Here is a 72,089-nt window from a genome sequence, read left to right as displayed (position 1 = left end):
GAAACCCACCCAAAATGACCTAGAACCAACACAATGAGTGGTGGACCACAGACTACACTAAGCTTGGCCCAACTACAAAAACAAACAACATACCTAAAGGTGGATCCCTATAAGACCCCAGACCCTGCTGGGAATAACCCCACCTTGGGCAAGAGGAGCCACTGCATAGAGTCTACAGTGTCTCATACAGGGTGATAAAGGTTTAACTCTATAGACACCCAGCCTGAAGGGTTAACAATTGTGCCACTGAGCCCATCAAGACACCTCAACACTGCATCTGCACAGCAGTTTGCATGCCATGGTTAGGATTGAGCTTCATAATTAATCAGCCTGAGGGTAAATACCAAACATGAGGGGCCATCAGCAATCAGATCCCAATTACAACAGAAGTGTCCAAACAACCCACACAAGAGACACTCCTAGAGCACCCAGCTTAGGAGATCAATGAAGACAGCACCACTGGGAGCCACACTATACCTAAAACCGAAGGTCATCCTACCAAGACTGGGAGTCATAGCACTCCTATCTAAAACATAGAAACAAACACAAAAATACAGCCAAAATAAGGAGACAAAGAAACAGGCCCCAAATGATAGAACAGGGGGAAACTTCAGAAAAAGAGCTAAATAAAATGGTGGCAAGCAATTTATCAGCTAGAGAATTCAAACCAATGGTTATAGGGATGCTTAAGAAAATAAGTGAGAACAACAATGGCATGAAGAAGGATATAAAAAATGATGATGTAGAAATGAAGAATGCTGTATCTGAAATACAGAATACACTGGACAAAATTGCCAGTCAACTGGACAAGGCAGAGAATTGAATCTGTGAATTAAAAGACAAAATAGAAAATATCTCTCAATCAGAAAAGAAAAGAAAACAAAATAATTAAAAACAGGAAAATAGAAGGAGGAAGATGGCAGCAGGCAGGATCAGAGGGAGGTGAGTGTGTGAGAGAGTGAGCTAGTGTGTGAGAGAGTGTGAGTGGACATGAAGGTGGACGTCCAAATTCTTGCAGTGCAGAGACACAGAACAGAAGGTTCCTGTGCTGTGAACCAGAGCAGCTGGCTACCAAGGTAAGAGGCTCTTCAGGGCGCTCCTCCCTGTGCCGCAGGGAGGTCCCACCATTTTGGAAGATCCCAGGTCTTCTCTGGAATGAGGCAGTGGAAGCAGCTAGGACCCAGAAACCTGAACCCACCAGCACACCTTGCAGCATCAGACCAGTGGACACTCTGTGTCAACACAGACGTGTGCAGAGTAGTGGAGCTGCCAAGGTGACGGTCCCGGAAGCCACAGACAGCCGGGAGCCCAGCACCATACCCCATAGTAGCAGCCCTATTAGAGTCCAGATATACTCCCAGCAACAGAGGCTGGAGAGCAGACATGCATCCCCAGGCAACAAAAGCACAGACCAGCAGCTAAGACCCATCCCCCAAAACTGAGCAAGAGTTGAGCCCCACAGGGAAGCAGCACTTCCCAGCCACCAGCCATGAGACCTGGGGCACCACAGAGGCCTTGCGGTCCAGCAACTCTAAAGAGCAGTGGGAAGGCGGAGCCCCAGAGACTGGTGCTATCAAGCTGCCTGCCCTAGGGACCTGCAGGGTGCAGGAGCACCAAGAAGGCCTGTGCGACCCAGTGCGATCCAGCAGAGACTGTGTGATCCAGTTACCCATGGGTCCTGTGGGGTGCTGAAGCCCAAGAGAGGCCTGTGCGACCCAGCAGGGACTGCGATTGAGTTACCTGTGGGAACTGAGGGATGCTGAAAGACCAGAGAGGCCTATGCAACCCAGCAAAGACTGTGCAGTCAAGTTACCCATGAGACATGTGGAGCACTAAAGCACCAGAGAGGCCTGTGCGACACAGCAAAAACTGTGCAATCTAGTTACTCTTGGGAAATGTGGGATGCTGAAGCACCAGAGAGGCCTGCGTGACACAGCAGGGACTGTGCCATCCATTACTCACGGGACCTGTGGGGTGCTGAAGCACCAGAGAGGCCCGTGCAACCCAGCAGCATATAACATAGGCATAGAGCCAGTCCCCAAAGGGACTGTGCGATCAAGTTACCCATGGGACCTGCAGGGTGCAAGAGCACCAGAGAGGCCTGTGCGACCCAGATGCTTACAAGATAGGCATAGAGGATGTAAAAATTGAGGCTAAGTAAATTGAAGCTAAACAGAGGATCTTCCAAAACCAAATGGGAATTACAAATAAATAAAGACAAATCCTCAGAAAAAAAGCAACAGAAAAGGAGCAGGACATGATCATACAACCAGGGACACTGGTAGTATCTGTGGAGGCACAAGAGTGTGGCAGGCTGAAACCCCAAGGACAGCAGCAGTCTTAGATGTGAGCAGCGCCCTTGGGGAATAAAGTCCAAGCCCACTCCACAGCCCAGAGAGCCAGGACAGAGCACTAAAATGGCCACAGCCACTCACCTGAAGGCTACAGCAGAGGGAGGGAAGATTGGGCTGGAACTCTGTGGGGAAAACCAGGATTTTAAAGACACTCACAGTGTTTGCTGACTTGCGACCACAAAGGACAGTGGCCAGTGTGCTCCTTCCCAGAGCTGTGGGGAAAAGCAGCAGCCTCCCTCCACCACCTTAAAGACTTAGCCTTTCCCAGGTGAGGCAAAGAAATGCAAATTGAGGCTCATTAACAACCAGTATCTATCACACCTTCTGGAAATCCTCTTATGCTGAACACCAGAGAGACATTCCAAGGCACTGAGTAACTGAGACTAATAGTCTCCAGGAAAAAGCTAGAGGATAACTGAGCCTTTCCTGGGCTTGCAAATCCACCCAGGAGAGTAAGACTTGACAGTGGTGTTTAACATGGGCCCACCCAGGCTCATCCAAGCCCAGTAAAGGAAGCCACGAACAGCAGAACAACAACACCCACAGGGAAAATTTGGCAGGCTCTAACACCCACTGAGATAGCCCAAAGGGGGAACAAAGAAACAAATCCCAAATGAAAGAACAAGAGACCTCTACCAAAGATGAGATAAATCAAACACAGTTAAGCAAGTGAACAGATCTAGAATTCAGAACCTTGATCCTGAGGAAGCTCAACAGCATGAGTAAGGACATCAGCACCATGGGTAAAGATATAGAAATATTAAAGAACAACCAAGTGGATATGAAGAACGACATAGCAGAAATTAAGAACACGTTGGAAGGACTAAACAGCAGAGTAGAAGAAGCTGAGGACCGGGTCAGTAAATTAGAAGACAGGGTAGAAAAAAATCAACCAATCAGAAAACCAAAAAAAATAAAACAATTAAAAAAACAGGAAGACAGGTTAAGAGAACTGTGGGACAACCAAAAACGTAATAACATTCGCATCATAGGAGTCCCCGAAGAGGAAGAAAATGGGCAAGGGTTAGAGAATATATTTGAAGAAATAGTGACAGAAAATTCTCCTAACTTGGTGAAGAAACAAGGCATTCAACCTCAAGAAGCACAGAGAGCCCCAAGTAAGAAGAACCCAAACAGGCCCACAGCAAGACACATAGTAATTGAAATGCCAAAAATTAAAGACAACGAGAGAATCCTAAAGGCAGCAAAAGATAAGCAACAGGTAACTTACAAAGGAAACCCCATAAGGATCTCAGCTGACTTCTCAAGAGAAACAATACAGGCCAAAAGAGTCATAAAGTAATCAAGGTCATGAAAAAGAAGGATCTGAATCCAAGACTACTCTATCCAGTAAGGCTATCATTCAAAATAGAAGGTCAAATAAAGAACTTCCGAGACAAAAAAAAAAAAAGCTAAGTGAATATATTAACACCAAACAAGCATTGCAAGATATGCTAAAAAGCCTGCTATAATTAGCAAGAGAAATAAGAAGAAAAATATAACCACACTTAAAAAAAAATGGCAATAAATAAGTATATATCAATTATCACCTTAAATGTGAATGGTTTCAATGCTCTGATAAAGAGACACAGTGTAGCAGACTGCAAAGAAAACATGACCCTCATATAGGTTGCTTACAAGAAACCCACCACACAACAAAAGACTCACATAGTTTGAAAGTGAAGGGATGGAAAATATATTTCAAGAAAATGAAAAGGAAAAAACAGCTGGGGTAGCAATACTCATATCTGATAAAGTAGATTTCAAAAATGAACACCATATCTAGAGACAACATATTGTTGAAAGGATCTATCCAACAGGAAGATATAACCTTGGTATACATATATGCACCCAATATAGGAGCACCCACATATATTAAAAATCATATGGAGGACTTCAAAGGAGAAATCAACAGCAATATAATCCTAGCAGGGGACTTCATCACCCCTCTGGCATTACTAAGTAGATCATCTAGACAAAAAATTAACAAGGAAACACAGACTCTAAATGAAGCACTAATTATATGGGTTTAATAGATATCTCCAGAAAATTACACCCAAAACTGAAAAATTCACGTTCTTTCCAAGTGCACATAAGACATTCTCAAAGACAGACCACATGTTAAGATATAAACTATGTGTTCACAAGTTCAAGAAGATTAAAATCATATCAAGCATCTTCTCAGATCACAATGGAATAAAACTAGAAATCAATTGCAACAAGGACATGCAAACACATATAAAAACATAGAAACTAAATAGCATATTATTGAACAATGAATGGGTTACCATGAAGATCAAGGAAGAAATTAAAAACTTCCTGGAAACCAATGAAAATGAACACACAACACACAATCTATGGGATGCAGCTAAAGCAGTTCTGAAAAGGAAATTTATAGCATTACAGGCTACCTCAAGATGCAAGAAAAAATTTAAATAGACTATCTAACCTCACAACTTAAAGAACTAGAAATCAAACAAGAAGAAACCCCAGAGCAAGTAGAAGGAAAGAAATAGTAAAGATCAGAGCAGAAATAAATGACACGAAGACCAAAAAAAAAAAAAAATTCAAAGGATCAATGAAACAAAGAGCTGGTTCTTTGAAAAGATAAACAAGACTAATAGACCTTTAGCTAGACTCACCAATAAACAGAGAGAACTCAAATACACACAATAAGAAATAAAAGATGAGAAATAATAACTGACACCACAAAAAAAAACATTAAAAATATTATGAACAATTATACGGCAACAAATTAAACAATCTAAGTAAAATAGACATTTTTAGAAACACATAGCCTTTCAAATATGAACCAGGAAGAGATAGAAAACTTGAACAGACTAATAACAACAGAAGAAATTGAAGATGTAATCAAGACTCTCCCAGCAAACAAAAGCCCAGGCCAGGATGGTTTCACAGGAGAATTTTACTGAACTTTCAAAGAAGAACTAATATCCTTTCTCCTCAAACTATTTCAAAAATTCAAAAAGCAGGAAGACTTCCAAACTCGTTTTATGAGGCCACTATAATTCTAAATGCAAAACCAGAAAAAGACACTACATAGACAGAAAACTACAGACCAATATTCCTGATAAGCATAGATGTCAAAATCCAGAACAAAATACTAGCGAATCAAATCAAGCAATACATCAATAAAATTATTCACCATGACCAAGTGGGATTCATCCCAGGGATGCAAGGCTGGCAAAACATTTGCAAATCAATAAATAAAATATATCACATATACAAAATGAAAAATAAAAATTATATGATCATTTCAATAGACTCTAAAACAGCATTCGACAAAATCCAGTACCCATTTCTGATAAAAACACTCAGCAATCTGGGAACAGAGGGATCATATCTCAACATAATAAAGGCCATATATGAAGGACCTACAGCCACCATCATACTCAATGGGCAAAAACTAAAAGCATTTTCCTTAAGAACAGGAACAAGACAAGGATGCCCACATTCACCACTCTTACTTAACAGAGTACTGGAAGCCTTAGCCACAGCAATCAGACAGGAAAAAAAAAAATGAAAGAGATTCAAATTGGAAAGGAGGAAGTCAAACTGTCATTATTCGCAGATGACATGATACTATATGTAGAAAACCCCAAAGACCCCATCTAAATATACTAGACTTAATAAATGAATTTGGCAAGGTAGCAGGATACAGAATTAATGTCAAGATATCGATGGCATTCTTATACACCAATGATGAACTCCCAGAAAGAGAAACTAAAAAAACAATCCCATTCACCATTAAAGCAAAAAAAATTTAGATACCTAGGAATAAACTTAACCAAAGAAATAAAGGACCTATTTGCAGAAAACTGCAGGTCATTGAAAACATAAATAGAGTAAAATATATAAAAAAAAAAAAATAGAAGCACATACCTTGTTCATGGATTGGAAGAATTAACATCATTAAAATGTCCAAACTACCCAAAGCAATCTATAGATTCAATGCAACTCCCATCAAAATAACAACGATATACTTCACAGAACTAGAACAAATACTTCAAAAGTTCATATGGAACCAAAAAGATTTTGAGTAGTCACAGCAATCTTGAAAAAAAAGAACTAAGTGGGAGGGATCACATTACCAGATGTCAGGTTATACTACAAAGCCACTGTAATTAGAACAGCTTGGTACTGACAAAAGAACAGGCATATAGACCAGTGGAACAGAACAGAGAACCCAAAAATGGACCCAAGGCAATATGCTTAATTAATATTTGACAAAGGTGGCAAAAGCATAGAGTGGAGTAAACACAGCCTCTTTAATAAATAGTGTTGGGAATATTGAACAGCTACATGCAAAAAAAATAAAACTACCATCAACTTACACCATAAACAAGAATAAACTCAAAATGAATAAAAGACTTAAACGTGACTCATGAATCCATAAAAATCCTAGAAGAAACTGTAGGCAACAAAATTTCAGACATCATATGCAGCAGAATTTTAACTGATATATCATCTAAGGCAACTGAAACAAAGGAGAAAATGAATACACGGGCTACATCAAACTCAAACGCTTCTGCACAGCGAAAGATACAATCATCAAAATGGAAAGGCAACCCACTGTATGGAGAGCATAATTGCCAATGATATATCAGATAAGGGATTAATTTCCAATATATATAGAGTGCTCATACAACTCAACAAAAGAAAAACTAATAACCCAATTTAAAAAGGAGCAGAGGAACTAAATAGACACCTCTCTAAACAGGATATACAAATGGCTAAGAAACATATGAGGAAAAGTTCAACATCACTAATCATCAGAAAGATGCAAATTAAAACAACAATGAGGTATCACCTCACACCTGTCAGAATGGCCGCCATCAATAAATCATCAAACAACAAGTGTTGGCGAAGGTGTGGAGAACAGGGGACTCTAGTACACTGCTGGTGGGAATGCAGACTGGTACAGCCACTATGGAAAACAATATGGTATTACCTCAAAAAATTAAAAATTGAACTGCCATTTGACCCAGTAATCCCACTTCTAGGAATATACCCTAAGAAGTCTGAATCACCAATCAGAAAGAATATATATACCTCCATGATCCTAGCAGCACTATTTTCAATAGCTAAGATCTGGAAACAGCCCAAATGTCCATCCATAGATGAATGGATAAAAAAAGCTGTGGTATATATACACTATGAAGTGCTATGCAGCTATAAGAATTAAAGATCTCTTATCCTTTGAGATGACATGGGGGGACCTGGAAAGTATTATCCTAAGCAAAACAAGAGAGACAGAGAAAGACAGGTATCATATGATCTCACTTGTTTGTGGAATATAATGAATATAACAGTGTGAAGAATGGGGTAGTCTCAGAGACGTGAAAGTCTGGTATAGACTGACAATCCCCAGAAGAGGGGGATGGTGGGGGAGAGATAAACCACAGAACTTATATGCATGTATGCATGAACAATGGGCATGGACAACAAAGCTGGGGACAGGGCAGGGAGGGTGGGGGAAATCAGTGGGGGGAAAAGAAGAAACATCTGTAACAAAAATTAATTAATTAATTAAAAATTAATTAATTAAAAGCTGGGGTACATACACACAATAAAGTACTATGCAGCTGTAAGAAAGAAAGATCTCTTATCCTTTGAGACAACATGGAGGGACCTGGAAAGTACTATTGTAAGCGAAACAAGCCAAACAGAGAAAGGGAACTATCATATGATCTCACTTATTTGTGGAATATAATGAACATAACTGTCTGAGTAATGGCGTAGTCCCAGAGATGTGGAAGTGGGTACAGACTATTAATCCCCAGAAGAGGGGGTGGTGGGAGAGAGATAAACCACAGAACTTATATGCATGTATGCATGAACAATGGATGTAGACAACAAAGCTGGGAAAAGAGCTGGGAGGGACGGGGATGGAGTATCATTGGAGGAAAAAGGAGAGACATCTGTAACAAAAATAAATTAATAATTTTTAAATTAATTAATTAAAATATCATGAAAAGAAAACATAATTAAACCCAAAAATCAATGTTATTTTTATACACCAATAATGAACACTCAGAAAGAGAAATTGAAAAAAACAATCCCATTTACCACTGCAACAACAAAAAATAACATACCTAGGAATAAATTTAACCTAGGAAGTAAAAAACCTGTTCTCAGAAATTTACAGGACATTGAAAAAATAAATAGAAGATATAAAGAAGTGAAACATACTATGTTCATGGATCTGAAAAATCAACACCATTAAAATGTCCATACTATCCAAAGCAATCTATAGATTCAATGCAATCCCTATGAAGGTACCAATGGCATGTTTCACATATTTATAACAAACACTCAAAAAGTTTATATGGAACAATGAAAGACCTCAAATAGCCACAGCAACCTTCAAAAAGAAGAACAAAGTATGAGGGCTCACAATACCAGATATCAATTTATACTACAAAGCCATTATAGTCAAAAACAGCCTGGTACTGGCATAAGAACCGACATATAGATCAGAGAACCCAGCTATTGACCCAAAACAGTGTGACAATTAATATTAGACAAAGGAGGCAAGAGCATACAATGGAGAAAAGACAGTATCTTCAATAAATGGTGCTGGGAAAATTGTACAGCTGTATGCAAATAATGAAACTAGACCTTACACTTACACCATACACAAGAATAAACTCAAAATTAATAAAAGACCTAAATGTAACTCATGAAACTATAAAAATCCTAAGAGAAAATGTGAGCAGAAAATCTCAGATGTCACACATAGTGGAATTTTCACCAGTACATCACCTATGGCTTGAGAAACAAAGGAAAAAATTAATAAATGGGACTAAATCAAACTAAAAATCTTCTGTACTACAAAAGAAACCAGCATCAAAATGAAAAGGTAACCCACTCTGGGAGAACATATTTGCCAATAATACATCGGATAAGGGGTTAATATCCAAACTATATAGAATACTCATGCAACTCAACAAAAGGAAGACAAACAATTCAATTTAAAAAAAGGGCAGAGAACCTGGATAAACACTTCTCCAAAGAGAACATACAAATGGCCAAGAGACATATGAAAAAATGCTCAACATCACTAATCATTAGAGAAATGCAAATTTAAATGACTATGAGATATCACCTCACACTTTCTAGAATGGCTGCCATCCACAAATCTTTGAACAACAAGGGCTGGAGTGAATGTGGAGAAAATGATACTCTAGTACACTGCTGGTGGGAATGCAGACTGTCAGCCACTATGGAAAACAATATGGTGTTTCCTCAAAAAATTTGAATTGGAGCCCTCTCCGGTTTGGCTCAGTAGTTAGAGTGTCGGCCTGTGGACCAGAGTCTCGGGTTCGGTTCCCATTAAGGGTACGTATCTGGGTTGCAGTTTGTCTCTGGCCCCGATTGGGGTCATGTGGGTGGCAACCAGTCAATGTGTCTCTCTCACATCAATGTTTCTCTCTCTCTCTCTTCTCCCCTCTCTCCCTCTTGCTCTGTCTGAAAATAAATGCAAAAATGTCCTCGGGTGAGAATAAAAAATAAATAAAATTGGAATTGTCATTTGACCCAGTGATTTTACTTCTAGGAATATATGTATAAGAAGTCTAAAACACAAATCAGAAAGAATATATGCACCCCCTATCTTCATAGCAGCACTATATACAATAGCTAAGATCTGGAAACAACCCAAGTGTCCATCATCAGTAGATGAATGGAGTAAAAAGCTGTGGTACATGTATACAATGGAATACTATGAAGCTGTAAGAAAGAAAGATCTCTTATCCTTTGAGATGGCATGGAAAGACCTGGAGAGTATTATGCTGAGTGAAATAAACCACTCAGAGAAAGACAACTACCACTTGATCTCACTTATTTATGGAATATTAGGAACAAAATAAGCTGTCGATCAAAATAGATCCAGAGACATGGAAATAGGAAACAGACTGACAAACCTCAAAAGGAAGGGGATTTGGGGGTTGAAAAGAGATAAACCAAAGAATTTGTTTGCATATATGTACAACCACTGGACACACACAATAATTTGGGGAAAGCAGGAGGAGGGTGGGAGAAGAGAGGAGGGCATCAATGGGGAGGGAGGGATAGGTGACATTTGTAATCCTACAACAATAAAGATTTTTTTAAACCCTAACAAAAAAAAAAAAAAAAAAAAGAAACAAAGGAAGAGAAAACTCATTTTACTGTTAGTAACAGTTTGGATGAAATAGTCTCATAAGTCAAACTGTTGTGAAGACTTTTTCATCTCAAATCCAAGCTGACCTTAGGGTTCTCAGTTTACCTAATAATCACCTCCTTTATGGTATACTTTAATAATTCCATGTCAAGGATTGAGAGAATATGTACAAACAAACAAAAAAAGAATACCTCTAACAATAGGAAAAAATAAGTAAAGAAGTTAGGTGACATGCTATTGAAAGAAGGAGGCCCCATGCTTGTGAGCCGACCCCAGAGGAAACAGGTGGGAGCAAGAAAGTATTTCAGTACATCCAAAACTGACCTCCAGAATCTGAGTAACTTGGTGGGATTTCATATCATCAGACTTTCCTGTGCTTGTTAATCCTCTGTAGCATCTTAAGTAACTACCAGTATAAAACAGTCCCATACCTCATGTCACATTCCTTAATACATTTTTTTTCTGTGTGGACCTGCTTCGTTTGCCACTATTTTTATTTTTATTGTTGAAAGTATTAGAGATGTGTCCCGTTTTTCCCCATTGACCCCCTCCTCCCCGCCCCCACTAATGTCTGTGCTTTGGATCACCCAGGAACAAGTCTGAGTTCAGTGATGCAATCCCACCCATATGTGATGGATGAAGTTAGAAGTTTTTCTCCTTGTAAGGACAGGCAGATGGAACTACTCACCAGGCCCATAGAAGAAACAATTCTATTTTCTTACTATTTAAGATTAGGAAAGTATACTTGAGAAGATGTAACAGAAGCATTTTTTTAAATTACCATTGACATTCAAAATTATTTTATTACTTTCAGGTGTACAACACAATGGTTAGACAGTCATATAATTTACAAAGTGTTCCTCCTGATATTTTGAGTACCCACCTGGCACCATACATAGTTATTACAATATTATTGACTATATTTCCTATGCTATACTTTACATCTCTATGACTTCTTTTTTTATTATGACTATTCTTTAACTGCCAATTTATACTTCTTAATTCCACCACTTTTTTCTGGCTATTGTCTCTGTATCTATAAGTGTTAATTTTGTTTGTTTGTTTGTTTGTTTGTTTTATTCTTTAGATTACTATACATAAGTGAAACCATATGGTAATCTGTCTTTCTCTGACTGACTTATTTCACTTAGCATAATACCCTCTAGGTCTATTTCTGCTGTTACACATGGTAAGATTTCATTCTTTTTATGGCTGAGTAATCTTCCATTGTGTAAATGTACCACAGCTTTTATTATCTACCCATTTATTCATAGGCACTTGGGTTGCTTCCATAACTTGGCTATTATAAATAATGCTGCAGTGAATATAGGGAGTTTATATATTCTTTGAAATTCATCCTTTGGGTTTCTTTGGATATATACCAAGAGGTGGAAATATTTATAGTTTATGTGGCTTTAGGGACTGAATTCCCAAGAGCCTCATTGATGAAGATTATTTTGTCTCTCTGTTCCCTGAGAGATTTAGCTCTCTGGAGCTAGGAGAGAAAAACAGAATGTAAGCTTGTGCCACATTTGACTCAGGAAGTTATCTTTGGAGTTCTTATCCCTTTGGACTCTTTTCTCCCACAGGGAAGTCACTTCTCAGGTATTGTCTCTAGCAAGCAAAAAAAACCACAATAACTACTCCATTTCAGATTCTAGAGTAAGATTCTGGATACATTAAAATATCTTTCTCCCACCTGCCTTTTCTGGTGTTGACTTTCAGTAAGGGGGCCTCCCTTTTTCAATAGCATTTCCTCTTGTTTTATTTCTTCTCATTTTCTCATCATGTTGGAATTATCTGTTCACTCAACCATCTGGTTTTGCAGTTTTCTACAAATATTAAACATTTACTGTAAGGTGAGCACTAAAATATATTCTGGGGATAAAAAATAGTAAAATATTGTTTCTTCTCATAAAAAGTTCAGAGTCTAAACTTGAGACAAGACATGCAAACAAGCACAATATAGACATGGCACTGTAATCCTGCTACATGGATTCAAAAGTTACTCATCATTTTTTGAGGATATTAGTAAATTCTTCACAGACAACCCCACCACTGAATCTAGCCATAAATTGCAGCTATTTCAAGTGGAGAAGAGGATAAGTGCATACCAGGAAGAGTCCACAGGAGATTAAACGTGGAGACTAAACTGTAAGGTGAACTTAGAGAACAAAAAATTGTTATTAAAATCTGAAGAAAAATGCAGGACAGATAATGAAAATTGAAATGAGGATCTGATCATGTGGGCAGCAGCCATATAATAGTCCTGTGTTAATTTTTTTACTTTCCTTTTATTAATGTGATGTGTCACATTGATTGATTTGCATATACTGAACAATTCTTGCATCTCACAGAGAAATCTTTATGGATCATAGTGAATGACCTCTCTTTTTTAAAATGTGTAACACATCTACCTATTTATTTTTATTTAGTAATTTATTTTTATTACAGATGTTTCTCTGTTTTCCACACAGATTTCCTCCTCCCTCCCTACCCTGTCCCCAGCCTTGTTGTCCATGTCCATTGTTCATGCATACATGCATATAAGTTCTGTGGTTTATCTCTCCCCCACCACCCCTTCTTCTGGGGATTGTCCATCTGTACTAGACTTTCACGTCTCTGAGACTACCCATTCCTCAGACTGTTATGTTCATTATATTCCACAAATAAGTGAGATCATGTGATACTTGTCTTTCTCAGTTTGGCTTGTTTCACTTGGGATAATACTTGCCAGGTCCCTCCATGTCCTCTCAAAAAATAAGAGATCTTGCCTTGGCCAGTTTGGCTCAGCGGTTAGAGCGTCGGGCTGAGGTCCTGAGAGATCTGGGTTCGGTTCCCGCTAAGGGCACGAACCTCAGTTGCAGTTTGTCCCCGGCCCTGGTTGGGTCGTGAGGGTGGCAGCCACTCGATGTGTCCCTTTCACATCAATGTTTCTCTCTCTCTTTCTCTCTTTCCCTTCCACTCTATCTGAACAAAAATAAAAATAAAATAAGAGATTTTTCTTTCTTACAGCTGCATAGTACTCCATTGTGTATATCTACCACAGCTGTCTTAACCATTAGTCTATTGATGAACATTTGGGCTGTTTCCAATCTTAGTTATTGTAAATAGTGCTGCTACAAACTTGGGGGTACATACATTCTTTCTGATTGGTGTTTCAGGCTTCTTAGCATATATTCCTAGAAGTGAGATCATTGGGTCAATTGGTAGTTCAATTCTTAATTTTCTCAGGTAATACCACATTGTTTTCCATAGTAGCTGCACTAGTCTGCATTCCCACCAGCAGTGTACTAGAGTCCCCTTTTTTCCACACCCTGGACAACACTTGTTATTTGATGATTTGTTGATGGTGGCCATTCTGACAGGTGTGAGGTGATACCTTATTGTTGTTTTGATTTGCCTCTCTGATGATTGGTGATGTTCAGCATTTCTTCATACGTCTTTTAGCCATTTGTTTGTCCTGTTTGGAGAGGTATCTGTTTCGTTCCTCTGACCATTTTTAATTGGGTTTTTTGTCTTCCATTTGTTGAGTTGTATGAGCACTCTATGTATATTGGAAATTAACCCCTTATCTGATATATCATTGGCAATTATGCTCTCCCATACAGCGGGTTGCCTTTCCATTTTGATGATTGTATCTTTTGCTGTGCAGAAGCTTTTGAGTTTGATGTACTCCCATGTGTTCATTTTCTCCTTTGTTTCTGTTGCCTTCGGGGATGTATCAGTGACAATTCTTCTGCGCATCATGTCTGAAATTTTGTTGCCTACATTTTCTTCTAGGACTTTTATGGACTCATGAGTCACATTTAAATATTTTATCAATTTTGAGTTTATTCTAGTGTATGGTGTAAATTGATGGTCTAGTTTCATTTTTTTGCATATAGCTGTCCAATTTTCTCAACACCATTTATTAAAGAGGCTGTGTTTACTCCACTGTATGCTCTTGCTGACTTTGTCAAATATTAATTGAGCATATTGCCTTGGGTCCATTTCTGGGAACTCTGTTCTGTTCCACTGGTCTATATGCCTGTTCTTTTGCCAGTACCAGGCTGTTCTAATTACAGTTGCTTTGCAGTATAACTTGAAATCTGGTAAAGTGATTGCTCCCACTTTGTTCTTTTTTTTTTTTTTTCAAGATTGCCTTGGCTAAAAAGAAAAATGGCGGCGGAGTGAATGGAGCTACACAGACCATCTCCCAGGACCAAACTGGATTCACTTCCTGAAAATAAAGGCAAATCTTCAGGAAGGGGCAACCGAAAGACACCTTGGAGGACCACATAAACAGGGACACTGACTCAATCCTGGTAGGCTTGCGAGGATGCGAGAGGGTGCCAGGAGCCCATGGTCCGCAGCGGCCTGGGCGGGGACCAGGGGACTCAGCGGCAGGAAGTTTCTGCTAACGCCTCCTCTGCGACCCCACCTGAGTCCTGCGAATTCTGCTGCCTGCCAAGCCCTCAGCCGATGCCGCCCAGACTCCCTGGGGCCAGGGAACTCAGCGGCGGGAAGTTGCTGCTAAGGCCTCCATTGCGACCCCGCCTGAGTCCTGTGAACTCGGCGACCTGCTAAGCCCTCGGCTGGTGCCGCACGGGCTGGCACGGACTGGCTCCGACCAGGGGACTAGGCGGGACGCTGCTACACAGGCTGACTCCTGCGAACTCTGCATGCTAAGCCCTCAGCTGGTGCCGCACAGACTTGCGGGGACCAGGGAACTCTGCTGGAAGGTGCTGCCACCCCAGTAGTGTCCCGCTTCCGCGGCTCAGTCCTGGGGCTTCTGCTGAGTGCAAAACCCTCTGTTGGTGCCACAGCCATGGCCAACCTTGGCTGGAAGCACTGCCCTCGGGTTAAAAGTCCTAGGCAACTCCACAACACAGAGTCTAGACAGAGGCTAAATTGGAAGCAGCCACTCGCCTTGGGCTTCAGCAGAGGGAAGGCAGACTGGACTGGAACTGTGTGGGGACACTTGGGTTTTGGAGGGTGCTAAGAGCTTTCCCTGAGTGCAGCCATGTAGGAATGTGGTCATTTTACTCCATCCCAGGGCCCTGATGAGAGGTGAGGTGGAGGCCCCTCCCTCAGACATTCAATCCCACCTGGTGGACATTGAAATGCTAATTGAGCCCATTAACAACCAGCAGCTGCCCCAATCTCAGGAAATCCTCTTACACTGAGCACCTGAGGGAGTTTTACAGGCAACTCAGAAAGCAAGGGTCTTCAGGTGACCTCTACTAATAGCCTCCAGGACAAAAAAAAAAAAGCGAGACGATAACTACCATTCCCTGGGCTACCAACACTTACCAGAAAAGCTAAGACTTGAAGGTAGTGTTTAAAGTGGGTCCTCCCTGGCTCATCCAAACCCAGGAGAGGGAATCACAAGCAGTAGAACACCAACAACCACAGGGAAATTTGGCAGACTCCAAAGCCCACTGTGATAGCCAAAATGGTGAAAAACAGAAACAAAAGCCAAATGACAGAACATGAGACGTCTACAGAAGATGAGATAAATGAGGTGCAGTTGAGCAAGTTAACAGAACTAAAATTTAGAGCAATGATGTTGAGGAAGCTCAACAGCATGTGTAAGGATATGAGCACCATGAGAAAAGACATAGAAATGTTGAAAATCAACCAGTTGGAAATTTAAAATCAACAGGAAGAAATGAAGAATGACATATCAGAAATGAAAAACACATTGGAAGGTCTAAAAAACAGAGTAGGGGAAGCTGAGGACCAGATCAGTGAATTAGAGGACAGGCTAGAAAAAAATCAACCAATCAGAAAACCAAAAGGAAAAAACGATTAAAAAAATAGGAAGACAGCTTAAGAAAACTGTGGGACAACTGGAAATGGAATAATATTTGCATCATAGGAGTCACTGAAGAAGAAGAAAATAAGCAAGGGTTAGAGATTATATTCAAAGAAATAGTGACAGAAAACTTCCCTAATTTGGTGAAGGAAGGAGGCATTCAAGTTCAAAAAGCACAGAGAGCCCCAAGTAAGAAGAACCCAAACAGGCCCACACCAACACACATAGTAATCAAACTGCCAAAAATTAAAGACAAAGAGAGAATCCTAAAAGCAGCAAGAGATAAGCAACAGGTTACCTACAAAGGAAACCCCATAAGGCTCTCAGCTGACTTCTCACAAGAAACACTATAGGCCAGAAGGGAATGGCATGAAGTAATCAAGGTCATGAAAAACAAGGATCTGAATCCAAGACTACTCTACCCAGCAAGGCTATCATTCAAAATAGAAAGTCAAAAAAAGAGCTTCCCAGACAAAAAAAAAAAAAAAAAAAAAAAAAAAAAGAAGGCTAAGGGAATAAATTAGCACCAAACCAGCACTGTAAGAAATGTTAAAAGGACTGCTGTAATTACCAGGAGAAATAAAAAGAAAAATAGAAGCACACTAAACAAAAATGGCAATAAATAAGTACATATCAATAATCACCTTAAATGTAAATGGACTGAATGCTCCCATAAAAAGACACCGAGTAGCTGATTAGATAAGAAAACATGACTCATCTATATGTTGTTTACAAGAGACCCACCTCACAACAAAAGACTCACATAGATTGAAAGTGAAGGGATGGAAAAAATTCTTCCAAGCAAATGGAAAAGAAAAAAAAGCCGGGGTAGCAATACTCATATCTGATCAAATAGATTTCAGAATAAAGGCCATAATTAAAGACCAAGCAGGCCACTAAATAATATTGAAAGGATCTATCCAACAGGAAGATATAACCTTGATAAACATATATGCACCCAAATATGCAACAAAATATACTAAAAAACTCCTGGAGGACTTTCAAGGAGAAATCAATAGCAATACAATCATAGAAGGGGACTTCAAAACCCCGCTGACATCGCTGAATAGATCCTCTAGACAAAAAATTAGCAAGGAAACAGAGCCTCTAAACTGAGCACTAGACCAAATGGATTTAATAGATATCTACAGAGAATTACACACCAAAACTACAGAATTCATATTCTTCTCAAGTGCACGTGGGACATTCTCAAAGATAGACCACATGTTAGGGCACAAACTAAGACTCTACAATTCAAGAAGATTGAAATTATATCAAGCATCTTCTCAGATCTTAAAGGCATGAAACTAGAAATCAATTGCAAGAAGAACATACAAAGACATTTGAAAGCATGGAAGCTAAATAGTATGTTATTAAACAATGAATGGGTCACCGAGGAGATCAAGAAAGAAATCAAAAACTTCCAAGAAACCAATGAAAATGAAGACAAAACAACACAAAATCTATGGAATGCAGCGAAAGCAGTTCTGAGAGGGAAGTTCATAGCACTACAGGCCAACCTCAAAAAAGAAGAAAAATCTCTAATAGACTACCGAACCTCACAACGTAAAGAACTAGAGAGCAAACAAAAAGAAAACCCCAGAGCAAGTAGAAGGAAGGAAATAGTAAAGATCAGAGCAGAAATAAATGACATAGAGACCAAAAAAACAATTCAAAGGATCAATAAAACAAAGAGCTGGTTTTTCGAAAAGATAAACAAGATTGATGGACCCTTAGCTAGACTCACCAAGAAACAAAGAGAGAGAACCCAAATACACAAAATCAGAAATGAAAGAGGAGAGATAACAACAGACACCACAGAAATACAAAAGATCGTTAACAAATACTATGAACAATTATATGGCAACAAATTCTACAACCTAAGCCAAATGGACAAATTTCTAAGAACACATAGTCTCCCAAAACTAGATCAGGAAGATATAGAAAACTTGAACAGACCAATAACAACAGAAGAAATTGAAGATGTAATCAAGACTCTCCCAGCAAACAAAAGCCCAGGCCCAGATGGCTTCAGAGGGAGTTTTACCGTACATTCAAAGAAGAACTAATACCCATTATCCTCAATCTATTTCAAAAAATTCAAGAAGAAGCAAGACTTCAAACTCGTTTTATGAATTCAGCATAATTCTAATGCCAAAACCAGAAAAAGACACAACAAAGAAAGAAAACTACAAGCCAATATACCTGATGAACATAGATGCCAAAATCCTGAACAAAATACTAGCAAATCCGTTCCCGCAATACACCAAAAAAATTATCCACCATGACCAAGTGGGATTTATCCCAGGGATGCAAGGCTCGTACAATATTCACAAATCAATTAATGTGATACACCATATAAATAAAATGAAGAATAAAAACCACATGATAATATCAATAGATGCTGAAAACGCCTTCGACAAATCCAGCATCCATTTCTGATAAAAACGCTCAGCAGTGTGGGAATAGAGGGATCATATATAGACATAATAAATGCCATATATGAAAGACCTACAGCCAGCATCATACTCAATGGGCAAAAACTAAAAGCATTTCCCTTAAGAACAGGAACAAGGCAAGGATGCCCACTTTCGCCACTCCTATTTAACATAGTACTGGAAGTCTTAGCCACAGCAATCAGACAGGAAGAAAAAATAAAGGAGATCCAAATTGGAAAGGAGGAAGTGAAACTGTCATTATTCTCAGATGACATGACACTATACATAGAAAACCCCAAAGACTCCATCAAAAGATTACTAGACTTAATAAATGAATTTGGCAAAGTAGCAGGATACAAAATTAATGTCAAGAGATTGATGGCATTCTTATACACCAATGATGAACTCACAGAAGGAGAAACTAAGAAAATAATCCCATTTACCATTGCTGCAAAAAAATTAAGATATCTAGGAATAAACTTAACCAAAGAAATAAAGGACCTATTCGCAGAAAACTACAGGTCATTGAAAACAGAAATAGAGGAAGATATAAAAAAGTGGAAGCACATACCCTGATCATGGATTGAGAGAATTAACATCATTAAAATGTCCATATTACCCAAAGCAATCTATAAATTCAACACAATCCCCATCAAAATACTGAAGGCATACTTCACAGAATTAGAACAATTATTTCAAAAGTTCATATGGAACCAAAAAAGGCCTTGAATAGCCACAGCAATCTTGAAAAGGAAGAACAAAGTTGGAGGGATCACATTACCAGATTTCAGCTTATACTACAAAGCCACTGTAATCAAAACAGCCTGGTACTGGCACAAGAACAGGCCTATAGGCCAATAGAACGGAACAGAGAACCCAGAAATGAACCCAAGGCAATATGCTCAATTAATATTTGACAAAGGTGGCAAGAGCATACAGTTGAGTAAGGACAGCCTCTTTAATAAATGGTGCTAGGAAAATTGGACAGCTACTTGCAGAAAAATGAAACTTGGCTTGTTAATATTTCTTTCTTAAATGACCTGTAGTTTTCTGCGAATAGGTCCTTTATTTCTTTGGTTAAGTTTATTCCTAAGTATCTAAATTTTTTTTGCCGCAATAATAAATGGGATTGTATTTTTAGTTTCTCTTTCTGTGAGTTCATCATTGGTGTATAAGAATGCCATCGATTTCTTGATGTCAATTTTGTATCCTGCTACTTTGCCAAATTCATTTATTAAGTCTAGTAAATTTTTGATGGAGTCTTTGGGGTTTTCTACGTATAGTATCATGTCATCTGCAAATAATGGCAGTTTCACTTCCTCCTTTCCAATTTGGATCCTTTTTATTTTTTCTTCCTGTCTGATTGCTGTGGCTAAGACTTCCAGTACTATGTTAAATAGGAGTGGCGAAAGTGGGCATCCTTGCCTTGTTCCTGTTTTTCAGGAAAATGCTTTTAGTTTTTGCCCATTGAGTATGATGTTGGCTGTAGGTCTTTCATATATGGCCTTTATTATGTCGAGATATGATCCCTCTATTCCCACACTGCTGAGCGTTTTTATCAGAAATGGATGCTGGATTTTGTCGAAGGCTTTTTCGGCATTTATTGATATGATCATGTAGTTTTTATTCTTCATTTTATTTATATGGTGTATCACATTAATTGATTTGCGAATATTGTACCAGCCTTGCATCCCTGGAATGAATCCCACTTGGTCATGGTGGATAATTTTTTGGTGTATTGCGGGAACGGATTTGCTAGTATTTTGTTCAGGATTTTGGCATCTATGGTCATCAGGGATATTGGCCTGTAGTTTTCTTTCTTTGTTGTGTCTTTTTCTGGTTTTGGCATTAGAATTATGCTGAATTCATAAAACGAGTTTGGAAGTCTTGCTTCTTCTTGAATTTTTTGAAATAGTTTGAGGAGATTGGGTGTTAGATCTTCTTTGAATGTTCGGTAAAACACCCCAGTGAAACCATCCAGGCCTGGGTTTTTGTTTGCTGGGAGAGTCTTGATTACATCTTCAATTTCTTCTGTTGTTATTGGTCTGTTCAAGTTTTCTATCTCTTGTCGGTCCAGTTTTGGGAGACTATGTATTTCTAGAAATTTGTCCATTTGGCTTAGATTGTCAAATTTCTTGTCATATAATTGTTCGTAGTAGTTGCTAACAATCTTTTGTATTTCTGTGGTGTCATTGTTACTTCTCTTTCATTTCTGATTTTGTGTATTTGGGTACTCTCTCTTTGTTTCTTGGTGAGTCTACCTAAGTGTTCATCAATCTTGTTTATCTTTTCGAAAAACTAACTCTTTGTTTCATTGATCCTTTGAATTGTTTTTTTGGTCTCCATGTCATTTATTTCTGCTCTGATTTTTACTATTTTCTTCCTTCTACTTACTCTGGGGTTTTCCTTTTGTTTGTTCTCTAGTTCTTTAACTTGTGAGGTTACATAGTCTATTACAGATTTTTCTTGTTTTTTGATGTAGGCCTGTAGTGCTATGAACTTCCCTCTCAGAACTGCTTTCGCTGCATCCTATACATTTTCTGTTGTTTTGTCTTCATTTTCATTTGTTTCCATGAAGTTTTTTATTTCTTCCTTGATCGCTTTGGTGACCCATTCATTGTTTAATAACATGCTATTTAGCTTCCATGTGTTGAAATGTCTTTGTATGTTCTTCTTGCAATTGATCTAGTTTCAGGCCATTGTGATCTGAGAAGATGCTTGATATTACTTCAGTCTTCTTGAACTTGTAGAGACTTAGCTTGTGCCCTAACATGTGGTCTACCTTTGAAAATGTCCTATGCGCACTTGAGAAGAATGTGAATTCTGTGGTTTTGGGGTGTAATTCTCTGTTGATATTTATTAAATCCATTTGGGCTAGTGCTTCATTTAGAGTCTCTGTTTCCTTGCTAATTTTTTGTTCAGAGGATCTATCCAGTGATGTCAGCGGGGTGTTGAAGTCCCCTGCTATGATTGTATTGCTATTGATTTCTCCTTTGAAGTCCTCCAGAAGATTTTTAATGTTTTTTGGTGATCCTATAGTGGGTGCATATATGTTTATCAAAGTTATATTTTCCTGTTGGATAGATCCTTTTGATATTATGTACCGGCCTTCTTTGTCTCTAGTTATGGCCTTCATTTTGAAATCTATTTTATCAGATATGAGTATTGCTACCCCAGCTTTTTTTCCTCTTCGTTTGCTTGGAAGATTTTTTTCCATCCCTTCACTTTCAACCTATGTGAGTTTTTTGTTGTGAGTTGTGTCTCTTGTAAACAACATATAGATGAGTCATGCTTTCTTATCCAATCTGCTACTCTGTGTCTTTTTATGGGAGCATTGAATCTATTTACATTTAAGGTGATTATTGATATGTACTTATTTATTGCCATTTTTGGTTAGTGTGGTTCTATTTTTCTTCCCATTTCTCTTGCTAATTACAGCAGTCCTTTTAACATTTCTTGCAGGGCTGGTTTGGTGCTAATGTATTCCCTTAGCCTTTTGTGGTCTTGGAAGCTCTTTATTTGACCTTCTATTTTGAATGATAGTTTTGCTGGGTAGAATAGTCTTGGATTCAGATCCTTGTTTTTCATGACCTTGATTACTTCATGCCATTTTCTTCTGGCCTGTAGTGTTTCTTGTGAGAAGTCAGCTGAGAGCCTTATGGGGTTTCCTTTGTAGGTAACCTGTTGCTTATCTCTTGCTGCTTTTAGGATTCTCTCTTTGTCTTTAATTTTTGGCATTTCAATTATTATGTGTCTTGGTGTGGGCCTGTTTGGGTTCTTCTTACTTGGGGCTCTCTGTGCTTCTTGAACTTGAATGCCTTCTTCCTTCACCAAATTAGGAAAGTTTTCTCTCACTATTTTTTTGAATATATTCTCTATCCCTTGCTCATTTTCTTCTCCTTCGGGGACTTCTATGATGCGAATATTATTCCGTTTCCAGTTGTCCTACAGTTCTCTTAAGCTGTCTTCCTGTTTTTGAATCGTTTTTTCCTTTTGGTTTTCTGATTGGTTGATTTTTTCTACCCTGTCTTCTAATTCACTGATCCGGTGTTCAGCTTCCTTTACTCTGCTTTTTAGACCTTCCAATGTGTTTTTCATTACTGATATGTCATTTTTTATCTCTTCTTGGTGGTTTTTAATTTCCAATTGACTTATTTTCAGCATGTCTATGTCCTTACACATGCTGTTGAGCTTCCTCAAGATCATGGCTCTGAATTCTAGTTCTGTTAACTTGCTTAACTGCACCTCATTTATCTCATCTTCGGTAGAGGTTTCTCGTTCTTTCATTTGGCTTTTGTTTCTGTGTTTCACCATTTTGGCTATCACAGTGGGTTTTGGAGTCTGCCAAATTTTCCCTGTTGGTGTTCTGCTGTTTGTGACTCCCTCTTTTGGGTTTGGATGAGCCAGGGAGGACCCACTTCAAAACCACTTTCAAGTCTTAACTTTCCTGGTTAGAGTTGCTAGCCCAGGGAATGGTAGTTATCCTCTAGCTTTTTTATTGCCTGGAGGCTATTAGTAGAGGTTACCTGAAGAACCTTGGTTTCTGAATTGCCTGAAAAACTCCCCCAGGTGCTCAGTGTAAGAGTATTTCCCGAGGGTGGGGCATTTGCTGGTTGTTAAGGGGCCTCAATTAGCATTTCAATGACCACCAGGTGGGGTTGAATCTCTGAGGGAGGGGCCGCTGCCTCTCCCTGGGCCCTGGGAAAGAGTTAGATGACCACAGTCTTTTGTGGCTGCACTCAGCAAAAGCTCTGAGCGCCCTCCAAATCCCAAGTGTCCCCACACCGTTCCAGTCCAGTCTGCCCTTCCTCTGCCAGAGCCCAAGGTGAGTGGCTGCTGCCAATCTAGCCTATGTCCAGACTCTACGTCATGGAGCTGCCTGCGACTTTTAACCCGAGGGCGCTGCTTCCAGCTAAGGGTGGCCGAGGCTGCAGCAGCTCACAGCCAAGGGTGTAGCACCCAGCTGAGTTCGCAGGACTCAGCTGCGGTCGCCAGACACAGCCGAGGCGGCAGCAGCTTCCAGCTGAGTCCCCTCGTCCCAGCCGAGTCCGCTGGTCCCAGCCCAGGCCCCTGAGAACTGTGGACTCCCGGCCCCTCTCGTGTCCTCACAAGCCTACCAGGATTGAGTCAGTGTTCCTGGTTATGTGGTCCTCTAGGCTGCCTTTCGGTTGCCCCTTCTTGACGATTTGTCTTTATTTTTGTTGTAAATACAGTTTGGTCCTGGGAGATGTTCTGTGTAGCTTACATTCACTCCACCGCCATTTTTTCGACCAAAGGACATTGTTTCTTAGGAGACCATATAATGTGTCAGGTATTTCACCTGTTTTATCTCATTGAATTCTCCCAACACCCTGGTGAGAATAACTATTCCCATATTACAGAAATCTTAAGGAATGTGCCTGATATGATAAAACTAGTGATTGTAAATTTTCTCACCTTGCTATCTCAACAAATTCATGTTTTATTGGCATCACTAGAATGAAAGCAACAGGGAAAACCAAGAATGAAAAAGAATAACTCATGTCTCAAGACCCAGCACATAGAAGGTACTCAGTACCTTCTGGAATATGAGCTAACCAGTAGTCCTACTCTTGCTCAAACAGTACTGGGCTGTATCATTAGCCAGGGACTTGCATATTTACTATATTATAAAGGCCCTCTAAATATAGTCAGAATCATCAGAAATTATGAAACATCAGCAAGGAGGTGGGCAGTCCAAATAATAGTTGCCACAGACCAGCTGCAGCAGGATCCAGGAGGTCCCGAAGGTGTGTAAGACGTTGGCGCCGGGAGACAGATGACTACACAACTCAGAGGCAGTGTGACACTGTTCCGATTTACTGTAATTTTCTTTGTGATTATATACTTTCTTTTTTGGCATAGGTTAAGCATTTGCGGTTACAGAAGCAGAAAGTTAAGTATTATAGTTCCAGGTTAGTTTCAATTAGACAAAGGAAAGGAACAGAATGATAGATAGACTTGTTTTTGTAACAGCAAAATATTGGCACCCAGATATGATTTTTTGATTCTTTGTCTAAGGTTATTGATTAACTATATTCTAACCCCTATTTCTTTTCTCTATTTCTAGATCAGCTATGTTTTGTTTAAGATCTCCAAGGAGATAAGGGTAACATTTCTTATAATATCTATTCAATTGAAATAGAATAGAACATTCTTGTTTTTTGAACCGTCAGCACCAGGGAGGACCTTGGCATGCTAACTGTTTCATGAAAGGCAAGCTAGTGTAAGAGAAATGTAGTCCATCTTTGTTAATTATTCTTAATCTATTTTCATTATATACTCCTGTAAAGGGCAAGGGAGGGTCAGGAATCTTTTGTGAAATACTTCTATCTGGGGAGGAGGCACAGGAGTATAGGGTGCCTCCATTAGTTCTACCTGTTGCAATTCATCTATGACTTGTTTATTAGAGACTTTCTGGGGAAATATTTTACCTAATTGAATTAGTACATTGTTAAAGCATTCCGGTTATGCAGTGGTGACTGTTTCAGGGGAAGCTGACGTTTCTTCGAAATTTAATTGAAACGGCAAGATTTCAAACATTTTGTTCGTTATTCCCAGGTTAGTCACAGGTAAATCAGAATAACAATTCTTAGTATAATTCCTGTAATACCAATTAGTCCCACTCCCATGCCACGTCCTCTCCCTAGAAGAGGCATTCCTTGAAGCTTTCCTCTCCATGTCTGGACCACGTCAGACAACATGGTTAGAAGAGGAAGCGGCAAATAGTAACGGTAAGCAAAGATTAAAAAGCAGAACAAAGAGATCTAATAAGCTTAAACTGGGTAGGGGAAGGATAAGGAGGCATCTCGGCCAGCACTTTCCCAAGTCAGTTCTACGGCACTTGTTATTTGCTTCAACAGGAAATATTATTGGTTCACTAAATATTATCAGATTAAGATAAAATTCCTCCACTGATCAGGCTTCATCTTTCTGCACAATGAGGAGCATATTTTTTGCATTTTATCCAGGTAGGTATAATTGGGAGTATCTTTAATTAAAACTATTTCAGTGTTTTTTATCCATTTAGGGAAACATCTGTGTCTTCTGCTTGATTCCTAGCTTGCTCCTCTTTCACTATTCCTCAGAAGAAGAATAACAAAGAAGAACAATTTGTTTTGTTCTATTAACCTCTCAAAGAAGGAAGTGGTTTGAAGTTGCAACCAGGGGAAAATTGGGGGATTATTGTGAGATTTCTCAATTTGTTTTCTATAATTTTTTCTTATTATTACCTATAAATATTTTTCTTTTTGAAATATATCCTCAGAAGTAATATAATGCCAATAATTTGCTTCTAATAATCCAGTGGGGGCAGGGAAGTTAGTAAAGGTATAGATGAAGTAAAGTGGCCATAAGCTTATAACTGTTATAGCAGGATGATTGATACACAGGGGTTCAGTTGTCTGTTTTTCTACTTTTTAGTATGTTTGGAATTTTTTACTAAACAGTAAAAGAAAATAATAATTTAAGACCCTGAACTTTAAAGAACTAAGATTAGTATCTGAGTAAAGACAGCCAGATCTAAGGAGTTTTTTTATAAGATGTATCTTGTAAAATGGATGGTAATAGATGATCTAATGTGTGCGCCTGTTATTTTCCATCTGTGTAGATTTTGATCCCTGTACTAGAAGCATACTACTATCAATGCTTTAGGATGCTTCTGGAAGATAAAAGGGAAAATCTTTGCCCCCCCCCCAGGTCCTATGGGGAAATCTGGGGACCTGTCTAGGGGGAAACCGAGATGCTGCTGGAAGCCATGGAGCCATAGGGAGAGGCCACTTTACCAGGTGGTGAAGCTGTTTCTGTGGGTGCTCCAGGTCTCATTTCTAAGCCATATATACCTCCTCTCTCTCTCTGTTCTAGGGCTCTGGGTCCTGCTAATATCATCAGGAGCTACTGCCCAGAAGGCTGGAGGTATGTTCAGACAAATCCCACCCACCACCTGAAGCCCAGGAAACAAACTTCACACTAACAAGGACTTGGGGTAGTCTTCTTAGGCTTTGAGAAATTGACTCTACTTCTTCCCCAAACTCCCAGTCTATTACCAAGTGCTCTTCTTTGTTCAAAGACAGGCATCTCTTCCCTCTCCTTCCTCCATGTCCTTGTTTCCAACTGGCAGTTGATATCTTCTGAGGGACTTCAAACCTAGATGTCTTTTTCCCACAGTTCCCTGTGCTAGGTGCCCACAGAATGGCCATTGTACCAATGCCACTTTCTGCCGCTGTGATCCTGGATTCACGTCTCTGTCTGGGCAGACCATCTTTAGCAACCCCTTGGAGGTCTGTACAGGTAAGAGGCTGAAGAATAATAGAAGGGGTTATCAGAAATTTGGGGGCAACTAGAGTTCTCAGCCCTTGAACAGCATTAACATTATTTACAAAGAGTAGGAAAGAGGAGCCAATAAACAGGGAAATCAGTTCTCATGGTCAAGGGGTATAGCATTAACAGCTCAGGTTTTAGAGCTGGACTTTCTGAATTCCAGCTCTATTACTGACCAGCAGTGTGAGTTCAAGCAAATTGTCTCATTTCCCAGTATCTCAATTTCCTTCTCTGTAAATCAGATATAACAATATCAACTCATCTACTTGTGTGCTTTAAATTAAGTAAGATATAGGCGCCAGGTGCTGACTGAGGGGTGAATAGGGATTGACTACTTAACGGTGTTTTCTTTTGGAGAGATAAAAATGTTTTGAAACTAACCAGAAGTGGTGGTTGCACAACACTGTAAATGTGATAAATACAACTGAGTTGTTCAGTTTAAAATGGTTGGTTTTGTTACATGAATTTTCACCTCAATAAAAATGATAAATTAACATATATAAAAATACTTAGGATACTGCCTTGCACTTGATAAGAAGTCAATATATTTTGTTGTTGTTGTCGTTCATTGGTCAAAGGCAGAGGCAACATAGTGAAGGAGGAAGTTATGGAGAGTACTATGCAGTAACCAGAGATTTGGAATGTTCTACCAACTTCAGCATAGTTTGCAGGGAACTCCCTTTAAGCCATAATCTCAGTTCCTCCATCCAAAAATAACCACTCTAACCTCTTGCCACTATGGTAATTTTCCATTTGTAAAACACAATTTCTGAAATTAAAATTGACTTAAATCACATAATATATAGATAAGTGGATACTATTATTATCCCCCACTTATAGATAAGGAAACAGAAAGCTCTCAAACACTATCCCTTAAGAGGTTCAAAGCATTCCCTTGAGAAAGGCAAGGCTGGTGCAATATTATAAATGAAGAAACTTGAGCCCTGAGAAGTGAAGTAACTTGTCCAAAGCCATACACCTAGAAAGTGGGACAATCTGGATCCAAATGTCAAACTACAGCATTCTGAGTTGGTCATGAGTTGGATGAAATATGATGTATTCTTACTATAAAACATTCCATAGACACAAAAATTATTTTATTATTTTTGATATGGATAAGTAGTCACAGAATATTTTAAAATTCTGTATAAACCACGGCTGTGGTCTGATCCATATGAGGTAGGGAATAACTGGAAAAGTAATGATGCTGTCTTCATAATTGGTGAAGATGAGCAATGGGTAGATATTCTCCCTTCTAAAAAAATTTTCAGTCTCAGTGCTTACATATTTATGTGTTTTTTGCATTTTGTGCTTTTCCAGTTTTCTCCTGTAGACACATTATTTTGTTTAAAAAGAAAGCACAAGTGGTAACATCATTTAAATCTGGTTACAACCAATCTTAACCAGAATTTTAGCCATTCCTAGCAGTTTCCACTTGTGTTCCAGATATCAATGAGTGTGGTCCACCATTATACATGTCTTGTGGAAACTTCGCAGATTGTCACAATGTGGAGGGAAGTCATTATTGTGAGTGCACCTCTGGGTATGAGCTCCTTTCAGGGGGCGTCAAATTCAAAAGTGAGAAGGAGAACACTTGTCAAGGTAAGTAATGTGTTCCCTCCACCTGTCTCCCCATAACACTGTCACACTCAAGCTCATGTAGTCAACTTTGGGACTGTCTGTCTGAGAGCCCAGGAGAGAGTACCCTTGGGTCTATTAGGGGCCATTCCTCCCATTTCCTGTTTTTGTTCAGACTTATATCTTCATGTTAAGGTACATTTAGAAGGTTCTTTATTGCAACATAGTATGCAATAATTTAAAGATTAGAAACAAATTACATGACATTCATTAATAGAGAATAGTTAAACATATTATGACAGCTGTACAATCATAAATTTTAGAACATTTTCATGACTTCTTTTTTCCTTTTGGTGGGCAATTTTATAAATGTTAACACATGTCCAGACTTGGTTTACCACCATCATTAGAGTCCAGAACATTTAGCTCTATTATTCCAAAATGCTCCCTCATCTTGTCTCTATAGTCACCCCTACCTCTGCCCCTGGCAACACTTAATCTGTTTTCTTTTGCCTATAGTATAGTATTGTATTGTATCATATTTATTTATTTATTTTTGTTACAGATGTTTCTCCCCCCCCCCCACTGATGCCCCATCCCTTTCCCTCCCCACCCTGTCCCCAGCTTTGTTGTCCATGTCCATTGTTCATGCATACATGCATGTAAGTTCTGTGGTTTATCTCCCCCCCCCAACCCCATCTTCTGGGGATTGTCAGTCTGTACCTCACTTCCACCTCTCTGGGACTGGACTACCCCATTCCTCAGACTGTTACATTCATTATATATGCAGCTGTAAGAAAGAAAGATCTCTTATCCTTTGAGACGACATGGAGGGACCTGGAAAGTATTATCCCATAGTATTGTCTTTTGAGAAGATCTTATAAAAACAGAATAATACCGTGTTTAAGTCAGGTTTCTCTCACTCAGCATAATGATTTTGAAGTTCCTCCATGTTGTTTTGTGTTCCAGTAATTTACTTCTTCTTATTGCTAAATAATATTTCATTATATGGCCATACCTCACTTTGTTTAACCATCACCCATTGAAGGACATTTGGGTTGCTTCCAGTCTTGGGTGATTATAATAGAGCTAAATGAGAAAGCTCTTAATAAACTAAACTAGAATGCTTTCTAAGATCTGTTTTAAATTTTTAAAACAAATGCTGCAGAATGGTTCCTATAGTATGGCCATAGCTTTTCTTCTCCTTGATCTTCCCTTTTATTCATCTCAAACATTTCTTTACAAATATATTTTAATCTTAAAACTCTTTAAATCCCTTTTAGTAGTATTAAGACAATAATTTTATCATAGGAATGATTTTCTTTTCTACCATTGCTCTGAACTATATCCCAGGGACTATAAATAGAACTGTGAAGGATAGCCCCTGTCTCCTGGAGTCCTTTCTCCAGTGGGCAGACAGACCTGTAGACAAATAAAACAAAAATCAAAGAATGTAAAAAAGAGCAGTCACTGTACATAAACTATCCATTTCATGGGTAGATGATGTCGTTCTCACACTGCACTCCAATGCTTGGTACATGGAAGGAATTTTAGTAATATACATAAATGAATAACTTGAAAGAGCTTTGTTGTTACAGTACTCAGAGCTGTGGTCACACCTTGGTCTTGGTTTTGAAATCTCTGGTCTTGGTTTCCTCATATTAAGTCAGGAATGATAACACTCTTGAAGAGATTGGTTTCTTAAACTGAATTTTAAGTTTTTTATCTTTATTCACACACATTTTATTAAAGCATAGTTGGCATCCAATGTTATATTAATTTCAGGTATACAACATAGTGATTCTACATTTACACACCTTATAATGTGATCCCCACTCATCTGTCACCATACAAACTTATTATTGACTATATTTCCCGTGCAGTACGCGACATCCCCATAATATTTATTTTATAACTGGGACTTTGTACCTTTTATTCTCCCTACTATCCTCCCCTCTGGCAACTATCAGATTGTTCTCTGTATCTATTACTATGTTTCAATGTTGCTTTGTTTATCTGTTTTGGTTTTTTATATTCTACATATAAGTGAGATAATACAGTATATGTCTTTCTCTGTCTGACTTATTTGCATAGCAAAATACCTTCTAGGTCCATCTATGTTATTGCAAATGGCACAATTTCATTTTTATTGCTGAATAATATTCCATTGTACAATGCAATACACTCTTTTTTAAATTAATTATTTTTGTTACAGATGTTTCTCCTTTATCCCCCACTGATTCCCCCCTTCCCCTCCCTTCCTTCCCTGTCCCCAGCTTTGTTGTCCATGTCCATGTCCATTGTTCATGCATACATGCATATAAGTTCTGTGATTTATCTCTCCCCTGCCACCCCCTCTTCTGGGGATTGTCAGTCTGTACCCTGCTTCCGCATCTCTGGGACTACCCCATTCCTCAGACTGTTATGTTCATTATATTCCACAAATAAGTGAGACCATATGATACTTTTCTTTCTCTGTTTGGCTTATTTCGCTTAGGATGACACTTTCCAGGTCCCTCCATGTCGTCTCAAAGGATAAGAGATCTTTCTTTCTTACAGCTGCATAATACTCCATTGTGTATATGTACCATAGCTTTTTTATCCATTCCGTCTACTGATGGACACTTAGGCTGTTTCTAAATCTTAGCGATTGTAAATAGTGCTGCTACAAACATGGGGGTACATATATTCTTTCTGATTGGTGTATCAGGCTTCTTAGGGTATATTCCTAGAAGTGGGATCACTGGGTCAAATGGAAGTTCAATTTTTAATTTTTTGAGGTAACACCATATTGTTTTCCATAGTGGCTGCACCAGTCTGCATTCCCACCAGCAGTGTACTAGAGTCCCCTTTTCTCCACACCCTCGCCAACACTTGTTGTTTGATGATTTGTTGATGGCGGCCATTCTGACAGGTGTGAGGTGATACCTCATTGTTGTTTTAATTTCATGCAATATACTCTTACAAAAAGCTTAACAGACTTAATTAATGACTTTTCAATGCATTCATAATTTTCATATTATCTATTTTTATTATTTATATAGTTGTTTGAATAGTGTTTTAAAGTATTTGATATCACTTAGAGGCAGAGGTGTTTAGTATTTACAAAGTAAAATATTAAATCTTTTAATATTAAGAAATGTGACAGCAATATATTTGCTTTGAAAAGGTTTCATGTGTTTAAGATTTATTTATTTAAATTTATTGGGGTGACATTGGTTAATAAAATATAGGTTTCAACTGTACAAATTTATGATCTATCATCTGTATATAAATATCAATCTTGTTGAGAGCATTATGTTGTTTATAAGCTATTTACCATCCCTAGAGGAGAGAAACCTCTAATCTTCAGTTCAGAGGGCTCCTCTCACTTCACTGTCTAGGTTACAGACAAAAAAAGCTATAGCAAATATTGTCCAAGCTCCACTCTGCTGGTCTCTAAGTTAGCAAAGGGGATCAAAATTCTCTCCTAGCCCAGCTGGTGTGGCTCAGTGGTTGAGTGTCACCCATGCACCAAGAGGTTGCTGGTTGGATTCCCGGTCAGGGCACATGCCCAGGTTGTGGGCCTGATCCCCAGTGTGGGACATGCAGGAGTCAGCCAATCGATGTTCCCTCTCATCAATGTTTCTGTCTTTCTCTCCCTTACCTTTCCTCTCTGTCTAAAATCAATAAAAAACAGTTTTTAAAAGTCTCTCCTAATTAGAAAAGAGGAAAAGATAAGTGTGGAGCCAAATAAATGTGAAGACACCCACACTTACTCAGAACTATGACCACATCACGTGGCTTCCTCATTTCTCATCCACAAACTTATCTGAGAAGAAGGAACTTCCCCTGAGTGGAGAAATAGCAGAAATGCCCAAGATATTCTGAGGCCAAAATAAGTTCCCTCTGTGTGTGGCATTTAAAGCAGAACTAACACCCATACCCTAGTTTGTAGGCAATACTGAGGCTGCCCTGGAGGGCAGAGCTGTGGCTGGAGCCACGGAAGGCTGAGGGAAAGTGTTAGCCAGTGGAGTTGGGGGCTTTGTGGTCTGGATAATCACATTGCCAGGCTACCCATCAATTCCTGAAGCAACACTTAGAACTGATACCAACACCACTTGGCTGGAAACAATTTCCAGATTCTGAAGTGGACCACTATATTGGTTTTCTTTTGCTGATATAACAAATTACCACAAACTTAGTAGTTGAAAACAAAATAAAAGTATTTTCTTACAGTTCGGGAGGTCAGAAGTTTTAAATGTTTCTTCTAGAGGCCCTAGAGGAAAATCTGTTTCCTTGTCTCTTCTAGCTTATAGAGGTTACCTGCATTCCATAGTTCTAGGCTTCTTTCTTCCTCTCTAAAGCCAACAGCATATCTATCATCTCGTCTCCTCTCTGAACTCCTCCCTCTGTCTTATAAGGACCCTTGTGACTACACCAGGTTCACTCAGTTCATCCAGGATAATCTCCAATTTCAATATCCCTAATGACAAAGTTCAGCTGTGATGGACTCCTTGAGCCTGAGTTTGAGGAAGGTGGTGAAGGGTAGTAAGGTTGGTGTTGCAAGTAGAAGAGAGGTCTTAGCAGAGCTGGAATAGGAGACTGACCCTCTTTTTTATGTCTGCAGATGTGGACGAGTGCAGCTCGGGACACCACCAGTGCCACAACTCCACCCACTGCATCAATGTAAGGGGCAGCTACAGGTGCTACTGTCACCATGACTGGGTGGCCAGGTCCAGCCCTCTGAATACTTTAAACACCACTGTCTGTGAAGGTATATGGTCCTGACACACACATATGCATGCACACACATGCACACACTTGTATGTATGCACATACATGTATTCAAACCACATTAGCACATACATGAACACATGTGCACTTTCGCAAAAGGCAAGTACATACATGCATGCATGCACACACTCACAAGATGTACATGCACACACACATGCCAGTGTTGCTCCTGCCTCTTTTCCTTGCAGACGTCCCCTTCTCATGGACACCACCTTCTGGAGTCAAGAGTCAGGTGAGTGAAGACTCAGCAGAAGACCAGGAAGCAGAGAGATTCTTGCCAACACCATCTTGTGTCTCTATCCTCTCCCTGAGCTTCCCCTTCAGGATCTCTGACCCACCTCCATGTCCCCTCTCCCCAGAGCCTCTCTCAGTTCTTTGACAAAGTCCAGAAGTTATCTCAAGACTTCAAACCAGCCTTGGCTGAGAACACCATCCAGGTAAAGTAAGAACCAAGAATGAGGCAAGATATGGAAATCCCATAGAAACTTGGGTCATTTTGGTAGGAATGCAGCCAAACTCCTATGTAGTAGACACTGCAACTGGCCTCTCACTCATGGTGGAGAGAAGGCTGTGTACTTGGGTATCTAGAAGCACTTTTAAAAACACTCAGGTACCCTGACTGGTGTGGTTCAGTTTGTTGGAGCATCATCCCATGCACCGGAAGGTCACAGGTTTGATTCCTGGTTAGGACACATACCTAGGTTGTGAGTTCAACCTGGTTGGGGTACATATGGGAAGGCAGCCAAATGATGTTCTCTCTTCTCTCTCTCTCTCTCTCTCTCTCTCTCTCTCTCTCTCTCTCTCTCTCTCTCTCTCTCTCTCTCTCCCTCCCTCCCTCCCTCCCTTCCTCCCTTCCCTCCCTCTCTCTCTCCTTCCCTCTCTAAAATCAATTTAAAAAACATTCAGGGGCACTATATTATAGTTCTTTCCCTGTTGCTGGTTTCAGAGTTTGGGTTTATGTCATCCTTGGAGTTCCTGTCCCAGGTTCACCTCTGAGTGGCTGAGATCTAAGAAGCAAAGGCCATTGTAGGAATCTAATTTAGTACCATTGTTATTATCCAAATAGAGAGTTTTTGGGGTCTGTTCTGTGGGGTTAAATGATCAGGGTCTTCAAGCAGCACCTTTGGTCTGTTGCCCACTGGCTTTGTGTTCCCATTCCCCCAGGGTCTCTTGCAGGAGGTGGATAAGCTGCTGGAGACCCCTGGGGACCTGAAGACCCTGCCCTACTCAGAGCAGCACTGTGTAGCCACTAACTTGCTCATTGGTCTGGAGGATGTTCTGAAAGGGCTAAGCAAGGTTTTGCCCAATGGGCCATTGACTTTGCAAGCTCCTGCAGGCACAGGTAAGTACCTGGGTCTTCCCCAGGCTCATTTTCCACATGTTCACCATCTAATTCCCCCCTCTTCCTAGGGACTGCCCCTTGGAGCCAAGTGACCACACTCACATCTCCGGATTTTATTTAAAATATTACTCATATAATAAAATAAAGCTTACTTTTTTTTAATGAGAAGCAAACATAAATATATACAAACATCAATGATAAGTATATCATTAGATTATTTATATAATTATAACATAAAATACCAACAATTATATTCATAAAAATAAGGTATTAATAAATACTTACAAATGAACAAAATGCAATTAATCTTGAAATGTTGAAGATTACATAATATTTTATCTATTTTAAGTACAATCTCTTTTTTTGTTTGTTAGTTTGTGTTTCTTTATTGATTTTAGAGAGGAAGGGAAGGAGAGGGAGAGAGACAGAAACATCGATGAGAGAGAACATCAATTGGCCACCTCCTGCATGATCCCCTTTGGGGATTTGGCCCACAACCTGGGCATGCGCCCTGGCCAGGAATTGAACTGGCGAGCTCTTGATGCATGAGTTGATGCTCAGCCACTGCGCCACACAGGCTGGGCTTAAGTACAATCTTAAATAACATTATATCAACAGTTTTATAGTTGAAACGTTATTTCTGTGCAATTTTTTTCAGCTCTTTCAACACCTGTAGTGCCCAGGGAGATGGTGAGAGAAGGTTAAACACTGATCGCAAATATTTTCCTTTGACTTCTTCATCCTCAAATAATCTAGTCATTGCAATCATTTTATTAATGGTTCTATTTTTATTTAAAAAAAAAAAAGTATTTCCAGAATTTCTTTCAACTTTGCCATATGTACATGGCAATTACCAGGCAGACTTACCCTGGTCAGGTAGTTTTTGACAGTGTTATTAGGATATAATTTACATACCATAAATACACCCTTTTTTTTATTACCTCTTTTTCTTCAGATTTTTTTATTAGTGAAAGTATTACAGACAGTCTCCTGTTTTCCTTTTGACCCCCTCCTCCCTGCTCTCACACCCCTCCTGCTTTCCCCGCCTAATGTCTGTGTCCATTGGTTGTACATATATGCATATAAGTTCTTTGGTTTATCTCTTCCCACTCCTCCCACCACCACCCCCATCCCTCTGAGATTTTTAGTCTGTTCCTTAAATTATATATAATTCAATGATTTTTAGCATTCACAAAGCTTGGAACTATCACCACTAAATAATTATGGAACATTTTCATCACCGCAAAAAGAAACCCATACCCATTAACAGTCACCCTCATTCCTAAACCCCTACTCCATGGCAACTACTAACCAGCTTCCTATCTCTACAGATTTGCCTGTCCTAGCCATTTCGTATAAATGAAATTATATAATATGTGGTCCTATGTAATTGACTTCTTTCACTAAGAATGATAATTTTGAAGTTCATTCATGCTGTAGCATGTATCAGTACTTCATTTATTTTTATTACTAAATAATATGTCATTATATGGTCATACACATTTTACTTATCTAGTCATCTGTTGATGAGTGCTTGGGTTGTTTCTGCTTTTTGGATCTTAGAAATTAACATTCATGAACAAGTGTTTATGTGGATATATGTTTTCTTTTGGTTAGATAACTAGGAGTGGAATTGCTGGGGCATATAGTAACTCTATATTTAACAATTTAAGAATTTCTAAACTGTTTTACAAAGTGGCTGCACCATTTACATTCCCACCAGCAGTGTATGAGGGTTCCAATTTTGCCACATTGTTGCCAACATTTGTTGTTTTATGAGTTTTTGATAGTAGCCATCCTAGTAGGTGTGAGGTAGTATCTCATTGTGGTTTTAATTTTCATTTACATAATAAATAATGATGTTAAATATTTTTTCATGTGCTTATTGGAACTTTCTATATCCTCTTTGAAGAAATGTTTATTCAAATCTTTCACTTCTTTTTAAACTAAATTATTTGTCTTATTAAATTTTAGAGTCTGTTTTAAGAACTCTACACAGGGGTGAAAAAAAGTAGGTTTACAGTTGTGAGTACACAAAACACAGAGTATATTCTTGTATTATTATTTATTTCCTTATTATTATATTTATTATTATTGTTGTTATTACCCAACATTTGTCCACCCTGGTATATATTCTGGATACTAAACCCTTATCAGACTTTTAATTGCAAATACATACACCAGATTTTAAAGTAGTGTTGTATACATTTAAATTTTTTAAATATTTTTATTAAATTTTTTATTTGTTAATTTGTTTTTGTTACAGATGTTTCTCATTTTTCCCCCATAAACACCCTCTTCTCCTCTCCCCTCCTCCAATTCTCAGTTTTGTTGTCTATGTTCATTGGTCATGCATATATGCATGTAAGTTCTGTGGTTTATCTCTCTCCCCACAAAACCCCCCTCCTCTGAAGCTTGTCAGTCTGTACCCCACCTCCATGTCTCTGGGTTAATTTTGTTCATCAGTTTGTTTAGTTCATTATATTCCACAAATAAGTGAGATCATATGATATTTGTCTTTCTCTGCTTGGCTTCCTTCACTTAGCATAATACTCTCCAGGTCCTTCCATGCCATCTCAAAAGATAAGAGATCTTTCTTTCTTACACCTGCATAGTACTCCATTCTGTATATGTACCACAGCTATTTTAGCCATTCGTCTACTGATGGATATTTGGGTTGTTTCCAGATCTTAGCTATTGTAAATAGTGCAGCTATGAAATGGGGGTACATATATTCTTTATGATTAGTGTTTCAGGTTTCTTAGGGCATATTCCTAGAAGTGGGATCACTGGGTCAAATGGAAGTTCAATTTTTAACTTTTTGAGATATCACCATAATGTTTTCCACAGTGGCTGCATTCACACCAGCAGTGTACTAGAGTCCCCTTTTCTCCACACCCTTGCCAACACTTGTTTGATGATTTGTTAATGGAAGCCATTCTGACAGGTGTGAAGTGATACCTCATTGTTGTTTTAATTTGCATCTTTCTGATGATTAGTAATGTTGAGCATTTCTTCATATGTCTCTTGGCCATTTATATATCCTTTTTGGAGAGGTGTCTATTTAGATCCTCTACCCATTTTTTAACTGGGTTCTTTGTCTTCCTTTTGTTGAGTTGTATGAGCACTCTATATATTTGGAAATTAACTCCTTATCTAATGCATCATTGGTGATTATGGTCTCCCACATCGTGGGATCACTTTCTGTTTCGATAGTTGTTTCTTTTGCTGTGCAGAAGCTTTTTAGTTTGATAAAGTCCCATGTGTTCATTTTTTCCTTTGTTTCTGGTGCCTTAAGTGTTGTATCAGTGAAAATTCTGCTGCATATGATGTCTGAGATTTTGTTGCCTACAGTTTCTTCTAGGATTTTTATGAATTCATGAGTTACATTTAAGTCTTTTATCAATTTTGAGTTTATTCTTGTGTATGGTGTAAGTTGGTGTTCTAGCTTCATTTTTTTGCATGTGGTGTCCAATTTTCTCAACACCATTTATTGAAGAGACTGTCTTGACTCCACTGTATGCTCTTGTAACTTTGTCAAATATTAACTGAGCATATTGTCTTGGGTCCATTTCTGGGTTCCCTATTCTGTTCCATTGATCTATCTGCCTGTTCTTGTGCCATTACCAGGCTGTTTAGATTACAGTGACTTTGTAGTATAACCTGAAATCTGGTAATGTGGTCCCTTCCACTTTGTTTTTATTTTTTAAGATTGCTGTGGCTATTCGAGGTCTTTTTTGGTTCCATATGAACTTTTGGAGTGTTTGTTCTAGTTCTGTGAAGTATGTCGTTGGTATTTTGATGAGGATTGCATTGAATTTATAGATGACTTTGGGTAGTATGGACATTTTAATGATACTAATTCTTCCAATTCATGAACAAGGCATATGCTTCCACTTTTTTATATCTTCCTCTATTTCTTTTTTCAGTGACCTGTAGTTTTCAGTGAAGAGATTTTTTACTTCTTTGGTTAAGTTTATTTCTAGGTATCTTAATTTTTTTGCTGCAGTGGTAAATGGGATTCTCCTTTTAGTTTCTCTTTATGTGATTTCATCATTGGTGTATAAGAATGCTGTCAGTATCTTGACATTAATTTTGTATCCTACTTCACCAAATTTATTTATTAAGTCTAGTAGATTTTTGATGGAGTCTTTTGGGTTTTCTATGTACAATATCATGTCATCTGCAAATAATGACAGTTTCACTTCCTCCTTTCCTATTTGGATCCCCTTTATTTTTTCTTCATGTCTAATTACTGTGGCTAAGACTTCCAGTACTATGTTAAATAAGAGTGGCCAAAGTGGGCATCTTTGTCTTCTTCCCATTCTTAAGAGGAATGCTTTTAGTTTTTTCCCATTGAGTATGATATTGGTTGTAGGTTTTTCATATATGGCCTTTATTATGTTGAGATATGATTCCTCTATTCCCACATTGCTGAGTGTTTTTATCAAAAAAGGGAGCTGGATTTTCTCAAATGCTTTTTCAGCATCTATTTATGTGAACATATGGTTTTTATCTCTTTTTTTTTATGTGTTTTATCACATTTATTGATTTGCAAATATTATACCATCTTTGCATGCCTGGGATGTAACCCACTTGGTCAAGATGAATAATTCTTTTGATGTATTGCTAGATTTGATTTGCTTATATTTTGTTTAAAATTTTGGCATCTGTGTTCATCGGGGATATTGCCCTGTAGTTTTCTTTCTTTGTAGTGTCTTTATCTGGTTTTGGAATTAGGATTATGCTGTCTTCATAAAATGAGTTTGCAAGTGTTCCATTTTCTTGGATTTTCTGGAATAGTTTGAGGAGAATGAGTATTAGATCTTCTTTGAATGTTAGGTAAAACTCTCCTGTGAAACCATCCGAACCTGAGCTTTTGTTTGCTGGGAGTTTTTTTATTATATTTTCAATTTCCTTTGTTGTTATTGGTCTGTTCAAGTTTTCTATCTCTTTTTGGTTAAGTTTTTGGAAGCTGTGTGTTTCTATGATTTGCCCACTTTTCCTAGATTGTCCGATTTGTTGGAGTATAAGTATTCATAGTATGTTTTGATGATCCTTTGTATTTCTGTGGTGTCAGTTGTTACTTCTCCTCTTTCATTTCTGATTTTGTTTGTATGGTTTCTCTCTTTTTGTTTTTTGGTGAGCCTAGCTAAAGGTCCATCAATCTTATTTATCTTTTCAAAGAACCAGCTTATTGTTTCATTGATCTTTTGAATTGTTTTTTATAGTTTCTATATCATTTATTTCTGCTCTGACCTTTACTATTTCCTTCCTCCTACTAGGTCTGAGTTTTTTCTTTTGTTTACTTTCTAGTTCTTTAAGTTGTGAAGTTAGAAAGTCAATTAGGAATTTTTCTTGTTTCTTGAGGTAGGCCTGTAGTACTATGAACTTCCCTCTCAGGACTGCTTTCACTGTGTCTTATAGATTTAGTGTTGTTATGTGTTTGTTTTCATTGGTTTCCAGGAAGTTTTTATTTCTTTCTTGATCTCATTAGCAATGCATTTGTTGTTTAATAACATGCTATTTAGTCTCCAAGGGTTTGAATGTTTTTGTGTGTTTTAATTGTAATTGAGTTCTAGTTTTATGCCACTGTGATATGAGAAGATGCTTGATATGATTTAAATTTTCTTGAATTTGTAGAGGCTTGCTTTGTGTCCCAACATGTTGTCTATCTTTGATAATAACCCATGTGCACTTGAGAAAAATGTATATTCTGCAGCTTTGGGGTGAAATGTTGTGTAAATATCAGTTAAGTCCAACTGACCTAGTTTGTCTTGTAAGGATTCTATGTCCTTGTTAATTTTTTGTCTAGAAGATCTATCCAGTGGTTTCAGTGGTATGTTAAAGTCACCCACTGTGATCATGTTGCTATTGATCTCTCCCTTGAAGTCCTCCAGAAGTTTTTTTAATATATTTTGGTGCTCCCATATTTGGTGCATATATGTTTACCAGGGTTATACCCTCTTGTTGGATTGCTCCTTTTAATATTATGTAGTGGCCTTCTGTGTCTCTTTTTATGGCCCTTGTTTTGAAGTCTATCTTGTCAGATATGAGTATGGCTACACCAGCTTTTTCTCCATTTCCAGTTGCTTGAAAAATATTTTTTTCCATCCCTTCACTTTCATCCTGTGTGAGTCTTTTGTTGTGAGGTGGGTCTCTTGTAGACAGCATATATATGGGCCATGTTTTCTTATCCAATCAGCTATCCTATGTCTTTTTATTGGAGCATTTAAGCCATTTACATTTAAGGTAATTATTGATAGATAGTTATTAGTTGCCACTTTAATTTTACACCTGTGCTTCTCTCCCTCTCTCCTTCTTCTTCTCCTTCTCCTTCTCCTTCTCCTTCTCCTTCTCCTTCTCCTTCTCCTTCTTCCATCAGTCCCTTAAGCATTTCTTGCAGTGCTGGTTTGGTGGTGGTAAATTCCTTTAGCATTTTTTTTATCCGTGAAGTTCTTTATTTCTCATTCAATTTCCAATGATAGCCTTGCTGGGTAGAGTAGTTTGGATTCAAACCCTTGCCTTGCATTACTTAGTACACTTCATGCCACTCCCTTCTGGCCTGCATTGTTTCTATTGAGAAATCAGCCGACAGTCTAATGGGAGCTCTATTGTGGGTAACGTTCTCTCTCTCTCTTGCTTCCTTTAAGATTCTTACTTTGGGAGTCTGGTTTGAAACCTGCTCAGTGGAGTGAGTGTTGTTTGCACTCAACTGCCTTCATGAGCCAGTTTGTGCTTTATTGACCCATAATGCTCGGGCCTTGACTGCGTACTTCCGCAATAGAGTGGGAGGGAGCGAGAGGAAGAGAGAGCAAGAGAGAAAAACATTCACATGAAAGGGACATATCGAGTAGTTGCCACCTGCACAACCCAACCAGGGCTGGAGACAAACTGCAACCAAGGCTGTCATCATCCTCTTCTTCATCTGGGATGGTCTTGGATTCATCCCACTCTTCCAGGTTGGATGTGACAGAGATCGCTTGGCTAAGTGAGGTCCTCTTCATGCTGGTGGTGATGCCCTGATCTGACAAGGGAATATCTTCATCTTCTGCCAGACAGATTCCAAAATGGCAGCAGAGTGAACGAAAGATACACAGACTGCCTCCCAGAACCAAAGTGGAATTACAACTATAACACAGACAAATCGATGGAAAAAAAGGAACAGAAAAACAGATTGCAAGGACCATATAACCAGGGACACTGACTCGATCCTGGTAGGATTGCGAAGCTGCGAGACGGGGGCTGGGAGCCCACAGACAGCAGCAGCCTTAGCTGGGACAAGCGCCCTCAGGTTACACTCCCAAGTGGCTGCACAGTGCAGAGCCGAGCAGCATCTAAAAAAGCCACAGCCACTCACGTTGGGCTCCAGCAGAGGGAGGGCAGACTAGACTGGAACTGTGTGGGGACACTCGGGATTTGGAGGGCACTCAGAGCTTTTGCTGAGTTGCTGCCACACAGGACGGTGGCCATCTTGCTCCCTCCCTCCCTCAGAGATCCAACCCCACCCTGTGGGCCATTGAAATGCTAATTGAGGCTCATTAACAACCAGCATCTACCCCACCCTCGAGAAATCCCCTTATGCTGAGCACCTGAGGGAGTTTTTCAATCAACTGACAACCCAAAACTCTTCAAGTACCCTCCACTGCTAGCATCCAAGCAAAAAGCTAGAGGATAACAGTACCTTTCTTGGGCTAGCAACTTTCACCAGGAAAGTAATAATGAATAGTGGTGTTTAACGTGGGTCCTCCCTCGCTCATCTAAACCCAGGAGAGGAAGCCACAAACAGCAGAACACCAACACCCACAGGAAAAACTTGACAGACTCCAAAGCCCACTATGATAGCTAAAATGGTGACACACAGAAACAGAAGCCAAATGAAATAAAAAAAAGACCTCCACCAAAGATGGGATGAATGTGGAGCAGTTAGGCAAGTTAACAGAGCTGGAATTCAGAGCCATGATCTTGAGAAAGCTTAACAGCATGAGTAAGAACATAGAGATGCTAAAAATAAACCAATTGGAAATTTAAAACCACCAGGAATAGATTTTTTTTAAAAAAATGACATATTAGAAATGAAAAATACATTAGAAGTTCTAAATAGCAGAGTAGAGGAAGCTAAGGACTGGATCAGTGAATTAGAAGACAGGGTAGAAAAAAATCAACCAATCAGAAAACCAAAAGGAAAAAACGACTAAAAAAATAGGAAGACAGCTTAAGAGAACTGTAGGAAAACTAGAAACGTAATAATATTCGCATCATAGGAGTCCCTGAAGAAGAAAAAAATGAGCAAGGGTTAGAGAATATATTCAAGGAAATAGTGAGAGAAAACTTCCCTAGTTTGGTAAAGGAAGAAGACATTCAAGTTCAAGAAGAACACAGAGCCCCAAGTAAGAAGAACTCAAACAGGCCTACACTAAGACACATAGTAATTAAAATACCAAAAATTAAAGACAAAAAGAGAATCCTAAAAGCAGCAAAAGATAAGCAACAGGTTACCTACAAAGGAAACCCCAGAAGGTGCTCAGTTGGCTTCTCACAAGAAACACTACAGGCCAGAAGGGAATGGCATGAAGTAATCAAGGTCATGAAAAACAAGGATCTGAATCCAAGACTACTCTATCCAGCAAAGCTATCATTCAAAATAGGAAGTCAAATAAAGAGCTTCCCAGACAAAAAAAAAAAAAGGCTAAGGGAATACATTAGCACCAAACCAGCACTGCAAGAAATGTTAAAAGGACTACTGTAATTAGTAGAATAAATAGGAAGAAAAATAAACCACACTAAACAATAATGGCAATAAACAAGTACATATCAATAATCATCTTAAATGTCAATGGACTGAATGCTCTGATTAAAAGACACAGAGTAGCTGATTGGATAAGAAAACATGACTCATCTATATGTTGTTTACAAGAGACCCACCTCACAACAAAAGACTCACATAGGTTGAAAGTGAAGGGATGAAAAAAATTTTCAAAGCAAATGGAAAGCAAAAAATAAGCTGGGGTATCAATACTCATATTTGATAAAATAGATTTCAAAATAATGGCCATAACTAGAGACAGAGAAGGCCACTACATAATATTGAAAGGATCTATCCAACAAGAAGATATAACCTTGATAAACATATATGCACCCAATATAGGAGCACCAAAATATATTAAAAATCTTCTGGAGGACTTCCAAAGAGAAATCGACAGCAATACAATCATAGCAGGGAACTTCAACACCCCGTTGACAGCACTGGATAGATCCTCTAGACAAAAATATTAGCAAGGAAACAGAGACTCTAAATGAAGTACTAGACCAAATGGATTTAATAGATATCTTCAGAGATTTACACCCCAAAACTAGAAAATTCACATTCATCTCAAGTGCACATGGGACATTCTCAAAGATAGACCACATGATAGGACACAAACTAAATCCCTACAAGTTCAATGAGATTGAAATCATATTAAGCATCATCTCATATCACAATGGCATGAAACTAGAAATCAATTGCAACAAGAATATGCAATGACATTTGAACACATGGAGGCTAAACACAAAATCTATGGAATGTAGCGAAAGCAGTTCTGAGAGGAAAGTTCATAGCACTACAGGCCTACCTCAAGAAGCAAGAAATATTTCTAATTGTCTAATTGACTGTCACAACTTAAAGAATTAGAAAGCTAACAAAAATAAAACCTAGAGTAAGTAGAAGGAAAGAAATAGTAAAAATCAGAGCAGAAATAAATGCACAAAATCAGAAATGAAAGAAGAGAAGTAATAACCAACACCACAGAAATACAAAAAATCGTTAACAGCTACTATGAACAACTATATGGCAACAAATTCGACAATCTAAGCAAAATGGACAAATTTCTAGAAACACACAGTCTCCTGAAACGGGACTGGGAAGAGATAGAAAACTTGAACAGACCAATAACAACTAAGGATAGGAAAGATGTAATCAAGACTCTCCCAGCAAACAAAAGCTCAGGCCCAGATGGCTGGGAATGGGGAAGGGGGTGCCAATGAGGTAAAAAAGGAGAAACATCTGTAACAAAAAATAAATAAAAAATTTAAAAATAAAAGATTCTTTTTTTTGTCTTAAATCTTTGCCATTTTTATGATGTGTCTAGCTGTGGGTCTTCTGGTGTTCATCTTGCTTAGAACTTTCTGTGTTTCCTGGACTTGTGTGACTTTTTCCTTCACCAGCTTAGGAAAGTTTTCTGTCATTATTTCTTCAAATAGGTTCTCTATTCTTTCCTCTGATTTTTCACCTTCTGATATCCCTAAATGCAAAGGTTGTTCTGTTTTGTTTTGTCCCACGGCTCCCTTAACTTTTCTTCTGCTTTTAATTTTTTTTTTTTTTTTCCATTTGCTGCTCTATTTGAGTGTTATTCTCTACCTTGTTTTCTAAATCACTGATTCGGTCTTCAGCTTCTTCTAATCTACTATTAAACCCTTCTAAGGTATTTTTCATAAGAGCTATGTCATTCTTTATTTCCTCTTGATTTTTATGCATAGTTTCTATCTCTTTATGCATAGCTTCAACGTCTTTTTTTAAGCTGAAGTAGTTCCCAGTGAGCTCTTCATAATTCTTATTAAGTTGCTTGTAGTTCTCACCAAATTGTTTGAGCACTCTTAAATTCATTGCTTTGAATTTTTTATCTGACAAGTTGCTGTCTTCCATTTCCTGTAGTTCCTTTTCTGGTGATTCCTCTTATTCTTTCCTTTGGGTGTTGTTTCTTTTAGCCATCTGGTAGCTCTATACCCACTGAGGGATATTTGGATGTGTATGCAACTCAATGTATATCAAATAAGGCTACTGTGCCTCCAAGACTGTTGTGTTGTGTGTCACCTCTTGCCTGTTGTGGATCCTGAAGGATTGACTACTGGAGGCTGGTATTGGTGTGTCCTGGTAGGTGCTGTTGCTGGATCATTTGGGTCCCTCTGGAGCTGTGTTCCCAACCTGTCACTGGTGCCACCTGTAGCTGTATAGCTCAGGCCCTGTTGGACTACCCTCCCTGCCTGTACCATGGGCAGCTAGATCATACAGTCCCTTTGGAGACCCAACTCCACACCTTTCTTGATGGTGTCTGGGTGCACAGGCCTCTTTGGTGCCCCAGCACCCCACAGGTCCTGTGGGCAGCTGTATTTCTCAGTCCTTTTGGAGACCCAGCTCTACTCCTATCTTGTGGGTATCTGGGTCGCACAGGCCTCTCTGGTGCCTCAGCATCCCGCAGGTCCAGCAGGTAACTGGATTGCACAGTCCCTTTAAAGACCTGGCTCTATGCCTATCTTGTGGGCTGCTAGGTCACACAGGCTTCTCTGATGCCCCCACACCCTGGAGATCCCATGGGCAGGCAGCTGGACCACACCAGTCCCTCTAGGGCTCAAGCTTTTTACCGCTCTGGTGGGTTGCTGGATCACCCAGGCATCTCTGTTGCCCTAGCACCCCCAGGTCCCACGGGCAGCTGGATTGCACCAGGACCTCTCAAGCCCCAGCTTCCCACTGCTCTTGTGGACCACTGGGTCGCACAGGCCTCTGTGGAACCCCAGGTCCTGCTGGTGGTGGCTGGGGAGTGCGGCTGCCCCATGGGGGCTCAACTCCTGCTCAGCCTCTGCTGTAGTTTTTGGGTGTGGGTCTCAGCTGCTGGTTTGTGCTTCTGTTGCCTGGGGATGGGTGTCTACTCCCCAGCCTCTGTTGCTGGGGGTATATCTCCACTCTAATTGGGCTACTACTGTAGGAGATGCTGCAGGACTCCTGGCCATCTGTAGCTTCCACAACCACAACTGGCACCTTGGAAGCTCCACTACTGTGCACTGGTCTGTGCTGACACAGAGGGTCCACTGGTCCCATGGTGCCAGGTGCACTGGTGGGGTCAGATTTCTGGGCTCTAGCCACGCCCACTTCCTCTTCCCTGGGAAGACCCTGGATCTTCCAAAATGGTGGGACCTCTCCACGGTGCAGGGAGAAGCACCCTGAAGAGCAGCTTACTGGGGTAGCTGACTGCTCCTTGTCCACAGCACAGGAAACTTCTGCTGCATGTATCTGTACTGCTCGGGTTTGGTCATCCACCTTCACATCCACTCACACTCTCTCACACACTCACCCTCCCTCCAGTCCTGCCCACCACCATCTGTCTCCCTGTTTGTTGACATTTTTAAATTTTTGAACTAGAGTTAGAATGGTCATTACAACAGAATCCCTGTTTTATTCGTGAGCATTTTCTTCCTTTCTTTGAGATTATGCAGTTTTAGTAGAATGTTTTCTAAATAAGTGCAATTTTTAGAGACACTTTGGTTTTAAGCTTTTATTTTTAATATTTTAAAAAATTTGTTCTTTTTATTGATGTGAGAGAGAGAGAGGAAGGGAGAGAGATAGAAACATTGATGAGAGAGAATACCAACTAGCCACCTTCAGCATGCACCCCACTGGGGATTTGGCCCACAATGTGGGATGTGCCCTAACCAGGAATTGAACCAGTGCATGGGTCAATGCTCAACCACTGCCCCACATAAGCTGGGCAGGATTAAAACTTTTTTTTTTATCTTCACCTAATGACATGTTTGCATTTATCTTCAGATAGAGCAGGAGGGAGAGAGGGAAAAGGAGAAAGAGAGAAACATTGATGTGAGAGAGACACATCAACTGGCTGCCACCCACACGATCCCAACCAGGGGGGGGGACAAACTGCAAATGAGGTACATGCCCTTAGCTGGAACCAAACCTGGGTTTCTCTGGTCCATGGGCCAATGCTCTAACCACTGAGCCAAACTGGCCAGGGCAGTTTTAAACTTTTTTAAATGCTAAAATTATAGTCTTACATGAACAACAAAGCTGGGGACAGGGTGGGGACAGAGGGGGAGGGGGAATCAATGGGGGGGAGAAACATCTGTAACAAAAATAAATTAATAAAAAATAATAATAATTAATAAATAAATAAAATAAAATTACAGTCTTAAACCAGGCACATTACTCTTCATTTAGTACTTAAAATTCACATCATTTACGAGGATACTGAAAAATCTAATCCTCATTGCAAGAATTAATCTGACTTCTCCTATCCTTTATGCCATCACTACTACAGAACTGTCTCTGAATGTGCAGAAGCAAGATCTGGGAGACGTCACCTTGGAACAGAGCCAGGCAAAGATGCAGTTGAACTGGGATGTGGTGCAGAAATCCAGTGACTTGGGTAATAACTAAGATGGGGAGGGGAAGGACACCGAGATCTTGCCATGGGAAGAGAGAGCCAGCATGGGACACAGAGAATTAAATATTTAAAAATAAAGTGTAGGGTGGGTAGGGCCACAAGGGAGAGTCCATATGAGGAGGAAGTAGCCCTGGTGGGGACCCTGAGATGTCAATCTTGGCCTTGTTTTGTAGGCCCTTCTGTGGTGGGCCTGGTCTCCATTCCAGGGATGCGAAAGTTGCTGGCTGAGGCCCCACTGTTTCTGCACCCTGAGAAGCAGGCTGTTTTGCATGAGACACACAAGGGATTACTGCAGGGAGTCTCCACTGTCCTATTCTCAGATGTCAACTCTGCCTTTCTGAGCAACAAAGATACCCAGAACCTCAGCTCCCCGGTCACTTTCATCTTCTCCCATCATGTGAGTACTGATGTGTTGGGCTGTGAGTATGGAAGGAACCTGAGTCCTGGAAACAGCCTTACTGCTCAGCTTAGCCATGGGATTCAAGGGGCCTTCCCCACAGGTGCATCATCTCCCCAGGAGAGTCAGACTTTTCAGAGTCAGCATCTCTGAGCACCAGAACCATTAGCCATCTCACACCTGTGCCCTGTTCCTACAGTCGGTGATCCCTGGGCCAAGGGAAGAGGTGCTCTGTGTCTTCTGGGAACATGGTCAGGATGGATGTGGTCACTGGGCCACCAAAGGCTGTATGATGGTGAGCACCAGAGATACCAGCAGCACCTGCCAATGCACCCACCTCAGCAGCTTTGCTCTCCTCATGGCCCAGTATGATGTGCAGGTGAGATTCCTAAGAGGAGCCATGAGACAAGGATGCTTGGAACTGCAGAGACCAGAAAGAGATGATCAGAGGCCAGCCAGTGAGAGCAGTTATATCAAGGGCCAAACTATTCTCTTCTTCTTCTGACTAGGCAATAAGGTTACTTCTGGAGGGTCACCAGGAATTGAGACTCACCCATGACATCAGGTAATGGGGATCCACATGGAGATAAAAATGAGAACTCTTTTACATGAATGGCCAGGCTTCCTGAAAGCAGAAATATTCACTCCCCCCCCAAAAAAAATGTGTTATTCCTGGTAATTTGCCATAGAATAGAATGTATTATGAAAGTTTTCTCATTTAAATATTGTATTATCTTCCTTGTTGAAAACATTACAGATGTCCTCCCTTTTTGTTCCCCCATTTCCCCCTGCACCTGGCTCCTGCCCCACACCAAAAATATTTAAAACTAAAAAGTAACAGAATGGATAACATTAAAGTCTTTTCCCTACCCATGTTTATCGGTGATCAGGGTCTTCCTTAGAAGAAGCCTGTTTCTTCTGAGACCTTTTAGAGATATTTTATGTATAAACAAGCACATACTGTGCACATAATATGCAGTTTTGTTTACACTCATACCATTATATACTTTGTTCGCTACCATGCATTTTTTTCACTTCAAATATTTAAGAGAATCTAAACCACTACATAAAGAACATTCTCATTCATCTTATTTTTTTAATTAATTAATTTATTTTTGTTACAGATGTTTCTCCTTTTCCCCCCACTGATTCATCCCTGCCCCTCCCTCCCCACCCTGTCCCCAGATTTGTTGTCCATGTCAATTGTTCATGCACACCTGCATATAAGTTCTGAGGTTTATCTCTCACACACCAACCCCTCCTCTGGGGATAGTCAGACTGTACCCCACTTCCACGTCTTTGGGTCTACCCTATTCCTCAGAGTGTTATGTTCATTATATTCCACAAATAAGTGAGAGCATATGTACTTTTCTTTCTCTGTTTGGTTTGTTTCACTTAGAATAATACTTTCCAGGTCCCTCCATGTCGTCTCAAATGATAAAAGATCTTTTTATTACAGCTGCATAGTACTCCATTGTATATATGTACCATAGCTTTTTTATCCATTCCTCTACCGATGGATTTTTGGGCTGTTTCCAGATCGTAGCTATTGCAAATAGTGCTGCTATCAACATGGGGGTACATATATTCTTTCAGATTGGTGTTTCAGGCTTCTTAGGGTATATTCCTAGAAGTGGGATCACTGGGTCAAATGAAAGTTCAATTTTTAATTTTTTGAGGTAACACCATATTGTTTTCCATAGTGGCTGCACAAGTCTGCATTCCCACCAGCAGTGTACTAGAGTCCCCTTTTCTCCACACCCTTGCCAACACTTGTTTGATGATTTGTTGATGGTGGCCATTCTGACAGGTGTGGGGTGATACCTCATTGTTGTTTTAATTTGCATCTCTCTGATGATTAGTGATGTTGAGTATTTCTTCATATGTCTCTTAGACATTTGTACGTCCTGTTTGGAGAGGTGTCTATTTAGTTCCTCTGTGCATTTTTTCATTGGGTTCTTTATTTTTCTTTTGTTGAGTTGTATGAGCACTCTATATATATTGGAAATTAAACCCTTATCCGATATATCATTGACAATTATGCTCTGCCATACAGTGAGTTGCCTGTCCATTTTGATGATTGTGTCTTTTGCTGTGCAGAAGCTTTTTAGCTTGATGTAGTCTCGTGTGTTCATTTTTTCCTTTGTTGCTGTTGCCTTAGGTGATGTATCAGTAAAAATTCTGCTGCGTATGATGTCTGAAATTTTGATGCCTACATTTTCATCTAGGATTTTTATAAATTCATGAGTCACATTTAAGTCCTTTATCCATTTTGTGTTTATTCTAGTGTATGGTGTAAGTTAATGGTCTAGTTTCATTTTTTTGCTGAAAAAAAATGAAACTAGACCAATAGCTGTCCAATTTTCCCAACACCATTTATAAAAGAGGCTGTCTTTCCTCCACTGTATGCTCTTGCCACCTTTGTCAAATATTGAGCATATTGCTTTGGGTCCATTTCTGGGTTCTCTGTTCTGTTCCACTAACCTATATGTCTGTTCTCGTTCCAGTACCAGGCTGTTTTGATTACAATAGCTTTGTAGTATAACCTGAAATCTGATAATGTGATCCCTCCTACTTTGTTCATTTTCAACATTGCTGTGGCTACTCGAGGTTTTTATTTTTGGTTCCATATCAACTTTTGAAGTATTTGTTCCAGTTCTGTGATGATGTCATTGGTATATTGATGGGGATTGCATTGAATCTATAGATCGCTTTGGGTAGTTTGGACATTTTAATGATGTTAATTCTTCCAATCCCTGAACAAGGTATGTGCTTCCACTCTTTTATATCTTCCTCTTTCTTTTTACAATGACCTGTAGTTTTCTGCGAATAGGTCCTTTATTTCTTTGGTTAAGTTTATTCCTAGGTATCTTAAATTTTTTGCCGCGATGAAAAATGGGATAGTATTTTTAGTTTCTCTTTCTGTGAGTTCATCATTGGTGTATAAGAATGCCATCAATTTCTTGATGTTAATTTTGTATTCTGATACTTTGCAAAATTCATTTCATAAGTCTTGTAAACTTTTGATGGAGTCTTTGGAGTTTTCTATGGATAGTATCATGTCATCTGCGAATAATGACAGTTTCACTTCCTCCTTTCCATTTGGATCCCTTTTATTTTATCTTCCTGTCTGATTGCTGTGGCTAAGACTTCCAGTACTATGTTAAATAAGAGTGGCAAAAGTGGGCATCCTTGTCTTGTTCCTGTTCTTAAGGGAAATGCTTTTCATTTTTGCCCTTTGAGTATGATGTTGGCTGTAGGTCTTTTATATATGGCCTTTATTATATCAAGATATGATCCCTCTATTCCCACATTGCTGAGTGTTTTGATCAGAAATGGGTGCTAAATTTTGTCAAATGCTTTTTCAGCATCTATTGATATGATCATATTATTTTTATCATTCATTTTGTTTATGTGGTGTATCACATTTATTGATTTGCACATATTGTACCAGCCTTGCATCCCTGGGATGAATCCCACTTGGTCATAGTGAATAATTTTTTTGATGTATTGCTGGATTTGATTTGCTAGTATTTTGTTCAGGATTTTGGCATCTATGTTCATCAGGGATATTGATCTGTAGTTTTCTTTCTTTTCAGTGTCTTTTTCTGATTTGGGTATTAGAATTATGCTGTCCTCAAAAAACAAGTTTGGAAATCTTCCTTCTTCTTGAATTTTTTGAAATAGTTTGAGGAGAATGGGTATTAGTTCTTTTCAGAATATTTGGTAAAATTCCCCCGTGAAGCTGTCCAGGCCTGGGCTTTTGTTTCCTGGGAGAGTCTGATTACCTCTTCAATTTCTTTTGTTGTTATTGGTCTGTTCAAGTTTTCTATCTCTCCCCAGTTCAGTTTTGGGAGACTATGTGTTTCTAAAATTTCTCCATTTCACTTATATTGTCAAATTTGTTGCCGTGTAATTGTTCGTAATATCTTTTAACATTGCTTTGTATTTCTGTGGTGGCAGTTATTATTTCTTCTCTCTTATTTCCAATTTTCTGTATTTGGGTTCTCTCTCTTTGTTTCTTGGTTAATCTAGCTAATGGTCCATGAATCTTGTTTATCTTTTCAAAGAACCAGCTCTTTGTTTCATTGATCCTTTGAATTTTTTATTTTTATTTTTTATTTTTTTATTTTTTTGGTCTCCATGTCATTTATTTCTGCTCTGATCTTTAATATTTCCTTCCTTCTACTTGCTCTGGGGTTATCTTTTTGTTTGTTTTCTAGTTCTTTAAGTTGTGAGGTTAGATAGTCTGTTAGAAATTTTTCTTGCTTCTTGGGGTAGGCCTGTAGTGCTATGAACTTCCCTCTCAGAACTTCTTTCGCTGCATCCCATAGATTTTGTGTTGTTGTGTGTTCATTTTCATTGGTTTCCAGGAATTTTTTAATTTCATCCTTGATCTGTATGGTAACACACTCATTGATCAATAACATGCTATTTAGCCTCCATGTGTTCAAATGTCTTTGCATATTCTTGCTGCAACTGATTTCTAGTTTCATGCCATTGTGATCTGAGAAGATGCTTAATATGATTTCAATCTTCTTGAACTTGTAGAGACTTAGTTTCTGCCATAACATGTTGTCTATCTTTGGGAATATCCTGTGTGCACTTGAGAAGAATGTGAATTCCACGGTTTTGGGGTGTAATTCTCTGCAGATATCTATTAAATCCATTTGATCTAGTGCTTCATTTAGAGTCTGTGTTTCTTTGTTAATTTTTGTCTAGAAGATCTGTCCAGTGATGTTAGCAGAGTATGGAAGTCCCCTGTTATGATTGTATTGCTATTGATTTCTCCTTTTAAGTCCTCCAGAAGATTTTTAATATATTTTGGTGCTCCTATATTGGGTGCATATATGTTTATCAAGGTTATATTTTCCTGTTGGATAGATCCTTTCAATATTATGTAGTGGCCTTCTTTGTATCTAGATATGGCCTTCATTTTGAAATCTAATTTATAGGTTATGAGCATTACTACTTCAGCTTTTTTTTTCCTTTACGTTTGCTTGAAAGATTTTGTTCCATCCCTTCACTTTCAACCTATGTGAGACTTTTGTTGTGAGGTGGGTTTCTTATCCAGTCAGCTACTCTGTGTCTTTTTATCAGAGCATTCAAACCTTTCATATTTAAGGTGATAATTGATATGTACTTATTTATTGCCATTTTTGTTTAGTGTGGTTCTATTTTTCTTCCTATTTCTTCTACTAATTACAGCAGTCCTTTTAACATTTCTTGCAGTGATGGTTTGGTGCTAATGTATTCCCATAGCCTTTTTTTGTCTGGAAAGCTCTTTATTTGACCTATTTTGAATGATTGCCTTGCTGGATAGAGTAGTCTTGGATTCAGATCTTTGTTTTTCATGACCTTGATTACTTCATGCCACTCTCTTCTGTCCGGTAGTGTTTCTGTTGAGAAGTCAGGTGAGAGCCTTATGTGGTTTCCTTTTAGGTAACCTATTGCTTATCTCTTGCTGCCTTTAGGTTTCTCTCTTTGTCTTTAATTTTGGGCATTTTAATTACTATGTGTCTTGGTGTAGGCCTGTTTGGGTTCTTCTTAAGTAAAATTCTGTATTCTTCTTGAACTTGAATGCCTTCTTCCTTCACCAAGTTAGGAAAGTTTCCTGTCACTATTTCTCCAAATATATTCTCTAACCCTTGCCCACTTTTTTCCTCTTCAGGGAATTCTATGATGCAAATGTTATTATGTTTCCAGTTGTCCCACAGTTCTCTTAAGCTGTCTTCCTGTTTTTTAATTGTTTTTTTGGTTTTTTTGTTTGTTTGTTTTTTTGGTTTTCTGATTGATTGATTTTTTTTCTACCCTGTCTTATAATTCACTGATCTGGTCCTCAGCTTCCTCTACTCTGCTGTTTTGTCCTTCCAATGTGTTCTTAATTTCTGCTATGTCATTCTTCATTACCACTAGGTTGGTTTTCAGTGTTTTCATATCTTTACTCGTGGTGCTGATGTCCTTACTCATGGTATTGAGCTTCCACAAGATCATGGCTCTGAACTCTACCTCTGATAATTTGCTTAGCTACATTTCATTTATCTCATTTTCAATATAGTTCTCTTTTTCTTTCATTTGGGATTTGTTTCTTTGTTTCAAACATTTTGGCTATCTCTGTGGGTTTTGGAGCCTTCCATATTTTCCCTGTGGGTATTGTTGTTCTGCTGTTTGTGGCTCCCTCTGCTGGGTTTGCATATGCCTGGATGGGCCCATGTTAAACACCCCTGTCAAGTCTTACTTTTCTGGTTAAATTTGCAAGCTCAGGAAAGGTTCTATCATCCTTTAGCTTTTTCTTGGTGGCTAGTAGTCTCAGTTACTCAGTGCCTTGGAATGTAGCCCTGGTGTTCTGCATAAGAGAATTTCCAGAGGGTGGGATAGAGGATGGTTATTAATGAGCCTCAATTTTCATTTCTTTGCCTCACCTGGGAAAGGCTGAATCTCCGGCTGGGGGCTGCTTTTCCCCACAGCTTTGGGAAGGAGCACACTGACCACCATCCTTTGTGGCCACAACTCAACAAAAACTCTGAGTGCCCTCCAAATTTCAGGTTTCCCCACAGAGTTCCAGCCCAGTCTTCCCTCTATCTGCCTTAGCCCCCAGGTGCATGGCTGTGGCTATTTTAGGGTTCTGTTCTGGCTCTCTGCACTGTGGAACGGGCTTGATCTTTATTCCCCAAGGGCGCTGCTCACAGCTAAAACTGTCTTTGGGCTCCCAGCCTGTCCCCTTCTCATGCCTCCTCAGATCCTACCAGTGTACCTGGTTATATGGTCCTGTCCTGCTGCTTTTCTGTTGCTTTTTTCCAAGCATTTGTCTTTATTTCAGTTGTAATTCCCGTTTGGTCCTGGGAGATCTTCTGCATGCCCCATGGGTAACTAGATTCTGCAGTCCCTGCCGAGTCACGCAGGCTCTCTGGTTCTTCAGCACCCCATAGGCCCCATGGGTAACTAGATCATGCAGTCCCTGCTGGGTTGCACAGGCCTCTCTGGTGCCCCTGCATCCTGCAGGTCCTGCAGGCAGGCAGCTGGATTGCACCAGTCTCTCTAGAACTCTGGCTTCCCACTGTCCTTGTGAGCTATTGGACAGCACAAGCCTCTTGGAGCCCCAGGTCCCACGGCTGGTGGCTGGGGAGTGCTGCTGCCCTGTGGGGCTCAACTCCTGATCACCTCCTGCTGTAGTTTTTGGGTATGGGTCTCAGCTGCTGGTCTGTGCTTCTGTTGCCTATTGATGGATGAATGCTCCCCAGCCTCTGTTGCTGGAGGTATATCTGGACTCTGATCAGGCTGCTACTGTGGGAGATGTTGCTGGGCTCCAGGCTGTTAGGGCTTCTGCGACCAGCACCTTGGGAGTTCCACTACTGTGCACTGGTCTGTGTTGACACAGAGTGTCCACTGGTCCGATGGTGCCAGGTATGCTGCTGGGCTCAGGTTGCTGGGCCCTAGCTGCTCTCACTGCCTCCTCCCAGGGAAGAACTGGGATCTTCCAAAATGGTGGTACCTCTCCGTGGTTTAGGGAGAAGCACCCTGAAGGGTGGCTTACCGGGGTAGCAGGCTGTCTGTCTACAGCATAGTAACCTTCTGCTCCACATCTGTGCACTGCTTGGGTTTGGTCATCTACCTTCACATCCACTCACACTCTCTTGCACACTAGCTCACTCTCTCACACACTCACCCTCCCTCTGGTTCTGCCTGATGCCAGCTTCCAACCCCCAACTTTCTTCACACCATTCCAGAGCAGTCCACCCTCCCTTTGCCAGAGTCCAAGGTGAATGGCTGTAGCTGATTTAGTGCACTGGTTTTTTCAGAAAAGTGCCACTGTTTCCAGTGCCTCTCCCTGCTGGACAAAACCTCTGCTCTGGTGATTTTCTCAGCCAGGTGTTATGTGGGAGACTTTTCCTGTTCCACCACTCTGAGCTGGGAAGCTGCCAGTCTGTGCTAGGAAACCAGCTTGGGGTTTTAACCCCCAATTTCTCAGAGGGAACTGCTCACAGCTAAGACAGCCCTCAGTTGCTGCCTGTGGGCACCCCACCAGCCCTCTCACACCTCTACAGTTCCTACCAGGTTCAATTTAGAGTCCTCTTTATGTCCCTGGTTATACGGGTTCTCTCCAGTGACTTGTCTTTATTTTAGTTGTAATTCCAGTTTGATCCTGGTAGACAGTCTGTGTAGCTTCCATTTACTCCACCATTTTAAATCTCCTAATCATGTTGGTTTTATCCTTCATTTTATTTATGTGATCTATCACATTTATTGATTTGTGGACATTGTACCAATATTGCATTTCCAGAATAAGTCTCACTTGGTCATGGTTTATGGTCTTTTTAATGCATTGCTAATATTTTGTTGAGGATTTTAGCATCTATATTCATCAGGGATATTGTCCTATAATTTTATTTCTTCATAGTGTCTTTATCTGCTTTTGGAATTAGGATAATGCTGGCTTCGTAAAATGAGCTTTGGAGTCTTCGCTACTCTTGAATTTTTTGAAATAGTTTGAGAAGGATAGGTGTTAGATCTTCACTAAATGTTTAATAAAATTAACCTGTGAAGCTATCCAGTCTAGGACTTTTGTTTTGGTGGTTTTTTTATTCCTGCTTCAATTTCATTGGTTGTAATCTGTCTATTTAGATTATCTGATTCTTTCTGATTTGGTTTTGGAACATTGTATGTTTTTAGGAATTTATTCATTTCTTCCAGATTGTCCAACGTGTTGGCATATATCTTCATAATATTTTCTTACATGTCTTTGTATTTCTTTGGCGCCAGTTATTATTTCTCCCCTTTCATTTCTGATTTTATATTTGGTACCTCTTTCTTTTTTTCTTGATGAGTCTGGTTAAAGGTTAATCAATCCTGTTTATCTTTCAAAAAAACCAGCTCTTGGTTCCATGATCATATTTTTTTAGACACTATTTTGTTTACTGTTCCTAAAATCTTTATTATTTCCTTCCTTCAACTCACTGTGGGATCTGTTGGTTGTTCTTTTTCAAGTTCCTTTAAGTGCAAAGTTAGATAGTTTATTTGAGATTTTTCTTGTTTCTTGAGATAAGCTTGAATGCTATGAATTTCCCTCTTAGGACTGCTTTCATTGTATCTCATAGATTTCGGATTGTTATGTTCCCCTTTTTATTTGTTTCCAGGTGATTTTTTTATTTCTTTTTTCATCTCATTGTTAACCCATTTATTTTTTATTAATGTGTTATTTAGCCTCCATGTCTTTGTGTGTTTTTTAATTTTTTTTCTTGTGACTGATTTCTAGTTTTATACCATTATGATCAGGGAATATATTTCATATGATTTCAATATTCTTAAATTCATTGAGACTTGCTTTGTGTCCTAACATGTAGTCAATCCTATAAGATGTTCTATGTGCACTTGAAAAGAATGTATTTTCTGCAACTTTGGGATGAAATGCTCTGAAGATATCAATTAAATCTATCTGATCCAGTGTGTCATTTAAAACCACCACCATTTTCTTGTTGATTTTCTGCCTGGAAAATCTATCCATTAATTTTAATAGGATGTTAAAATTCCCTACTATGACTGTATTACTGTCAATATCTCCCTTTATGTCCATCAAGATTCACTTTACATGTTTAGGTGCTCCTATGTTAGGTACATAAATATTTACAAGGGTTATATATTCTTGTTGGATTACTCCCTTTATCAGTATGTAGTGTCCTTCTTTGTCTCTTACTCTAGCTTTTGTTTAAAAGTCTATTTTGTCAGACAAAAGTATTTCTACCCCAGCTTATTATTCCTTTCCATTTCCATGATATATCTTTTCCATTTATTTACTTTTAGTCTGTGTGTACCTTGTGTTTGGAGGTGGGTTTCTTATAGAAAGCATATACATGGGTTTTGTTTTCTTATCCATTCAGCTACTCTACATCTTTTGATTGGAGCCTTTAAGTCATTTACATTTAAAGTGGTTATTGATAGTTTCATATTTATTGCATTTATTCTTTTAAATCTCTCTTTCTTTTCTTCTTCTTCTTCTTCTTCTTCTTCTTCTTCTTCTTCTTCTCCTCCTCCTCCTCCTCCTCCTCCACATCCTCCTTCTACTTCTTCCTCCTCTTATTCTTTTCCTTCTCCTTCTCCTTCTCTTTCTCCTTCCTCTCCCTCCTTCTCCTTCTCCTTCCTCTCCCTCCTCTCCCTGCTCTCCCTCCTTCTCCTTCTCCTTCTCCTTCTCCTTCTCCTTCTCCTTCTCCTTCTCCCTCTCCTCCCTCTCCCTCCTCTCCTCCTCTCCTCCTCTTCTCTTCTTCTTCTTCTTCTTCTTCTTCTTCTTCTTCTTCTTCTTCTTCTTCTTCTTCTTTTTCTTCTTTTACTTCTTCTTCTTCCTCCTCCTCCTCTGGCAGGCCCTTTAACATTTCTTGCAATACTGGTTTGGTAGTAACAAACTCCTTTAGCTTTTTCTTGTCAGGCTCTTTATTTCACCTTCAATTCTAAATGATGGCCTTGCTGGGTAAAGTAGTCTTGGTTGCAAATAATGAGTTCATTTTTTAATTTACTTTATTGAGATACAATATATTTTCAATAAAAATACAGTTCATGAGTTTGATAATAGTTAACACCCTTTAACCACAACCCTAATTAAAGCATAGTCCCTTTCTATAACCTCAGAATGTTTCTTATTACTATCTCAGTTGGTGCTCTCATTCCCAACCCCCAGGATCTGATTTGTATCATCATAGTTTACTTTTGGCCATTTTAGAATCATTCAGTAGATTAAGACCACTCTCTTTCATGTCTGGCTTCTTTTGTTCAATATAATGTATATGAGATTCTCTCTTGCTATATTGTCCATAACCATACTTTATTCTTTTTAATGCATTAGAACATGCCAATGTATGACTACCCTACAATTTGTTTATCTGTTCTCTAATACATGGACATTTGCATTGTTTCCCTTCTGGGCTTTTATGAATAAAACTGCTATGAACATTCTCAAACTTTTTTTATGAACATTGTTTTCATTTCTCTTGGATAAATACTCAGAAATGGAAGTATTGGGTCATATAGTAATTGCATATTTAACTTTATAAGAAACTACCAAACTCCATTTCAGATGTTACCTATTACATTATCACCCAGAAGTGTGCAAGAGTTCCAATTGCTTTATTTTGCCCACATTTGGCATTATTTTTATTTGCTTGTTTGCCGGGTCACAGGAAGAGGATCCTGCCCTGGCTGTGATCACGTATGTGGGGCTGAGCCTCTCTCTGCTGTGCCTCCTCCTGGCAGCCCTCACTTTCCTGCTGTGCAAAGCCATCCAGAACATCAGCACCTCACTGCACCTGCAGCTCTCGCTCTGCCTCTTCCTGGCCCACCTGCTCTTCCTCACGGCCATCGACAGAACTGAGCCTAAGGTACTGACTCTGTCTCAAAGGACATACGCCCTGATCACAGGATGTGGAGTCCATGGGGTCATACTGCATTGGACACCGTAATAAAATGCCCTTGGGTTCTGGGAAGGTTAGAGGGGTGAGTAGCCAATTTCACATTAACTGATGCAACAAGAAAACATACCCTCTCTTGATAATTTCTTTATGAACAGAGGTCTCTCCAATTTATAGGCCATACTTCACCCAGACAATGCTTCCTGGTAACTCACTCTATCCCCAGGTGCTATGTGCCATCATCGCAGGTGCCTTACACTATCTCTACCTGGCCTCCTTCACTTGGATGCTGTTGGAGGGCCTGAACCTCTTCCTCACAGCACGCAACCTGATGGTGGTCAACTACTCCAGGGTAAGAAGGTTTATGAGAAAGTTCATGTTCCCTGTGGGCTATGGAGTCCCGGCTGTGATTGTGGCTATTTCTGCAGCTTCCAGGCCTCACCTTTATGGAACACCTGCCCAGTAAATGCGAATTCCCACTGTTCTTATCTTCTCCATATGACCATGGCCAGCATAGAACCAACATAGCACTTTAATTTCACAAGAATATGATAATCAGAGAAAAAGTCAATAATCATTGCAAATACATCTTCCTGGTGGAATATTATGTTCAAAGTAGCCATTTATATATCCTAGAGATTTAATTATCTTAAATGTTAATTATATAGTATGTTAATAATTATGTATTCATATAGTATTGTGTATAATATTAACCATATACTAATAGAATATTAATGATTATAAATTAATATATGATTAAAACAATTGAGCTACCTATTTTTTATCTTTTAGATTTAATTATTTTAAATATTAATTATATATTATATTATATATAATTGCTTATTACTCTAATATTAATTGCATCTTATAATTAGTAAATGTATTTGAATATCATACTGCATATATGATAGGACTTGGTTTTTTGCTGTTGTTTATTTAAGTATAATTGCTATACAATGTTATATTAGTTACAATAGTTTCAAGTATGCAATATTGTGATTTGGCATTTTTATACCTTACAATATGATCACTCTGCTAATTCTGATCATTTGTCACCATGCAAACTTACCACAATAATATTTACTATATTCCTTTTTACTTTTTTACTCATTGCCCCACTGAGGGGGACTGTTTTAAACCTTCTAGAAAGCAAAATTAAAATGAAGGGATGGTATTGGTTTGTGTAACCCACTTCTAATTCTAAAAGAAATGGAGGATGATTTCAATGATGAAATAATTATCACTCAAACTAATATTATAAATAAAACTAGCTTTTACAAACTAATATTTATAATTTCTGAAATACAATCACTGTTTTAAATATTTTTTATGTATGAACCTAAACACTTTACCAACAAACTTTTGAGGTAGAAACTCTGAACTGTGAGCTTTATAGATGAGGAAACTGAGGCACAGAGATGACTGACCATGACCACACAGCTCAGCTGGTTGTTGGCAGAGCTGAAATCAAACCCAAGCTGGCACTCACAACATACTCTTACACTGATAAAATAAATGTTCACCTCCATTAGACAAAGTCTGGCCAGCTGGCCTTCCTACATAGCTTAGCATAAAAGTCAGAAAAACACTAAATCTTTTTAGCTTTGCAGCCATATAATCTATGTTGCAAGTACTTATCTATCCCTGGTAACACAAAAGCAGCCATAGACAATATATAAGAAAATTAGTGTAACCCTGTTCCAGTAAAACACATTTACAAAATCAGGTGGTGGCCCAACTTGGCTCATGGGGTGCAGTTTATAAGCAGTGCCTTAGTAGTGTTTATTTTGAGTCTTCTGGTAGATCCATCTAACTCCATGATCCTCACACCTCCCAATTTATTCACAAACATCTGACTTGGGATCAAATTCCAATTCTATCACATCTATCAGTGTGGCCTTGACTTACTGACTGTGTTTCTTTAAGCATCAGATGCCTGACCTGTGATTATTTGAGTCCATATGTTGTCATGGAGAATAAATTATGTAATGCACATGAGCCCCCCCCCCCCTTAGCAGTGTGTCAGGTTACTGTTATCATCTTTTTTTCCTGTCACTTTGCATGTATGTCCCCAATTTTTTTCACCTTCAATACACCAGCTCATCCTTCACATCTCTGAATATACACAGTCAGTTATATTAGGGACCCTTCACAACTACCTGAATCTCCTATACCCCAGGCTAGGCTATGGATTTAACTACATGTTCTCATACTTGATCATAAAACTTATCATCTTGATTGTGTCTATACTTATTGGTGAACTTCCCACCCAGCTGGGGCCTCCCTGAGAACTGAGACAAGTCTGTCTTAATTGCAATTGGATGTTCAGGCCAAGCAGATGTCCTGATACAGAGAAGACACAATATTTTTCCAATAAATTATAAATTTTAATTGAATTTATTGAGGTGACATTGCTTAATAAAACCATACAGCTTTCAAGTGTACAACTGAATAAAACATCATCTGCATACTGTATTGTGCACTTATTGCCTAAAGTCTCTTTCCATCCCCATTTATCCTCCCTTTGCCTACTTCCACCTCCCCCAACCCCTTTTCCCTCTTGCTATCACCATACTGTTGTCCATGTCTGTGTGTCATATATATATATATCTTAATCTATTTACCTTTTTTCACTCAGCCTACCAACCCTGCTCCCCTCTGACAGCTATCACTCTGTTCTATGTATCTATGCTTCTGTTTCTATTAACCATAAATTAACTTATTTGTCAACTCTTGTAAGAGCTTATATTTATTTCTGCAAGCATTTCTGGGGCCCAAGACTTAACACAGCTCTTTTAAAAAGAATATAAAAATTTAAAAACCACTTTATTAAGGTGTTATTGATGTGTAAAAAGCTGTACATATTTAATATATACGGTCTGGTGAGTTTGAGGATAAGTGTACATCCATGAAACCATCACCACTATTGAGAGAATAAAGAAATTTAACTATGAAAGATAAATAAGTTTGGGAGATCTATATAACATACATAGATTTATAGTGTTTATAGTTAACACTATTGTATTGTATACTTATAATTTACTAAGAGGGTGGATCTCAAGTTAAACTTTCTTACCAAAAAAAAAGCAATAATAATAATAATAATAATAATAATAATGGAGTCAGGAAGAAACTATGGGAAGTGAGGGATATGCTTATTTATTGATTCTTTATCCACAAAAGCAAATAGATTCTTCTGTCTCTCCCTCTTAGGTGCTGGCTCCACATACAGAAAGGATTTATATGGACCTTTCTTGGCCCCGCATGCACCATCTTCTCTGTGAGTAATGGATGACATCAGAGCATCCTTCCTGACCGACTGAGGGTCATTCAAAGAGCAAGTGTATTAAGAGGGTTACAGGCGATTCAAAGCGTGGGAAGGGCCGGCGGGCCTTGAAGCGGCTCTGGCGGAGGCGGTGGTGGAAGTGGTGGAGGCGCCCGGCGTCAGGCGGCGGCCACGATCGGGTCTGGTACTCGCTGCTCCTGGCGGCGGCGGCGGCGCCATGGACCAGGCCGTGGGCGACCTGAAGCAGGCGCTGTCCTGCGTGGCCGAGACGCCGACCGTCCATGTGGAGGTGCACCAGCGAAGCGGCAGCAAAAAAAGAAGATATAAAGCAGAGTGTTAAAAAGCTGCTTTACAGACATAATATTGTGTTTGGTGATTACACATGGACTGAGTTTGATGAACCTTTTCTGACCAGAAATGTGCAGTCTGTGTCTATTGTTGACACAGAATTAAAGGTTAAAGACTCACAGCCCATCAATTTGAGTATGTGCACTATTGCACTTCACATCTTCCACCTGAATGAAGATGGCCCCACCAGTGAAAATTTGGAAGAAGAGACAGAAAATATAATTGCTGCAAATCACTGGGTTCTGCCTGCAGCTGAATTCCATGGGCTGTGGGACAGCCTGGTGTATGATGTAGAAGTTAAATCTCATCTCCTCGATTATGTGATGACTGCGCTACTGTTTTCAGACAGGAATGTTGACAGCAATCTCATCACCTGGAACCGGGTAGTGCTGCTTCACGGTCCTCCAGGAACTGGGAAAACATCCCTGTGTAGAGCCCTTGCCCAGAAATTGACCATTCGACTTTCAAGCAGGTACCGGTATGGCCAGTTAATTGAAATAAACAGCCATAGCCTCTTTTCTAAGTGGTTTTCAGAAAGTGGCAAGCTAGTAACTAAGATGTTCCAGAAGATCCAGGATCTAATTGATGACAAAGATGCTCTGGTGTTCGTGCTGATCGATGAGGTGGAGAGCCTCACAGCTTCCCGCAATGCCTGTAGGGCAGGCACTGAGCCTTCAGATGCCATCCGTGTGGTCAATGCTGTCTTGACCCAAATCGATCAAATTAAAAGGCACTCCAACGTGGTGATACTGACTACTTCCAACATCACAGAGAGGATTGACGTGGCCTTTGTGGACAGGGCTGACATCAGGCAGTATATTGGACCACCCTCTGTGGCAGCCATCTTCAAAATCTACCTTTCTTGTTTGGAAGAACTGATGAAGTGTCAGATCATATACCCTCGCCAGCAGCTGCTGACCCTCCGCGAGCTGGAGATGATTGGCTTCATTGAAAACAACGTGTCAAAGTTGAGCCTCCTTTTGAGTGAAATTTCAAGGAAGAGTGAGGGCCTCAGCGGCCGTGTCCTAAGAAAACTCCCTTTTCTGGCTCATGCGCTGTACATTCAGGCTCCCACCGTCACCATCGAGGGTTTCCTCCAGGCCCTGTCTCTGGCAGTGGACAAGCAGTTTGAAGAGAGAAAGAAGCTTTCCTCTTGTGATTGAGCTAGGCCCCCTACCTGTGCTTTTCAAATCATGACTACAGCCAGTGAGGTCACTTCCCCGGGAATCCCCATACAGCATGGCATAAATGTGCAGCACCAAGCATTAAAAGAAGTGTGCTGTATTTACAAATTTCTAAATGGAAATTAGAAGGCAAGTGGCCTGTCATTTTCACTGTTTTAAAGGGTAATAGTTCAAGTTCTGTTGTGTCTTTGTAAAGAACTGTCTGGATATGTTTATTTCATCCTGCCTACAGTCAATTGGACACAAATGTTGACAAATTTTGTTTAAAAAATGATGATTAACCTAGGTTAGGGAGACAGGAGAAACTACATTGCTGTAAATAAGAATGTGATCATAGTATTAAAAATGTACATAATAAGTTAGAAGGTGGCATTTGCTCTCTGAAGTGAGCTTGTTTTGTTTAGTAGACATTTCAAAGACTAATGCCTAAGGAAAACCTATTCCTGTGTTCTAGAAATCAAGACAAAAGTCCTAGGTAAAGTGTTCTTCCCAGTCAGGCCCGGTCCTCTGTGTGGAAAGGTGCAGTCCTGTGTTCATTGACGCACGTCAGACGCCCTCAGAGCCAGCGCAGGCGAGCGCGGCAGTGTTTCTCCGTCTGCTCAGCGACGTTATCACGTCCAGGTGAACATTCACATCGCCAGATGTGAATAAATTGGCCAAAAATTGGTATATTCCACAGAATATTATGTTTTGCTTTTATCTCATGCTAAAATAAATTTTATATTAGTGTTTTGTATACATTTTTAAAAGAATGTGTTACCTTTTGTTATATAACTTTTTAAGTATTAAAAATCTTTTTCATAAAAAAAAAAAAAATAAGAGGGTTACAGGCAAAGTGAGAAATCATTCCGTTTTCTTGTGGGAGGCACAATTTCAGGCAGGATTTCTGAGATATTGGACTTTCAGTGCTAAAACTTGGAAATTCCCATGAAAAATGGGATGAGTTTGTCACTTCAGTTACAGGACAGGAAGGTGCCTGAGTTACTTGGTCTTGGGTCTGTTTTTCTATGACTGTAAAATACAAAAGTTTCTTACCTACTCGATTAGGTGTTGGATGAGCTAGGAGGAAGATTCGGCAGATATGGAATGTATTCAATGTGTTTTGTGGGGTTTCCACAGATTAACTTGGTTTTCTTTTTGATGACCTTCTGGATTTTGAAAAACAAGCTCTCCATGCTCAACAGTGATATGTCTACCCTCCAGAACATGAGGTGAGATGGATCAGAGGGGCACAACTGCCCATACAAAGCATGGTCCAGGAGAAATGCCCTATGGTTCCAAGCTTCTGATGTCCTTTCATGGGGATTTTGAGGGGCCAGGAGGAGAGAGGTGCAGCCAAACTCCCTGGAAACCAGCTCAGATACTGTGGTTTGCTGCTGAAACCCAAGTCAAAAATATTTTGTTTCTCCATAATTCCAGCATGAAACTATTTCAGCTACAGAGAGAATTGATTTTGTTCTGTTGAACATGAATTACTTCCATGGATCCTATGAAAAATGTCCAAATAATGGTTAGGTCTTTATGAAAAAAATAGGAAATCACATAACTGTTCCCAGAACCCAGCATGCACATTGATGCCCACACCTTCATGGATGTTCTGCCATCTTCCCTCTCCACCCTTACACCTGGTAATATCAAGTTCTTTATCCACATATCACAACTTACTAAAGACTAGGGGTGTCCTTTGCTTTCCTAAACTTTGCACAAAGTGAATCTGGCCAAACCATGCTTGGAGTCATTTCATGGGGAGCAAGAAGATAGGATCACTGCTGGATGGAACCCAAGCAGCAGTACATCACATATAACAAATATTATAACTGACCATTTGCTTTAATCTTTCCATGAGACTGTAAGGTCATGAAAACAGAAATTTTATCTTTGTTGTTTCTGATGTCCAGGACTCAGCACAGAGTTGGCGGCATAGAAGTCCTCAGTAATGTCAGTTGAATAAATTTTGGACATTCATGATGCACCATGATATTTTTGAAACCCACATTTTAGAGTGCCACTATCATCCTCAGTCCAAGTCATATTTTCTTCCTGAACCCAAATAGCATTTCTTTTTAGGGAGTAATTTTTTTATTGTTGAAAGTAATACTGATGTCTCCCCTTTTTCCCCATGAGAATCATTGAAAGTAAAGATCAAAGTTGATCAGTCATGTACATCCGTGGAGCAGAAATAAGAATGACCTTAATTCTGTTGCTCAGGATGCACCATAGGCCTCTCTTCTCCTCCTACCCAGGATGCTGACATTTAAGGCAATAGCTCAACTCTTCATCTTGGGCTGCACATGGTGTCTGGGAATCCTGCAGGTGGGTCCAGCTGCCCAGGCCATGGCCTATCTCTTCACCATCATCAACAGCCTGCAGGGTGTCTTCATCTTCCTGGTGTACTGTCTCCTCAGCCAGCAGGTATTACTGCCCAACTCCCACCCAGGACTCATTCTATTCTCACTCCTTTAGTGAGCTGACTCAGATCTTGCTTTGCCCCTGCAGGTCCGGGAGCAATACAGGAAAGGTTGAAAGGGTTCAAGAAAACCAAAGCCAACTCTGAGAAGTACACACTCTCTAGCAGGGCCATGTCAGATGCCCCTGAATACAATGTGGTAAGATCATGCATTGTTACCAGAACACTTCACTAACTGATCCCACTGAACTTCCATGCTCATCACACTAGACAACTTGGGTATATAGTAGTAAATGCCCTAAGATAAGCTACACTTGGTTTACTCCTAGACTCACTCAAAGACATTTTTGTGTTATGAATGGAGGTCTTCCTCTACTTTTACTCACTGTGTTTCTGTGCTCATCTTGACCCTGGCACATGACTATCTTCTAATTCTCCATACATGTGGAATGCCTACTTTGTATGACATGGTACATGTGTTGGTTTTTTGTTTGTTTGTTTGGGTTTTTTTGTTGTTTGTTTTTTGTTTGTTTGTTTGTTTGTTTGGTGAGAAGATACAAAACACTTCCAAAACACTTCTTCATAAACAGAGACAGAAGCTATGGTCAGCTCAAAAAGCAGGAACTAATGATCTGAAGCTGTGATTCTCAAACTGCATAGTCACAGCACCGTCCTTTATCCCTAGTTATTCCATGGTACCCTCTATGTAAAAAAACAATAAATACATGGTATAAGTCATAAACCTTAAGTGAAATAAGTATTAAGTTGGATTTTACTTTCCTTAAAAGCCTGTAGTTATTCTTGATATTATCAGTACATACCCACATGGGAAAGTCAGGAGAATAATTACAGCGTACAGAGGAGAGATCCTGGCAGTGTGAATTCCAACAAGTATTTTTATGTTTGGGTTTACAAACCTTTTTGTATATTTTTTGTTCACATGTTCTTCACATCTGCACTTGAAGGTAAGTATTATGTTTCCTTTTGTGGATGAAAAAAGTGAGACTCATGAGGTTCATATAAATCGTGTAAGGACTTCAGCCTCTTCAATTTCCCCCAACTTCAATATGCCCACCACACTGCCTGGCAAAACTTCTGCAGTTCTCTCTTCCACTTTCTTGTTCACCCTCTGCAACTGCTACTTCCCAAACTCTGTACCCTTCTAAGGTTTTGTCCTTCTAACTCTTTTCTTTTCCCAGCAGATGTTCCTACTAACTTCTTCACATAGAAAATACAAGTAAGCAGGATGAATCAAGGTCAACTTTGTACTCTCAAAAACACCAGCTATTTGACATCTGGTTCATTCTCTCCTTATTCCACCTTACTACCACAGACAAAACATGCGTCCTACTTTTAAAGTTAATCCTTCCACCTGCACTCTGTTTCTAACCCTCATGATTTTTCAATAAATTTATATTATTGCTTTTACAATCTCTGTTGTAATCAGTCTTGTGTTCTCAACAACATTCTTTCTACTTTAATTGCCACATGCTAAATCTCTCACTATAAATTACTAATATTATATATTTGATTCTTCTCTCTCTTCCTCTACACACTCAAAAAATGTATTTTATCTTCATTATTCCACCAAAAGACTTCTCTCTTAAGCCTCCAGTGACCTCCAATGACAAATATCTTTTGGTCCTCTTAGCAAAATTAGATCCTGTGATTCCTGCCTCCATTTTAAATACTCCTCTTGTGTTCTTAACTCCTATGTCTCAGCAACCCCTGGAATTCTTGCTATCTCTCTACTTGAGCTTTATTTATCTTTTTTATATTTCAACTATGTTTTCTGTCTTGATTCTGGAAACATTTCTATTCTAATTTATACCCTCCTCATAGAAAATCTTTTTCACAAAGACTCTATGTATCTTGCAGAAATAATGGCCAAATATTTTTCTCTAGCACTAAATTACCTAAGAGCTCCAGACCACTACTTTCCAATTGCTTACTTCATAACTCTACTTCTATATCTCAGAAACAGCCCAATATGGCCATACATAAGTTCATCATTCTTTCACCAACCTAATCCTTTTTAGGATTTCCCATCTCTTTCTGCATTTCCTTGCACCTGGAACATGAGGGACCTGAAGCATGTTTAACATTATTCTGTCCCTACCCTGTTTCACCTCAAACCAATCCATTGATAAATCAAGCTACAATTTCCTTTTCAGTAGCTCATAAATTGGTCATATTGACAAAGTCTCTATCGGCTTCTCCCTAATTTCAGCTGACATCTTTCCTTGCCTAGGTTGCAATATTTGACTAATGAATCACCCCCATTTACTCTTCTCCCTCCTCCAATAGTTTTCCCCATAAAATTCAGAGTTATAGTCTCAAAACAAAAATTTGATCAAATACCAACTTGCGTAAAATCTTGTAAATGGTTTCCCATTGCCCCTAGGAGCAACACCAAAATATATGAGAGTTCCAATGTCCTCCACATCCCTCCCAAACTTGTTAATATTTGTCTTTCTTATACCTTAGGGTGGATGAAGTCATTTTCCATTATGCTTTTTAGTTGTATTCCCTAATGTCTAAAGATACTGAGCATCTTTTCGTGTGGTTATTATCTATTTGCATATCTTCTTTAGGGAAATAGCTGGTCAAATCCTTTACCAAACTTTGAGTCATTTGTCTTTCGTTGATAAGTTGCAAGAATGCTATATATGTCTGAATACAAGTCTCTTGTCAACTACATCATTTTACAATATTTTTTCCATTCCATGGTTTGACTTTTACTCTCAATAGTGTCCATAGATAGACAAAAGTTATTAATTTGGGTGAAGTCTAATTTAACTATTTTTTATTCACTTGTGCTTTGGTGTCATGTCCAAAAAAGAATTGCTTAACACAAGATCACAGAGATTTACACATATGTTTTTTTCCAAGACTTTTATAGTTTTAGTTATTACATTTAAGTATATGATTTATTCGGAATTTTTTAAATGACATGACGTATTGAATATGATGTGTGCACATTTTTTTACATATGGATATTCAGTTTCCCCATCATTTATTTAAAAGATTGTTCTTTCCCCCAATGAATTGCCTTGACATCTTGTCAAAATTAATTCACCATAAATATATGGGTTTATTTCTGGACCTTTGATTCTCTTCCATCATCTATCTTCATTACTGTAGCTTTGGAACAAGTTTGAAATTGGGGAACTAACACTAAAAATTTGTTCTTTTTCAAGACTCTTTCAGCTAGTCTGTGATTCCTTGAAGTTCCATATGAATTTTAAGATGTGCTTGTAAATTTCTGAGAAATATTTAACTGAGATATTAATAATGATTGTGTTAAATTTATAGATCAATGAGGGTATTGCCACCTTAACTATATTAGGTCTTCTGATTCATGAACATGAGTTGTTTATTTCTTTATGTTCTTTTATTCCTTTTGACAATGTTTTATAGTTTTCAGTGTATAGGTCTTGCACTTTTTAACACTATATTTTTACACCTCCCTTTTCAGGAAAACTTACAATGAACAGCTAAAGCAGATTATCTTGACTCCTGGAAAATGAGAAAGAGTATAGAAATTACTTTTTCATGTTTGTTTCAAGTAACTCTTCATGGCACCATTGTGAGAGAGAGTATGCAGAAAATATTTGACATTTAGCTGCTGGATAATTGGAATTTTCGGGGCCACATGGCATGCTCAACTCACTCCTAAAATATTCAAGAAACTATGACCCACTTCTTCAGCTGCTTTGGATTAAGCCCTCCACTTCAGTCACTTTTCTGCAAAGGTGTTTCTCAAGTTGAAGATATTTAATAAGAAAAACTCAAATGGCTTTCTCAATATAGCGAGAGGAAAATAATGTTCAAATACCTGCAAATAGTATAAACAATTAATTCCATTTCCCAAGACTTTTCTGGTTTTAGTACCAAAGTTTTACATCCCAAGATACAGGCAATTAGAGCAACTGGTTTCCCTACTTACATGCCTCAATTTCTTCACTCTTCATTTCTAAAGGCTTACTAATTTATTCACTCAAAAACTATATTTTAATCATTCATCATGTGCTGCATTCCCATCACAACAGATCTAGTTCGTGATTTCACAGAGCTTACATTAAAAAAAAAAAAAAGAACACAAGTTTCCTCAGAGAAAAATCAGAACTCTATGATTAGAATAGCTACATTTTACAATGTAGTCTGTGGTAACAGGTGTATATTTCTACTGCACATTTTGTAACATGTATTTATACAAGCTGTATTATTTCATCCTCAGAACATGATCTAGGCAAGATCTAAATCTAGAGCAGTTTTACATAAAAGAAATTCTCTGTGGACCCCCACTGCCCAAATCTGTATGAATTGAACATCAAGGAAAATTACTGTAAATGATTACAACATGTTAAATAAGATAGCTATGAGTTTATAGTGATACCTAAAACATCAGCCAATAATGTAAAAGATATTCTAGAGTAAGAAAATCAAGATTTTTTTTTCAGTATTCTGTATGGCCACAAAAAGCATAGGGCATTTAACAAACCAATAGGCCTGGACTCTTCTAAAGTTATTATCATTTTAAAAATACAATACACAGATGAAATATCATAGAATTGTACACTTGAAACCTATATAATTTTATTAATTAATGTCATTCCAATAAATTTCATTCTTTTAAGTGGCCAGAGGCTGATCTAGATTAAAACAGACAAAGGGGATATAAAATAAAATTCAATGCCAACTTTGGTGGGACTCTGGCTCAGATATATAGTTATAAATAACATTTTGGAGGCCATTAGAATAATTTTAATATGTATTGAACATTAGAAGTTATTATGAAAATGTTAGTTTTCTTTTATTATTTTTTAAATATTTTTTCTTTATTGATTTTTTCTCATTATTTTTTTATTTATTAATTTCTTTTTGTTATAGATGTTTCTCATTTTTCCCCCATTGACACTCTCCTCCCCTTCTCCCCCGCCCCATTCCCAGCTTTGTTGTCTATGTTCATTGGTCATGCATACATGCATGTAAGTTCTGTGGTTTATCTCTTCACCCCCAAGCCCCCCTGTTCTGAGGCTTGTCATTCTGT

General features: G+C 39.0%; 2 protein-coding genes across 2 annotated transcripts; both read left to right on the top strand.

The window, feature by feature from the left end:
• Nucleotides 1–25,549: 25,549 nt before the first annotated feature.
• On the top strand, nucleotides 25,550–68,420 carry LOC118643701 (adhesion G protein-coupled receptor E2-like). Its single transcript, XM_036282048.1, is given in 19 exon segments — nucleotides 25,550–25,766; nucleotides 26,659–26,709; nucleotides 26,962–27,084; nucleotides 28,561–28,716; nucleotides 33,302–33,448; nucleotides 33,657–33,700; nucleotides 33,828–33,905; nucleotides 34,633–34,810; nucleotides 47,896–48,003; nucleotides 48,195–48,418; nucleotides 48,618–48,797; nucleotides 59,584–59,781; nucleotides 60,038–60,273; nucleotides 63,025–63,091; nucleotides 65,749–65,840; nucleotides 66,873–67,041; nucleotides 67,126–67,144; nucleotides 67,147–67,253; nucleotides 67,255–68,420. Coding segments are annotated over 19 exon segments (2,229 nt in total). The 5' UTR covers nucleotides 25,550–25,735; the 3' UTR covers nucleotides 67,276–68,420.
• On the top strand, nucleotides 63,315–64,808 carry LOC118643702 (pachytene checkpoint protein 2 homolog). The gene is given in 2 exon segments (XM_036282049.1): nucleotides 63,315–63,397; nucleotides 63,399–64,808. Coding segments are annotated over 2 exon segments (1,293 nt in total). The 3' UTR covers nucleotides 64,609–64,808.
• Nucleotides 68,421–72,089: the final 3,669 nt, after the last annotated feature.

Source organism: Molossus molossus, unplaced genomic scaffold, assembly GCF_014108415.1.
Source record: "Molossus molossus isolate mMolMol1 unplaced genomic scaffold, mMolMol1.p scaffold_m16_p_4, whole genome shotgun sequence".
Taxonomy (NCBI): Eukaryota; Metazoa; Chordata; class Mammalia; order Chiroptera; family Molossidae; genus Molossus; species Molossus molossus.
Note: the sequence above shows the minus strand (reverse complement) of the source record. Positions and strands in the feature narration are given on the sequence as shown.